The sequence below is a fragment of the Malus sylvestris genome, chromosome 10 (genome assembly GCF_916048215.2).
Source record: "Malus sylvestris chromosome 10, drMalSylv7.2, whole genome shotgun sequence".
In the NCBI taxonomy this organism is placed as follows: domain Eukaryota; kingdom Viridiplantae; phylum Streptophyta; class Magnoliopsida; order Rosales; family Rosaceae; genus Malus; species Malus sylvestris.
Window position 1 is genome coordinate 10,365,072 of NC_062269.1, and position 68,768 is coordinate 10,433,839.

The window sequence follows — 68,768 nt, forward strand, 5'->3', positions numbered from 1 at the left end:
ATGAAAAGGGCTTGAAAACTTTGAGTTTTAATAATAAGGACAAAATAAAGAGTAAAGTGAATAGTACCATGATTGACTTTTTAGTGTAAAAATGTGGTTTTTCGTTAAAGTGAACAGTACCGGGTGCTTTTCGTTAAAGTTCCCAATAAAATTCCCCTATGTTATCCCGTTAAAAGTTCAATAGAGGATAGTAGTATTCCTCTCATTTTTCCCTATGGTTGGGGTGGTCACACAGTTGTCTAACGGACTTCTGCCACTTTTCTTTATAGATCCACAACCTTCTCCGTCAACTTTTGGTTATAATTATTATAAATTTAAAATGGTGGTTATAATTCTACATGGAGTTCAAATTTTGGTTATTTTTCCAAATTTTCCGTCAAAGATGAAGAATGTGATGATCCGTCCCTAATTTTCCTATGTAATTTCTCCCTGAGTATGTGTATTGACGGTTATGCCCTTATTGGCAAGTAACGTGGATGTATTCTTATCGCTTTCATTTTATTTCTCGCTATCGCATTTAAATTGTACACGTTGTTACGAGTGTACGTAAATTTTATCAGTGTGAAAACATTGTTCCGGATAGATTTTCGATACTCTTTTCTGTACAAAATCCAAAACCTTATCCCTAACTTTTCCTTAGCCCATCCCGTGCACCCTCCTCCATTATTTCATACACTCACCAATCCCATCCACTCCCTCTTTGCAGCAACCAATCAGAAAAAGCAAAAGAAAATTATTCTCTCTCCTCCTTCTCTCTCTTTCTCTCGTATGCTCTCTCTCTGCAAAACCCTCAAACGAGCTTCAAAGCTCACAGATCGAACCCAAAAACCACACCATTGTACTTCTCTTACCTTCTCAATCACATCCATGTTCTTGAAACCTGGTTTAGACGAGTTTTGACTCGTTAACTCAAAAGGTCCGAACTCGGGCACACTGAGTTCGACGTGTTTTCGAGCAAGTTAGGAAGTTTTGAAGCTTGGGGAAGCTTCTACGCAACTCCTTGAGGCTCCTACAACAATTTGGGAGAAGTTTGGAAGTGAAACGATCGAGTTTCGAAGAGTTCACCTTTGGCTGTAACTTTCAAGGCTTTTTCCGGCGACCTCCATCCACTTTTTGAACTCCAAACAGGTATAACGCGATTCTACTCTTCACGAGCTTCAAATCCATATAAAGTACGTCAAAAATGGTTGAGAAATGAATGAGAATAATGAGTTTGAAAATTTTCCAGAAAACCGACAAAAAATCGAGTTATAGACGGCAGCGGACGACGGGGATGGCGAGGACAACCGGAGAAGGAGATGGAATAGTCCGTCAGAGTTGACAGAATATTCCTAACAGCGTCAGGTAACGCCGTTAAATTCTGTTAGCCTTTAACGGAATATTTCGTGGAATATTCTTGACGGCGTCAGGCCCACTGACAGCACTGGCCTGCGTGTAGGGACGCGTCTGGCAGTGCCATTGCTGACGCGTGGGGGCTCGTGAGCCATCCAAAATTTATTCTAAAAATCTGGGGATGTTCGTGACATCGAGTAGGTCACGATAGTATATTTAAACCCTAGGTTTGAGCAAACTATGGGGGGTTTTATTTAGGTTTCTGTATATGTGCTTTAATTAATTCTATTTTAGTTATTTCACATATAGGGGAAACGTATCCCGAGGACGTTCGAGGCCAAGCTAGACTCGGGGGTTACAACCCAGCGACGTACTTATGAGTGGGCAGTTTGTTTTTATACCTATACATATTATAGTTTCCATGAATGCGTATTTATTTCATTTTACGCTTATATTGCCTAGTATCATTATTGTGATATGAATTGTGATAAATGCTGCTATATGGTTGGGATATTACTGTCATGACATTCATATATATTTGTACATGCTCATCTTGCTGCACTAGTGTTAGTACTCACCCCAGGGCCAGGGCCAATCTTTCACGTGTATGTTCACATCGCACCGTTCGCTCTCCTTGGATTCAAGTTAGGTGCCAATCCTATCAGGTAGATTGCATTAGGCAATCCGACTTGTATGTGATGTGCTTCTGCATCAATCTTCACATGATCATAGTACAGTCTTCACATGATCATAGTACTAGAGCATATTGATTACATCCAATCCTGTTCGTGTCAGAAATTATCTATTCGAACTCGTGTGTCAGCTTAGATGGATGAGCATTTAGCTATACTTGATTATCACATGATTATATTGTTGTGGCATTTGATACATCATGACTTGGCATATTTCTGGTTATATTACTATTATAATATATGTTGATTTATCGTTTACATACTTGCGTAGTATGCTTAAGGAAACTATACTTGTTTTACAGCGAGAGGTTAGTATATTCAAAAATAAAGGATTTCCTATAAGCATTGTTTTGCTGACCCACTCAACTTTGTTTTTCACCCCTCCAGGACCTAGATAGCTGTACTCTTTGTGGCACTTGAGGAATCTCGGCAGTTTTGACATTCTCTTCTGTTTAGACGTACGAACTTATCACGGTTATGTAATAAGTGTACTTAGTTACTTTGATTACTCTTCTGTAGTCTCACTGTCTATTACACTCTGAATAAATTTAGTGGGTTCTTCCCACGATTGCGCACTCTTTCACTATTTAGTATACCTATTTCTAAGTAGCTTTAATTTTTTCACTTTTTGCATCACTTACCCTTATGGTTGCTCACCTCACGGTGATGGCTAGCATGCTTCGACCTTTCCAAGTCGGGGTGTGTCAAAGAATCTGACAACTCTCTAGTCTGGTAGTATTATTAGGCCATCTCCAACCGAATAGTCCAAAGGGTCAGAAGGCCGAAAATAGCCCAAAAACCATCTCTAACTGAGGGCTAGGCCAGAAGGTTGTGGAATCTGAGAATGCCCCACGACATTGGAAAGGGCTAGCCAGAAAAAATGGAAATCCTGTTGATTCTAATCGACAGGAATGCTTTGAATTATTTTTTTAACTGTTTTATTAATTTTTTTATTTACAATTTTTTTCCTACAACTTCTATTTTTCATATATTTTTTTTTAAATTCTATTTTGTTCCTATAACTTTTATTTTACAAAAGACTACAAAAATCTTTATTCACGAGAGAACCGCCCATAATTACAAAAAACTACAAAAATCTTTATTAATCTAAACTACATATTAATGAAACCCTTTTGTCAACCAAAAGATGATGAAAAGATATTTTTGTCTTCTATCACAAAAAAAAAGTTAAGGACAATAACGCAATTAAACAAAATAAATTTTTTCTTTTTTTGTTTATGCTTCACCTACAAATGATTTTATCATTTCTAATTTGAAAAATTAAAAAATGAAAAACAAATCTCTCTCCCTTTCTCCTCACTCTCACGTTCTCTCTCACCCTATTCCTCTCTCCTTCAATTTTAAAAACAAAAGTAAAAAATTTCACACTTTGCGTGTGGGCATATACTAGTCACAATAATAAACTCTTTTTTATAACGACCCATATTAAAATAAAAGTTAGATCATAAAAGTAAACATGACAGAGGCAATTGAAGACGTCCAAAGCAAACTAGTTCAAGTGTGTCGTCGGCTCCCAAGAGGACTCTTAACCAAGCTGGGAATGCCTTCCAAAAGAGAAAGGGAGAGAGAACAGAAGAAGATTAGAATTATAGTTTTCTGGACTCTTAAAACAGAAGATGAATCCTCGAGAGAAAAGGAGAAAAACCAGAGAACCAGGGCCCAAGGCAATCACATACCTTGCACCACCCTTAGAAACTTATTACTGATATATGCTTGAAGATGATAAGTATTTCATGTTGAAACTGATTACACTGGTTGGACATTTACTTTTATGTTGGTTCATGATAAATATTTCATGCCCCGTTTGATAAGTATTTCATTTTAGTTTTGCTTTTCATTTTTCTTCAAAGACACAGGGAATGTATATGGAGGAAAGAGGAACCAAGTGGGGTGGATAAAGGGTGGAGGAAGGAAGAAATGAAGGAGAAAGTAAGCTGAAACAAAAGAGTTCAAATTAATGTAAAACTGAGATGTGCATTCCTTCGTCTAAAGATGATAAGCTTCTAAATAACAGAAACCTATCGGGTTTTGGCATAACATCGCTTTTCTTATTCGAACCAACCTGGGGAAAGGTTTGAACCTAAAATGATCGAAAAACATGCTTACAAGGATATGAAACCGTCTTCAACTACGCTGTCGATGGTGCAGTCCCACCATTTGCATAGACAGGGTGAAGCATGTGACCTTCCTTGGGCACGATATGCACCCACTTGCGTCCGCTGAGCTTGTGGTGTTCAAACTTAACAGAGCCTTCTTTCAGAGCAAAAAGGGTGTGATCCTTCCCTAAACCAACATAATTTCCAGGATGAAAACGGGTGCCTCTTTGGCGAACAATGATGTTTCCAGGTATCACTCTCTGCAACATAAACAGAATAACAACGTTACAGTGATTCCAACGGAAGAATTAGACAAGCTATAACGAACTGTCCATTATGTTTTTTTATACACAACAGACTCTCACCTCTCCGCCAAATTTCTTCACTCCAAGAAATTTGGGATTTGAATCTCGACCATTTTTGGTGGATCCAGCAGATTTTTTAGTAGCCCAGCGCCGAAAGGTCAAACTCAATCCTTCCGCTGTGACATCTATAATTAGCACATCAAGCAAAACATCAGAACTTCGAAGCAGAAACACAACATAATCATGCTACATTCTAGCACAACTCAGTCAGTGATATTGAACTCGTACCGGAAGCACTGCTGTATACGGGAGTATTCGTAACAATGTTCTTAAGACCCAACCTACTGCATATTGATGTTGCAAAATTCATCGTCTTTTTTTTCCGGAAAGATGGGTAAAACCCTGAAAGAAAATCACCACAGAATACTCGAGCTGTGAAACCAAATCATTTCAGTTCACCAACATCAATGAGAACCCTCACCTTATATCTATTTATACATAAGTTGCATATCGAAGTGTAATTTTTCCAAAATTGGGTTTGCATACGCTCAAAAAATAACAAAACAACAACAAAGCCTTATCCCACTAAGTGGGGTCGGCTATATGAATCGTAGAACGTCATTGCGCTAGGTTTTGTGTCATTTCTTCTACGAAAAGGCTTCAGATCACCTTAAATTCCAACAAAAATTGGGGAATTATTTCAAGAGTGAAATTGAAACTTCCACAACAGAAACCCAGTTACAAACAGTCAAGAAATGGAGATTCAGATAATCTAATTACCACATAAGCACCAGTCAGCGATCATGGAGCAATACCCAGAAACCAAAACATATTAAAATTGAAAAATATCAGAAGAAGGTTAAGGCTTTATTATTTATTAATATTATTGAGTGAGAAGCCAAACCTGAATTTTCTGGAGTGTGGAGCTAAAGCTTCCACTGGGTGAGCTTGAGATGCCACGAACGATGCGTAAGGGGAGACTGAAGAAGAAATGGTTTAGGGTTGGGTTAGTTGGGTAATGGGCTAACGGGCACGTCTGTATGTGGTCAATCTAGGGCCGGTTACCGAACCGAAAACCATGTCCCGATTCTCAATCCGAAGTTTTCGGGAATCCCAATTTCAAGACCGATCCCAAACCAAATTTTCGGGAATCCCAAAATAGTTTTGGGCTTTTGGGCTAATCTCAAAATGAGAGTACATGTCAGAAGGTTTCCCATTAGGCCTAATCTCAAAATGTCGCTCAAACAAGAACTTCATATAAAAGCAACAGAAATATATCAATTTGAACATCAGAATGATTAAACTCTGAGATGGAAGTACTAAAAAATCAGCATTAACTGAAGCATGCAAGTACACAATGGCTAGTAAAAACCATAGTTCACAGTTCACACAAACAAAGACTCCAACTTTGGACCTGAACGAGAGTTTGAAATGCTTCAAAGTGAAGAAAACAGATTTTCTTATTATATGTTCCACTTGAACTGGGATTCAATTGTGTCCATTAACCGCAACCACCAGCCGGCCCCTGCCACCCTCTTTTTTCTTCTTTAACCACCTCATATGATATGCATTAACAACCAGCATTCTCGGGCAATCATAGTTTCTTTGGAACTGATAAAATCAAGTACCCACCTTTCGTTTCATGACGCAGTAAACAAAAAACCGGACTGCTAAAGAATTTATGAACCTCACTCACATTTCCCCTAATTTCCAGTACTACAAATGAACAACTTATTAAGTTACCATCACAAAACAAAACTACACAGACCAGATTAATCACCAAAATTTCTAATTCCAATCCGATCAATCAAACTAAGCAAAAATGTCGAAATCACAAACAAGCACTCAATTTCCCAAAATAAAACCACATTTCTGAGCTAAATTCCAAATTTCATGGCCAATCTCAATCCCAAAACACAAATAACCATTTTCAATTTCATTTCTTTCAAAACGAGAAAAAAACTAAATAAATCAATTACCAAAACCAGCAATAAAAACGTTGGTGAAAAGAACACGCTCAGAGGGTAGAAACACTAAAATTTCTAATACTATCGTTCAGCCATTACATATCTTCTACCTCCATATCAGTTCCAAGTGCTAAATTTCACAAACTCTAATCTAGATTTCACAAACCCTAAATTAATTCCAAAATTTACCTAATTTGGGGGAGAATCGGTGCACAGTGCACTGGAATCTGGATGAAGAATTCGAGAGAGATCAGAGAGGTGAGCAGCGCCGGTGGCCGTGGCTCTGCCTCTGTGCCGTGAAGGAAGGCTCCTCCACAGTGAGGGTCTGAGGGATGAGAAGTCGAGAGAGAGATCAGAGAGGTGAGACACTTGTGTGATGTGGGTGTGGCCGGATTTTCCGGTGAGGTTGTCTGAGGCGAGGTCGAGGATGGTGGTGAGGTTGTCTGAGGTGAGGTCGTCGAGTCGAGAAGTGACGGAGAGAGAGTGACTGAGTTGAGTTCTCTGAGGATTTGAACTTTGATTTGTATTCAACGGTTGAGATTAAATCTCAATTAAATCGGACGGTTGTTACAATTCCAAATATATATTTAAAATTAAATAATTTTTTTTATTCCGATTTGATTCGGGATCCGAACGAATGAAAGTGTGAGACCAATTTCCATACCAAAATTTCGAAATCAGTTCGATATTGGGTACCGAAATTTTTGGGATTTTTGGTTTGGAATTTTTTGGGTTCGGGATCGGGATTTTATTGGAATTTTCGGTTTTTTTTTTTCCACCCTTAGGTCAATCCATTTAATTAAAAACACTTTTTGCTTCTTTTTTTTTAATAATATTTGGCTTTTTGTTCGAAGACATGGCATTATTTGCCACTTAGTACTACGGTTTGGTGATATTTTTTTTTTTTACTTGGAAGTGAGAGATCTTAGGTTCGAATCTCGTGGATGACGAATTTAATACCAAATTAGGTTGCTCATTGTGTGGCTTAGCCGAACTCTTCCTCCCCTTAGTGTAAAAATATGATGTATTCAAAAACAAACATAACATCATTTTACATATAAACTTTATAATTTGAACATTTTATTTTCTTTATTACTATTTAAAATTTTGTATGTAATTTGGAGACTATTCAGTCATTTAGATGAATTAATATTGTGAATATCACTTATTACATAAATCGTTGATTTGTTGACATAAATAGATGGCAAAACAGTCTCATAATTAAATGAATTCACTAAATTTTCATCTATCGATCCCTACATCAGCTAAAATTTCTTCAGCAAACTGAAATGAAAAAAACTTTCTACTGGGCAAGAAAAATATATTGCATTTTATTAACAATTACATCCCACACAACTCACAAGAATGTTTGTTAAGAGGAGATATTGAGTTTGAAGGATTGTTTGTTGTGTTGTTGAATAGAAAAATGGTCACTTCTTTCCTATTTCATCTTACCTACAATATCAACTCTTCTTTTTCTTAACTCAATTGATAAGAAAACATCCAAATTATTTGTCAACATTATGACATAGCCTTTTTTTCTCCCAAAAGGAAAGACGGTGGTGTTGCAAAACATTTCAGGTTTTTTCGAGTTTTGTTCTTTTGGTCATCAGATAGTAAAAAATGAATGAAATTACTCACTTTGAAATTTAATATCACAAGTTGAGATTAAAGCATTCAAAACATATCTATATGCTCCATCCACTCATGATATCAAATTCAAAGTGGATGATCATGAATCCTTGATTACCAAGTGATCAAACGAATAACACATTTTTTTTTTTTGTCGATCAAAAGAACAAGACCATACAAATTAGAAAGCACATTCTTACACTATACTATCAGCCGATCAGCAATACAACAAAAGTTATCAATAGTAACTAACGTTAGTTGTACAGAATGAGGCGGATAGGTTTAAACTTATAGCAATAGTCGTCCCAAAATCCATTTGGACTTGTGAGATATCGGGTGAAGGTGAAGTAAGATTGGCATAGATGGGGTGGAACTTGGTGCCCCTCTGCCGAACTATGATGTTTCCAGGAGTCTCTCTGCAGCATAAACAGAACAGCCACCAAGTGATTTCAAGGGCAAGAATTCAACGACCAATATGAATCACCACTTTAACTTTTGGGCTTAATAAAAATTGACAATACTTGCCTCATTCTCGGAAAGGAGGAAAGTCATCATTCCCACTAACGTGGCACCGTCGATCCCACCGTAGAATAAGCATCTCTTTATCAGCGTCATCGATTCCTCTTTACTTATAAATGAGAGGTCTTAGAATCTAAAAATCATATTATTGCTAACCAATTGTGAGGCTTTAGCCCTCTCCCTCACCCCCTTAGTGTAGACAATATTGTTGGAAGTTATTCCTTCCTTTCAAGTACGCTGGAAGTTCTTTTAACAAACAATAGGATAATTTAGATTAAATTCATCTAAACTATGAAAATGGGGTTTGCACACTTGACCTCTGGTGCATGGATCAATGCTATTAACCAACTGAACTATAAAAGCCACTTATAAGTACTTTGGAAGTTCATTTTGTCTCAAACTCTTCAAGTCCATCTGCTTCTCCATAGTTTAGATTAGCAAGACATAACCTCGTTATTTAAAAATTTCTATGATTATAATGTGCTTTTGATTTGTTTCCTTTGTGTTTGATACTTTTAATGGTAGGAATGTGGTTTGTTGTTTAAGTTGAGGAACGAGGATAGTCCATTTTGTCCATTCAGGACTATGTCGTATTGTTCTTACCATTTCATTATTTAGGAATTCGAACTTGAAATCTCTTCCAACATCATTTGATTCCATAAAATCCATAGATAACGATTTTCTTATATCGTTCTCTGATTTTACCTATAAAATGACAACTAGGCATCCTCACAACAGCTAGCACTTTTCCTTTTGGTCGAACGCAAATGTTTTCAAGCCAAGTCCTGTCAAGCTTTCACACAAAAGTAGGGGCAAACCAATAAATTTCCAGTATCTTTGTATTTCGAATGAGCAAACTGCAGTACAACAAAATTCTTGCAACAGCTACAGAAAATGCTTATAATCCAAGGCGACAGATCGAGTTCTTCTTGATGAGACCAAGATCCACCTACAAAATAAGAGAACCGGGTGAAACCCAATTCAGATGAACGAAAAACTACAGAACAAATTGAAGAGCAAGACGTAAAGTGTTACCTTGTGTCCGAAAAGATCCCTGATGTTATCAATCCCATAGAGAATCATGGTCGGTCTGGCACAAATTAAAATCCACAAAAGAAAAAAAATCAATTCAGTGTAGAGTTAAGAGTGCTCTTCAGCAAACGAAAACAGTATCGACAAAGAATTTGTTCTTACCTTTCGAGGGAGAGGCCCCATGCAATAACACGAACATCTTCTGGGAGTCCCATAGGAAGCAGCATTTCAGGTCTAAACATGCCTGAATTTCCAATCTCTACCCATTTCCCCAGGCCTTCATGATAACTATTTGAGCAAAAAGGAAATTGTTTATCAGCTTTCAACTACAAACATGAAACAGCGTTTTCACCTTAACGAGAATAAACTCGCACCTGAAAATCTCCATGCTAGGCTCAGTATATGGGTTATAAGCCGGCTTGAAACGCAGTTTCGACATGCCTAAGAGTATAAGAATAGAAAGAAACAAGTTCCCATTATAGTAATAGTAATACCCAATCTCCAAAATAGCAATCACAAAAACCAAGACAGCAGCAAACTGCCAGCCAATATCTTACCCAGACGTGAGAAGAATTCTTTGAGTACTCCTAACAAGTCACCAAGAGCAAGCCCTCGATCACATACCAAACCTAAAACCAGAAGTAGAAATTCAGAGACGCAATTGATTAACACAAACCAACTTAACCTAGTTTCAATTACATCGATAGCCCAACACCACCAGTGCACGATGGATTTACAAAACTCCAAGTTATACTGAATGTTACTCCTTTCACTCTCATAGGTAGGGTGTTAAAGAACATCTGCTAGCCTCAATATAATAAATAAACTGAATGCTACCTTCTATCTGGTGGAACTCTGCAAGATGTGTTCGATCTACTGCTTCATTTCTGAATACACGATCTATAGAGTAGTACTTTTTGGGCACAAATGGTTTCTGTGAACAATGCAAAAGAAGGAAAAACAATTACAACTCTGGGCTGCTTGTGTGTGATTGTGTCAGCTTATGCAGGCACATGCAAAACGGAAAAACTAAAGGTGAAGCCTACATTAAAGACCTACAACTCCATAGGTAGACAGAAAATACGCCAAATAATTACTTAACAAATAGTTAGAAACACCTATTGGGGAAAAACTGAAGAAAATTCTTCAAAAACTTTTCAGAGCTGTATGTATGCTAATTAGACCTTGACTATGACAAAATTTCAATTTTTAAATGTGTATTAATATGAGTACATACTAGTTAGCAAGCAAAATGTGATATTAATTGAAGCTGAATTACATTAAAAGAATCATGGTGCAAGAAAAATACCAAGACCAAAAAGGCATTGTAAGCAAATTAAACTTCACACCAACTCAGCATAAATTGAATACAAAGGTTACAGGTTGTGCCATTAAAAAGGAAAGGCGGAAGAAGGGGGAAATAAAGGGAATAAGAAGTTTCAAAGATTAGAATTTGAAGCTAACATAAAACAGAAATAATGAGTTGTCGATTGAAAGACACGAAGAGCATGTAGACAGTTAATTAAAAAAACGAACGCACCTGAGCTAGTGCGTACAGCATCCTGGAGGAAACAGCGGTTGTGTGAGTTCGCAGAAGATTTTTGTCTGCTTCCTCTCTTTTCCAATCATATCCATATCTGCCAAAAAGAGAGAACAGAAACATGTAGTTATATCAAATATTGTGGGAACATTAAAGGAAGTTAAAATGTCATACCCTCGGGATTGATAACCACCAGACTCATGAATCTGCTTCACCCGCTCAACGTAATCTTCGGGCAGTTGCTTGGTGGTTGAAGGAACTAAAAGCGAAAAAGCCAGCAAATTATCAGTTGGAAGAAAGATACACAAGCATTCAGGATAAAGCAAAAACGTCAAAGAGACCTTGTAGGAAAAATGTATCATGCGAATCACGAGCAGGGTGTTGCTGTGGCTGGAAAAGCGCATCAAAGTTCCAGAAGCTGCAAGTAAAGCAGAAACAAGCATTTTTCAGTATTTTACCATTAGTCATCATAAATAATGAGCTGTAAAACACTGAAATCCCACAGAAACAGTACAAATGGGAGAATTTCAAAAAGAAACTCTTCCAATAAGAGAGAGAGAGAGAGAGAGAGAGAGTTAGAGTTTTCACGTTAAAGTTATCACTCAAAGTGCTTTCCATATAGTCAAAAACATTCACTCACGTTAAAGTTATCACTCAAAGTGCTTTCCATATAGTCAAAAACATTCACTCAAATATCTACTTTATGGGAGGTTTTCGAAACCAATAGTTCAAGATAACCTGGAAATATCACTAAAATTTATTGTCACTCCAGCCAGATAATATAAATACCAATTATTAATAATCCAATTATTAACATCCACATCATTTGGTTTACAAAATTTGGTTTAGAAATTTGGTCTCCCTAGCATTACCCTTTAGCAATATGGTTACTTGTGATCGACTAGACTGGGCTAGAAGTAGTGGCCCTATCATAACCTACAATTGACATTGGAATCATTAAAAGTAAGACAAGTTGGTAAAAATAAGAAGAGAGGCTACCTGCTCTCAACATAATTGTTTGTAGGCATCTCCTCAAACCTGCAGTAAGTACGAAACCCCATACATAAAGATAGACTTGTACATAGAGACATGTACATGTATATGTATATGTGAGAGAACACATTATCAGCAAATATTAGACAAGAAACAGGTCTTACCCCATCTGCCTGAAAATACCCTTCAACTGATGTCGTACCTGAAAGTTGCGAAATTCACTTAGCAATTCTAACAGCTATTTTATACAAAACTGCTTCAAACTAAAAGTTGTAAAAGTTCTACGTATACTGTAGCACATAATGACATTTTGTAACCTAATCTTCCTCTTAGAAAGATATTTCTATGGTGTATGGCACCAAGCTCAAATTGAGCACCTGCAGACTTTGGCAGTATCATTTGAAAGTCTCCTAAAACAAAAAAAAAATAGCATATCCACTTGCATCACTGATACTACTAATATACCAGCTTGCAGTAAACTACTGTAAGATGTTATTGTCTTTACTAGTGTTTCTCTTTAGAGGATACAAATCTAGAAAAATGGTTGCTAATGTTATCTGCTCTAAACTACCAAGTCAAAGAATGTGCTTTTATCTCAAAACTTCTACCAAGTCAAAGGATGTGTTTTTATCTCAAAATTTCTGTTTTCACATTTTTTTAGAACCTCGTAACCCAAGAAATTAGCTTCTGAGGATAACACATTATACCAGTTTTATATTACTCAAAAAAGCCACTTCTATTAAAAAAATATGGTGGAAATATGTCCTTGCCTTGAGCAGTGGATGAAGATGACCACTTTCAATAGGCAGACCTTTAGCGCTGAAGTTATACTCTTTGAACTCTAGTTCCTTCCAATCACCCCTAATTACAGAAATAATCATTTAAATCTATCAGCAAAATAAACTGCATATAACAGCATTCATTGATGAGTGCATCACATAATCCAAAAAGAAATAAAAAACATAAAGGAAAGCTTATTCATGTATAGTCAGTATAATATCCAGGGCCATATAAAAAGGGGAGTGTACAACAGTTAATAAATGCTAATTGAAATAGCAATGGTATTAAATTATTAATTAAAACATGCACTGGATTTGAAGGCTCTGGATTGAGAGAGAGAGAGAGAGAGAGCGAGAGAGAGAGAGAGAGAGAGAGAGAGAGAGAGAAGGATCTTAGAAGAAGGCGCCAGAATTGAAAATCTTCGGGAAAGAATTCAGTTTTGTCTGCTCTGGGTATCTGTTTCCTCAGAGTTTAGAGAAATTTCGCTGTCCTTATTTTCGCTAGATTGGAAAACAGTTATTTTGTAGTTTGCCTTGTTTCTTAATCAGCTCTATGGAGCTGATTGTTTTTTTTCTGAGCTGTTATGTTTTGTTTGCTCGGTTTGGTCTTCTTGACCAAACTCTTTGCATCTTGTCTTAGTTTTGAACATAATTGTCTCCTCCTCAAAATAAAGTAAACTAAAATAAATAAATAAATAAAATGCACTATATAGCAAATACAAAAGATTGCTCATTCAGCTAAAGCAATATGACTGAAATGCTGAGCAACCAAAGGCCCACAATCATAATATAATTAACAATAAAAGCCAGAAATTTAATCTGACCAGAGAAAAAACAGTCACTAGAAATAGTTCTCATAAGTTTGCTAGTTATGAACTGACAAATCAAACTTGTGATTAAGAAAAGGGATATTATGTGGGACATTCTACCGAGCGCATGTAACTTGTAAAACTATTTACACATAATGCTCCTTTGCAAGTAATACTATTGATATATGAACATGATCTAAATTCCATCGGCCAACACATTAGTTTTTTTTTTTTTCACATGATAGCCTATAGAAGGGCATGCCATTATGTCTCAGAAGGGAAAGGTAGAGCATAGCACTAGTTTTTAAACTATTAACCTCAAATACTCCAAAGCCCCACGTATACAAAAACATAACATGTAGATACATTTCAGATACCATTGAAAAAACAAAATTCTAGTTTGAATATGCCTGGGATACAAGAGGACATGCCCCTTTATTTGACAAGGATACTTCTGAGATATGTTTCTAATTTGGTGATTCCAAGTTAACCATGCTTCACAGAACTTTAGCACTATTGTTGCCAGAAATTCTGCCGATCAAGATCTATATTCATGGCTATTTGCAAGCACATATGTACCTTTGAAGATTCTCTCGAGTCAAATCTGTAGCTACTTTCTTTCTCTTTGGAGCATAATTGGAGCCCTTTTTAACTGAGTAGCCCTTCCACGTTCTATAGCGCAAGAGAACATTTTTTTAGAAGATAGCGCAAGAGAACATAAAAATGATAACAATGAAAAAACTTATCTTCTTCAGTCAAAGAAATTTTATTGATACCCCTCGGCCTCAAAAGAGAACAAGGGAACTATAAAAGTAAAGGGTAGAAAAAATATATGATGCTTACTGTGGAACAATAAGCTTTCTTGCTTTGAGAGCTTTAATTTCATCTTGGTTGATGGCCTGTAATCGCATATAACGAAAAGAAAATTCAAATGAGTTGCCAGTGAAAACATTAAACAAGAAAAGATACGATGTACCTAAGGATAGGAAGTGTGCATCAGATAAGCGGGAATAAGGTATTGAAAAATAAAAATAAAATCCATCTCATTTTATTTCATGCATGATAATGTATATACACAGTACGCCCAGCTCATTTAAAGTACGAACAGGTCCCACAGCCACTTGAATATTTCACAAGACAGTGGTTTTCTAGTATGCTAAACCTGTTGCCCCCACCTCCTCATGTTTTGGTCAGGCCCCAGCACAACATAAAAGGTGAATATAGACACCCAAACCTATGTACAGGTCACTAAAGCCTGAAGCTGAACATATAACCCTAAACATTCTACATCTGTGCATGTGTGTATCTAGTTAGCAAGCAATGTCAGATTATTGGTGTTGAAAAAAAATTATCCACCTGCCCATCTTGTATCTGTAGAAGCAAACTTTTTACTTCGTCCTCCACATGTTGGATCTGCAGGACGCACAAGAAGATAATTATGATGAGTATGTATTTAAGTAACAGGCATCATGCACACATAACTGAGGCAAAACATGGCTATAGTAGCATCAGACATTTGGACGCCATTTGCGCATCCCAATACAGCCAGAATCATTAAAAAGAAAGGGACAAAGACACACACAATAGGATGAAGCTTATGAAAATGTATAAACAATGCATACACAAAGATAAAAGGTGCAAAATGAATGTTTAAAACACCAATGAACTGATTAATTAAACAGACAATAAAATCAGTGTCCATTTGACAAAAAAAAAATTTGAATAGACTCAAACATTCAGAAGCGATAAATAATGAGTAATGAAGGGAAGAACTAAAACACATTAAAAAAGTAATAAACTCTACAAAAAAATAAAAATAAAAATAAAAGATTTTGGTGTATCTGAGATTTTTTTTTTCTTTTCTTTTCATAATAACAAGTTCTTTGTCTGGATCTAGGGTGGTCAATGGATACCCATTTGGTTAAATGGAGGTCCATTTTAAGTGTAGATATGTGTTAACTGTGGTGGTGAGTGGTGATGTTTGTGCTTGTGAAGGTGATATATGGAGCACCCATTGATCATCCCCATCTGGATCCCATGGGCCAACATGAAGGACTTCTGATTCAAGAGACTTCTGATCCTTGCTTAAATAAACGATAGACCAGGATTTGTAACTAGTTTTACAAGATAATTATGTGGTCAATGTGAAATTTTTAATATGAAATCACTTAAAAACCTGCCCTGCATCAAACTTAAAATCAAATAACCACAAGTTTCAGGCTCACAAACGAGGAGGAATTTAAAATGTATGCACAACTACAAACAAGAAATGTACAAGAGAGAAAATTGTAACACAATAACAGTATCCTTGGCTTCATCAACTGTGACGCCAAAGTAAATCAACAGAAGAGCCTACTTATTTCGAATAGAACATTGTACTGGATGTACTGAATTAGATTCAATTCCAGGAAGCTCATAGCCTCTACGTAAAATATAAAGTTGCAAACAGACATTATTATTATGCGTAGTGATCTCGTTAACAAGGTGTTACCTTTCGGGTTACTAGTTGCTTGCCCATTTCCACCCATTTTCTCTTTGCAGCCTGAGCGCTACCTATTTTGAAAACTGATGGGTCCAGCTTTTTCTGAATAAAACATCAGTTTCAACTATCAATGCGACGGGAAATCATACAACAAGTATCCATCACAAACAAACTATTGAATAAAACAAATGGATAATACATCACATCAGAATTTCCAAATAAAGGCGAGATCAATAAGAATCACCTGCAACTCTTCTTTGGGGATACCCTCAGGTGGTATGGCCAGGAACAGCTGCACTTCCGGTGACCCGGTAACAGTGTATGCATTTCCTTCGTCAGTAAGCATCCACATCTCTCTTTTGATGTCCTGCAGATTAACAAAAAGTATTCAACAGTAAAACAGCAGGAATTCGTGGTTATATTTCGAGTAAAAATGAAGGAATTTAACCCAAAATTCAGAACAAACAACCAAGAAGGAAATTCCTTACCCTAATGAGATTTGGTAATTTTTAGATATAATTATGTGCACTGAAGCAACTATTTACTTGACAGTTTTGGGCAAAAAATATATTCAAGGTAGAAGTAAATGGTAACAATATGCAGTCTACTGAATGGCAGATAATGAGAAAGAAAGGAAAAAAAGGGGCAAAATTGAGAGAACCTGTGCAACAACGTATCTGAAACCATGGAGGCTCTTGATAACGTTGACAACCTCGTTGTGATCGAGTCCACGTTCACTTGCAAACTGACCGGAATCTGATATTTCATCCTTTGACTCCAGGTATCCTAAAATTGCCTCCTCCGCCATCGCGCGCTCTCTCTCTCTCTCTCTCTCTCTCTCTCGAAAAGAAGAAGAGGATGGCTGAGTTTACTGGCTTCACAGTCCACGGGTAGGAGGAGAGGACTGAAGGCAAGAAAGTGAGTGGGCCGTGGGCTTGATGTCCCGACTCCGTGTCTCTTTTGTGTCTTTTTTTTTATTTTTTGGCATGTGTGCTTTAACTTAAACTTCAATTTTAACATCGTTAGCTTAATTTAAAATTAAATAATAAAAAATATGAAAATGAAAGGAGAACATTATTAAGGGAAATTGTTATACCTCTTCCTCCAACACGATCATTGGATTCTTCTTTGGATTGGGGGAAAGTTTTTTTTGGCCATGGTTGCCGCCTTCTCCAAAGTAACGGTTGCTAGGTCGACATCAAGAGGGGCAATGGCAGGCTCCAGAGTTGCAAATTCCTCAACTACTAGGGCAACAACCTATTTAACTTTAACAGCGGCTTGCGTGGTGGGTCAAACCATGGTCGCCTAGCCCATGGTTGGGGTCAAGGGGTCTTGCGGTATCGTTGTCGAGACCTGGATAACATGAGAAGGGATAGGGATACTAGGAGTGGTCGCTCCTGTGGTCTGACTTGAAATAACATGAATTTCCCGTTCTCCCTTCTTTTCCTTTTTCTTTATACGTTTTTTGGGCTGGGCAATGTTACCAGTTGTCTCGAACTTTGGGCGAGGCCGTTTGCTCAGTGCGATCGGCGTAGCAAGGGCCACTACTGAAGTTGGAGTGGTTGTCTTTCCAGCTAAGGGAGCCACGAGTTGTAGCCTTCTTTGGATGAGGTGCAAGTTTATTTTTGGCTGCGACCATCGCAACCACATCAACCCGTTTTATTGCATAACCACCTGGAAAAGCTAAGCTTGAGTCAGAATGAAGTTTGAATAGACGAACAGAGAAATAAAAGATATATATTTTAAGTTGTTTCTTTGGATTTTAAAGCAAGAGTCTTCTTTGGTCAATCGCCAAAAAGCTTCTTCAAAGTTTCCTCGAACGAAGAAATCCTTGATGTAAGCATCCCACCAATCGGCGAAGGTGCTGGTACAATAGGTTTTTGGAGTATTCGGTCGAAGGCGGAATTTAGTACATCGCTCTTAGAATTTCTACTCGGCTTTCTTGCATTCCCTCTCCGAGGAGCCGGAGAGGCGTTCTCGGCTTAAGAGTGAGCGAGAGGTGATGAGTGGCACAGGACAACCCTGAAGGAAGCCCAATTGACGAGCCACGAAGTTGGGATGGTAAACTTCTCAACTAGCAGGAAGCCCAATTGACGAGCCACGAAGTTGGGATGGTAAACTTCTCAACTAGCTCGTCGAACATCGCAACCAAAAGGAAAGTCGCGAGCTAAGGTAAACGACCCCTATGACTGTTAAAGGTCGGTTTCCTCTGTTTCTTCCCATGTAGATGTGGGGAGTTTGATGGAAGAAAGATATTTCTGGCGGCGGCATATCAAAAATTCGTCGTCTGATAGATCTTCAAGGCCAAAAAAATACTTGATGATGTCTTCGGCTAAGTGAGTAGGAATGAAGCGCAAGGCCAGTTGAAGACCCATCACTTTAGAAGAGTTGAAGCTTGGGAATTCTGAACTTAGTGTTGAAAATTCGACCTACAGCTAGAGTTGGAAGACCTAAAGTGGGTCGTTCTGGTATGGATCGTTCTAGTACGGATCGATCTTCCCAACAAAGGCCTCAGCTAAGCACCGGTTGAGGTTAGCGAGGATGGCCGAGCTGAGGACCAAGACATGACTGCTGGCCAGAGCTTCGGCCACTAGCATATTTTAGCTAAGTATTTGTTTTACTTAGTACAAAAGATGAATTTATTGTACCAGTAAAACAATAAGGTCTCGTGCTCTTCTTTTTTGAGATATTCATTCTCAGAACCAGCAAAATGGTTGATTAAGGTGTTGTGGTTGAAGAAATTTTTGTGCAGTTTATGCACATCTTCTTTTGACGGCTCTTGAACCTTCTTTGTTAAAACCTCGACGGCACAATTGTTGAAGCCTACTTTCAGATCCAGATCAAACTAATACCGAGAAGGATTGGTACCAATTGGGAGACTGGAGGGAGAAGTGCTGAGTATGGGTGTGATGTCCAACATGGTTGGACCAATAAGGCTGAGAGGAAGAACGATAGTATTGGTGGCCGAACACCAGAAGCTCAGGGCGGCTATCAGAAGCTCTAGGTCCATGTTGATTTCAAAGGTCAAGAGTTTGATATCATCAAAGATGTTGAGAGTCTTCCACTCATCACCAAAGTATGGCTCCATTAGGGTGACCCAAGCAGCCCAGGTCACGAGGGTCGAGGCCCAGGCTCCTTGAGGTTTTGTCAATTCCCACTTCGTCCAATCATACCATTGGAATAAGGGTTTTAGGCAGTGGGTAAGGGTTTTAGGCAGTGGGCTTTCAACATCTCGGTGATGATTTCTGGGACGTTGTCCTTAAAGAGTGGTCCCAAAATCTGGTGAGTGGCACTTAAGTCACTTTCAAATCGGAGGGTTTTGATAGCATTTCGATCAATGAAGTCTTGTTATTGATGAAGGTTTGAAGGTTTTTATTTTTATTTTTTTTTCTAGGTTTCAAAGTTTGGGTTCTTTTTCTGGGTTGAGAGAAAAATGGCAAGAATTATTGATAGTTAAAAGTGTGAAAGTTCAAATGAATCTGGGCAGAGTATTTATAGGCAATTAGGGGAGAAAATCAACGGTTTAGGTTTAAGAGATAAAGGGTAAATCCGGCCGGAGAATTTTGTAATTATAATGAATCTTGGAAATCCAGGTGAAGAGGCTGAAAAGCACGTGAATTGAGGTTACACGATTGTGTGTAACGACGAAGTTTATGATGAATAGACGTTTCGGTGTTTGCACGCCTCAAACGAGGGTGTATGCATGATTGAAGATGGACAGTCGTGATGAGGAGCTGCCACGTGTCAATAAAACTGATAGATGTGAGAGGTTGTGCTTAATAAATGTGTCTGGGTGGTTGGAGTATTCGAGGCTTGCAATGTTCTCTAGTTTTTCTAGAAGGAATATGTTAAGGGTTTATTCTTTGGCAATGAATCACTTCTTCAAGGTCGAGGCTCGGCCAGGAATTGTAGGCTGAAGACTTCAGAAGCGAGGGGCAATGTTTAGGCCCAAAATAATATTTTGGGCCGAGCTTAGAGTTGTTCTCGGCCCAGTAACATTCATCTAGATTCTTGTTATGGGTTGTCCAGTCAAGGTCGACTGAATCTTGTTGCTAGGAGGATGGGTTTAGATTAGGGTGAGGTAGTCGAACCTTAGTGCAAAAAAGAGTCTTAAAGCTAAATATGCTTAGATTTAGGGGATGAATCTGGTTCGTTAAGGAGCTTGGTTCAAAGTCCTATAGGGGTTAGGATTGGCCAAAACCTAATTAGATTGGGTAGGAGTTCTAATCCGAGTACATTTTCTAGTTTGGCCATGAGAGGGCTTTGCTGTTATAAATAAGGAAGGGAGTGCAGCATTTAAGGCCCTTTCAAATCAACACATAAATTGCCATGCGTAAAGCTTCTCAACAACCTTGAGATTTTTTCCTCTTCCCTTTTCTTCTCGCCAACACATCTTTAGTTTAGATAGACAACATTGTGAAGGCAACCTGCAACATCTTTATTTTAGATAAACAACACTAGAGCCGTAGAATCAGCCGGTCGATGATCACCTTCAATTTGGATAAACAACACTACTTCGAGATCGACTGGTTATTTATCCAAGTCTCAGTCAACAAGGATTTCCGAGTCTTTGTTGGTAGAGGCCATCTCATTAGTCTTCTCGGCGAAGTGAGGTGTTACCAGGTTACTAAGCTCGACACATTGAAAGCCGAGTTTTATTTTATGATTGGATATTCACAAGTACATTTTAGAGTTCGGCACTCCGACACATTTACCATCAAAACATTTATCTCTTTTGAATATTTGTGTCCGTATACATTGGTACTAGTTCGGCATACTTATAATCTCACGAATATAATTACTGAGACCGAACCCGGCGCCGACAATTTGTGAACTTCGAAGAAATTAGTAGCCTTGTCTTCAGGCTCTAGAACTTAAAGGCCGAGACGTGTTCCTTCATCAGCCGCAATCCAAGATCAAGAAGTCAGCAGCGCGCCCAACACCACATCAACATATTTTACTCCCTAGTCGAACTCGGCCGAGGAGTTGGCACACCCCACACACAATCGAATGACGTAGTTAGCTTATTAATTACTTGGCATGCGCGCCACGTAGGCTTGGTAGTAATTAGGATCAACAACTGTGCTTTAAGAATAATCAGATATATAATAAAGCAATTAAACGGTTAATAAACTGTATTTTTTAAAATGTTGCAGAGTATGAAAAGTTGTGTAATGGTAAATTTTTAATGTAAGTAAAATAACTGTATCTAATGGTAAAAATGAACATAGTAAAAGGGAACTTGCGACTACAATGGTGGTAGTGGCAGGGGCAATGGTGGGAGTATGGTGGTGGTGGTGTCATTGGCGATGGATGTGGCAACACTAGTGGTGGTGATGTAGGTGACTGTGTAAGGCTGGTGGTTGCAGTTGTAGGTGGCAGTGATGTTGACTGCGACGATGGCAGTGGGGGTGACAATGGTGATGATACAATTGTGGGTTATGGTGGTGGTGGCAATAATGGGGTCTAGTGGTTGCGATGCAAAAGTAACAATATTGGTAGAAACAACGGTTGTGGTTATGGTGGCAGTGGTGACAATTATAGCGACGGTGGCAGTAACGATGGTGGTTGCAATGGTGATGTTGGAGATTGTTGTTTGGTTGTGGTTGTGATGCCAATGGTGACAATTGTGGCAGCGGAAACGGAGACAACGATGGTGGTGGTTATAACAGTGTTGATGTAAGGTTTGTGTTTGAGTTTGTGGTTGTAGTGGTAGGTAGAAGCGGTTACTTTGTTTCTAGGATAAAATGTGTGTAGAAGGACAAATAACGTTATTCTTTTTAAAACTAATAAAGGTATTACCACTATTTTAAAAATCCCCGCCTAGTGTTAGTTACCGCCCCGATTAATGCCTAGACATTTGAAAATTAAAAAAAGGCGCCTAGACCTGCTGAGGCGCCCGCCTAGCATGCCCAAACCAGCCTCAGTTGCAACTCACTTAGACAAAATAGAAAACTTTTATTTTGCATTTTATTTTTTTTCAATAAATTGTAAGAGACTTGTTGAATACTTAAATGAACACACATTATACACTTGTTCCCCATGTTTTCATTATGTTCCAATACTTCATAATGTATATGTCATTCTATTTTATAGTTTATGATAAAATTATATATATTTTAAGTATAGACACACACTTATTTACACGAAATATAATACATTTATTTAAATCCACCTAGTCTGCCTAGTCCGTCTATGTGCTAGGCTCTAGTCTCCCGCCCGACTAGCGCCTAACGTCTTTTAGAACCAGGAATTGAAAATATTCAATTTTTTTTTTAACAAACAATATTATCTACACTAAGAGGGAGAGGTGGAGGAGCAGGCTAAACTTCACAATGAGTTAACAATAATGTGTGTTATGGTGAACAACAACAAAAAAAAACTCAAAAGGCAGCCCATAACCTAAATACAAGCCCAACAACAGATAAGAAAATACAATAGAACGACCCAAAAGTGACCAGCTGAAGAACAAAAAATACCAAAACTGGAATGGAAACCAGCAGCCACCAGAGGCGCCTCCATCGCAAGGCCACCATCACCAAAAGAATGAACTAATGAAACAACTAGATCAATGGAAAATGGGGGGTGAGCGAGCCACCTATGCAGTGAGCGCTCCTATAATCCTACCAAATAATGCTGAAAGCACTTGAACAACCGCCTAACACTCGAGGAGAAGCACACAAGCCGAGTAGCAGGCCAGTGATTGAGGACGTGCAACGGAAAGGAGCAACGGAGCAATAAAGGGTCATGAAAGTCCAGATTTGAGACATGCTCAGGGGAATTGAGACAAAGTTCAAAGAACGAAGCTCAAGGAAAGCCAAAACAAAGGCCAAAAGAGAGAACAGTGCAGAGGACGGATGGGTGAAGGATGGGGAAGAGGAAAGATGCAGAGGGCGAAAAAGAAAAGGGAAGAGGGAGGATGACTAGAAGAAAATGGGAGTTAGGTTGCCGCCGACCCCAAACCGGAGCAAGGAGAGATGGCTAGGGAGGCCTTCGACCCCAAACCGAAGCAAGGAGAGGTGGCAAGGGAGGCCTTCAAATCTGGTTTCTGATTTCAGAGAAGGAAGCTAGAGAGAGAACCTGAAAAACAGACAAACCAACACCAAGGCTTTTCCTCGTAAGCATCTGAGAATGCTTTTAACCCTTCAAAGACGGTATCCAAAGACAGGCCCTTTATTATTACTATCAAACAACGCGTGAATAGCTTGTTATCTCAAAAACCCCACTTCTCCCGTCACTTGAGTTAAGATCCGGGCTTGTGGTTTCTAAGTTGTTGGGCACGCAGAATGCAATAGATTCTAAATGCTATCGATTCACAAACAAATTCAATCCCGAATATTTATCAGTGTCCTTAATAAAATAATTAGTGATTCATTTGAAGGAGCAAGAGAGACAGCAGCATAATGAAAATGCTTCTCTGATGTCGACAACATTTTGTTTCTCAAAAGAATTAGCGTTCGAGCATGCTGAATGTGTTTAAATATCTTAAAGAAAAAACTACATCGCATTTGGAATCATTACCATCACGAAACAAACAATAAACTCTTTAAGATCCATTGACGGATCTTATTATTTTTCCCCATACTCAAAAAGTAAAGAAAAATAGAGTATGGTAACTAGGAAATAAACCATGGGTGCAAAATCAGCGGTAAAGACTTTCGGATCTGAGGTTCTCAGCAATCTCGGTCTCCCAACGGTCTCCATTCTCCAGCAGCTTTTCCTTGTCGTAAAGAAGCTCCTGCAACAAAGGCAGAAAGAAATGCTTGGATCAGTTGTTGCCCAAAGTGACAAAAATAGAAATGAAAACATAGGATTAGTTGCAATGAGTCAATAGAAAGGATGCTCCTTAACCTCATGAGTCTCTGTTGAGAATTCGAAGTTTGGCCCTTCGACAATGGCATCAACAGGACATGCCTCTTGACAGAATCCACAGTAGATGCACTTTGTCATATCAATGTCGTACCTGAAAGACTAGATAAATGTGAGGAGAAGATTGAGACGGAAAGGAACGGGGAGGGAAGGGGAAAAAAGGAGAATGATTCTTCACCTAGTTGTCCTACGGCTACCATCTTCTCGTTCCTCAGCCTCAATTGTAATTGCTTGTGCAGGACAGATCTGACAAAAAACAACTGCTTTGTAAGTTAAAATGAATATTCAGCTGCTCAAACATTATAACATAGGACATGAACGTTGCCTGTTAACGATTTGCACAGTGAAATGATTCTTCAAATTCTACATGAGATTGAATCATATCCGAAGCAGAAAGTGCAGAAAGCACACAATGTATAGAGATACAAGTATGAAAACATAATGATTTGATATCTTACATGCACACATAAAAAGTATATACTAATATGAAAAGCAAGTAGGGCATAAATGAGGCACAGCTGCCAAACAAAGCAACAGACTCAATATAGTTTTCCGAATGTGGCCAGTAGGCAGAATTGTCTGGCCTCTAAGCTAAGCAGCTCATGGAATAAATATCCACAAAAATAAACACCAACACAGAAACATGTACACTGATGCCAGATATACAAACAAACAAAAAAATCATGAATTTTCTAAACAGTTTTAGCAGGCAAGAGTTTTCATTGTCAAATCCTAAATTTATAAGTTGTCTTAAATTCATATGCGAAAACCTAGAATACCAAAAGAAAGGTTTCAACTCTTACAGCTTCACAAAGCTTGCAAGCAATGCAACGCTCTTCTCCCGTAGGATATCGCCTTAGGGCATGTTCACCACGAAAACGAGGGCTCAAAGGGCCCTTCTCAAAAGGATAATTGATCTGCAAAAATAAAAGATAGATGTCATAATTCACCAGGAAAAAAAATGAAAAACAAACTTGGCAATGTGTGTTCAATGATACTTACAGTAACTTTTTTCTCAAAAAAGTACTTGAGCGTAAGCATCAGACCTCGAACCATTTCAGTGAGGAATAATGTGTTTATGCTTCGATCAAAAACTGCAGTAATTAGCAAAATGAGGCTATTATTTCAGACAGCGGAAAAATAATGTAACACCAGATTAAGAACAAACATAATGGTATTTTCCTCTTGAGAGGACGGTAGATTACCAGAACTCCAATCCTTGGAGATCTCCTTTGCAAGTTGCTCTCTTTCCTCATCCTCTGAAATTGGCATAATAAATAAGTACAAATTCTAAAAAATAACATCACAACTTGACAAATCACCTAATACAGCATGATATTGAACACCACATGAACCACAGAATATGAACCTTTTATAGTGGAGAAGTGTTGTGAAGTGGATTGCAGTCCATAGTAGGAAGAACCCTGCAATGCTTGCCCTGGTACAGCCTAAACACAAACCAAACAATGGACCGGATAAATCTTGTATCATCCAATAGCTAAAAAAGAATATGATACAGGTATATATAAACCCAAGGGTTCTAATAAAGCTCTCGCAAGAATTATGCTGAAATGAAATTTAATAGAAGAAAAAGGGAAAAAACTTAGTTTAGACTTAATAGATTTCATTTGGAAGTTGAGAAACAGAATATAGATGAAATAATTGAAGGAGCGAACCTAAGATAAGAAACTGTGTCGAAGTGTATGCTAAACAATTGACACATCAAAGATGCTGATGGTGACAAAGTATGATACTTAGTTCATTTATTGGAAGGAGCAGAAATCTAATTCTTTTTTTCTTGTGAAAAGGATATGAGTATGTTAAAGAAACTAAAAAGAGAAACAAGGAGGGTGGTCACGAAGACCAACATTGCCCAACAAAACACAGCAAACAGAAAACCACCACCAACTCAAACAAAACTAGGAGATATAACTAGTATTTTTAATCAAATATAATTGATTTGCAGAACTGATGCTCAGGAATTTGTGTGTAGTTCCAATACCAAAGAACTCCGAAAAAACCATCGGTGGGTTTGATTTGAAGAACTGATGCTGAGGAATGAGGTTATTCTAAGTTTTGTAGATATCCAAAACCCATAAAATGGAAGTTTTGTTAACCCAAGGAAGAGCTGGGTTTTCTAAAACCATTCTCTGCTTTTGACATTCAAAAAATCAAAATGATTACCTTAAGTATTTGCTTCTGAACAGAAAAAGTCAATCTGTGTCCTAATCACCTTCATTCCCAACATTTCCAAATACTTCTGACGCCCATCTCATGGAATAAATTCCTAAAACCCCATTCCGAGAAGCTAACATACTCTAAATCTCAATAACGCATAATTCCCCTATCTCCTTTCATTTGCCCCACAATCCCCCTAATTCTCAGAGCAAATGACATTGCAAGGCATACTCAATTCTTTCATTTTTTATGCCTTCCATTACCCGTAATTATACACCTCCATGTGAAAAAAATAAGGTCAATAACACCACTTTAAATCATCTTTCCCGTATGAAAAAATGAGGTTAACAACACCAATCTAAAGCTCACAACACATAGCATTCAGAAAGCAATAATTGTTCCAAAACTACATCAATTCTCAACGAAATTCGCTTCCAACCCTCCTTATAACTATTCGGTGTTAAAACTTAGCTATTTAGAGTTCAAACTTTACAACTATCAATACAATAAAAAAAAAAGATTTTACAATCGATATAATTTAAGAACAAAACCAGCTCAGTTTTGCTCAAACAAATCGATTAACGGTACAATGCTCCTGATCCAAGAAATTTGGAAGGAGTAAAATAGTTGAGAAATTTAACTTCGATATATGCCCAAAAAGGAACATCAAGATTGGATTTCTCTTGGCTAATTTTCTCGGAAACCAAACGGAGGATAAGAAAAGGGGAGTTAGGGCAGACGATAAACTCACGAGCTGTCTGGCGCGGAGAGCCTGGAGAGATTTCCGAGCTAGGATCGCAGCCATTGCCGGTGACGGCTGAGTCGATGGGTCTTCTTCGACGCGACTCGGGTTCGATTTGGGGACGTTGGGAATGAGCAGGCCAGTGCCGATCAGATGGAAATGGGAATTTGATGTCCGGGTTCGACCCGACCACTCAAGTAGTCCAATGAGGCGAGGGCCGAGAATAACTTGACCCGGCCCATCCGGCCAAATTTGGCCCAATTCCGAAATTAGATGAAAGGCCCAAATCAAGAAAATGGTGCCTTCAGAAACGAGTAGGGTTGAAGCTGTCGGCTGCCTCTCTGCTTCCTCGACCTGCGGATTCGTTCAAACCCCATATCCTGCGAACAAGAAATGGCTTCCTTCTGCAGATCAGCTCTAATGGCGGGCTCAAGGTCCATAGCTCGCTCAAGAGCCCTCACCCAAACCTCCCTTAACTCCTTAAACCCGGCAGCCATGGCGTCCCCGTTTGCTTCCGCCACCAGAACAATTCCTTGTGCTACAAGGTACAGTCTTCTCAAATCCCTCCCACTCATTCCAATTTTCACAATTACTATGGCTTCTGAAACCCAGTTTTAACAAATATCTGTTATTGTTATTGTGTTTAGATTCGTTTCGGTATTGGGATGCATGGAGTCAATGATGCCGCTTCACAGCGCCATTGCTTCTGCTCGGCTTACATCCAACATTGCCGTCGATTCCACCTGCTGGAGCTCCCTTTCTCTTGGTAACCCACTTACCCAATCTTTCTATTTTTCACTGAATTTTTTCTTGTTGAATTGTTTTGTTAGTTGCACGTATAGCAATATCGGTAATGAGGTATAGGGAGTGTTTTCTACTTGTTTATTGTGTGAAATAAATTGGGATTTGTTGGCTTTTTTGAATGGTTGAGTAGACAAAATGAAGAGCTAAATCTCAACAAAGTTGTCCCTTTTCTCCATTATCCGTCTTTTCTGTCATTCATTTCGAGAATCAAAACTCGGATCGGTGTCAAATTTGGATAATAATTTTAAGTTTCTAGTGGACAAATGTGATTAATTCATTCTGGTCACTAACAAGCAGCTCTTAAGCCAGTCGTTTCTTCTCTAGTGGCGCACTGATTACCGCTTCTATATGCTTTGGGTGCCTATTTCTGACTCATTTTTTCTACATCGTGGTATAGGTCTTGCATCACCGTTGTGACAAGGCCCACTGGCTTGTAAAAGAGGTAATCGGTGCATAGGGTTTCCCTTCCGAGTCATGTCTTGACATTTTGGACACCGTATTGCGTAGCTTATGCCAGCTCAGTTAGTTCAGCTATTTAGTTGCTGCTGTTAAACTTCTGTTAGATTGTTCAGCGGTACCTTTGAGAATCGATCTTATTCTGCTCTTTTGTTTTCAAAATAAGTAATGCATGGAATTGCAGTTTCTTATTGTGGTATAAATGATCCACATGGATGCATTGATTTTTTTTTTTTTTTTTTGGCAACTAAATATTTTTTTCATGGGTGCTTATTGTGTGTATTTTGTAATGTGAATGTGAAACAACTAGATTACTGTTTAAGGCTTGAGTTATTTGATAATTGATATTTTGAGTAATTTAATACACTACATATGGTTGTCAAAAAGAAAATAATACATAAATAAATATGTAAGGCTGGTTGTAAGTCGATAGGGATGGAGAAATTTAAGCCTATTTTAGGTGACAGCGTTGTTTGTGTTCATTCTATTGCTTATTACCAATATCCACTTACCTTTGGCTTGCATATTGGTTCCTCCATCCTTTGTTCTTTTCCTTTTCCCACTGCTTTCTGGCAATTGCATAGTGTAAGACCCTAGACGTTCCTGAAAAATAGTTTCACTGTCTTGAATGTTTACATGTTAGTGTGCACATTGATATTTACTCCAATACCTTTCTAACGTAGACAGCCAAGGACATTTTCTGTGTTTTTTGTTCAATCATACAGCTTGTGTTAGCAAGTGATTTCGGGTAGTTTGAATGACGCTAAACTTGGGATTTGCCTATCCTTCAATTTAGGACTTGGGGATAGTTAAAATCAGGAGTTTACAAACAAATAGCTCTTCATGGGTTTCAAAGTGACCAATGACTAATAGAGAGAATTGAGATAGTCCCTTAGGGATCACCCTGATGTTTAGGAAATCGGTTTTCTTCGAGGTGGTTCTAAGTTCTAGCCACATTAGTGGCTCTTGTACTCTCTGATTGTTGCCAGTTATTTATAAGTACAAAATGTCCCCACCGATGATGGTTGGACAAGAATATCTTATTGTACTGTCTGTTTAGAATGATGCAAATTGCTTAATTACCTTATTCTTTCTGCTATTACTGCATAGTATGATCACCTGTGAAGTTTATGTTCAAATACTCTGCAATAAAACCAAATGACTGGGTTAAAGCACCTCCACACAAACTACTCAAACTTACTTCAATTGTGTGATCTTTCACCTGTGCTTATTTGGTAAATAGCAATAGCATGATTTCTGTTAAATGAGTTCAAGCTTGGCTAATTATAAATTATTCTTGGATAGGGCTTCTCGACCGAAGCTGAGTGTGACCCAAATTTAACCAGGCAACCTCATCCCGGTTCTTTCAAGTTGTACTGCACTGCTCTCCTCCAATGGCATATAAGTTTCTATTTGATAAACGATATCAGTGACCAATTTTGTTTTTGCTTAAACTGTGGTATACACTGATTGTGATGGCGTACTATGTAATGCTTGGCCTGAAGAATCAATGGACTATCAACTAGAACAATAGGAATGATACATGTGATGCATGAGCTTATTAATTATTTGGGTTGAGGGCCTTCTATTTGGTCAGTGGAAGTGTGACGGCAGAGTTGTTTTCATTATGCGCCGTTAAGGCGGAAAGAGTGGCCTTCGAGCATATATATTAGGGTAAATTACATAAAATTACCTTAACTACTAGGTCATTAACAGTTTTATACCTCGTCTTTAAAAAATTTCAATGTCATACCTTATCTTCGAATTTGTTGCAATGTCATATCTTCCGTTAGTTGTTTGTCAATTTCTCTGTTAAATGCGGCTTGAGGTGGGGCCTACTTTCTATTAAAAAATAAATAAAATAATAATTTACCATTAAAAAAAAAAAAACCCAAATCCTGTCTTCCCTAAACCCATCGCGCACCCATCCTCCACCTTCTCCTCCGCACCCATCCTCCACCTCCTCCTTCGTCCCCTCCCTCAACCCTTTTCCCTCTGTCGATCTGCACCCAGAGGCGCGAAACGGTGATGTCGACCCGGACGCAGACTAGGAATCGGAATGCAGTCCGCGTCCGAATTACAGCGCCGGGGCATGGAGCTTCGGAACTACCACCGCTGTCTTGAGGAGTTCGAGTTCGTGATGAAGTCTGAGTCTAGAAATCGACCGCGGACGCGACATTGCTGATGCAGCTAGGGTGCGACGCGTCCGAGTGCAGATCGATGGAAGGAAGGGGGTAGTTAGAGAAGGAGGTGGAGGATGAGTGCGCGGTGGGTTTGGGGAAGACGGGAGGATGGGTGCAGGGAAGGGGGGGTCAGGGAAGACGAGATCTGGGTTTTATTTTTTTAATTTTTAATGGTAAATTATTATTTTAATAATAATTTTATTAATTTTTTAATAGAAAATGGACCCTGCCTTAAGCCATGTCAACCTTTAACAGAGGAATTGACAGACAACTGAAGAAATGTATGACATTGCAACAAATTCGAAGATAAGGTATGACATTGAAACTTTTTAAAGACAAGACATGAAACTGTTAATAACCCAATAATTGAGGTAGTTTTATGTAAATTACCCTATATATTAGATCACCACATCTATTGCTCATAGAGAAAATGTGTTGATATCATTAGTGGTAACAAAACGTAGTGACATGTTATTTATAAACCCATTTTTTACAATATTGGTGATCTTCCTTTATCGTTCTGCACATAATTTATGTTTCTCAATTAAGTGATCAAGTGCACAGCATAAAATGCGAGCATTCAATCCGCTTCAATCGATCACAAAATAAGAACGAGAAAAGGGAGCCTCGTTCTCCTGGTAAAAAATATATGGTTACTTACGGTTGTATTTGATATCAAGGATTATGACTAAAACATTAAAGAGATTTATTTATTTGTCACCCTTGATATCAAATCAAAAAGTAAATGATTGAATATTATGATCATCGTGTCACCTAGAGATTTTTCTCTTTTGGGAGAAAAAAGACTGAAAGATATGAGCGCTCACGTGGCAAAGCAACATGTCATGGGAGGCTGGACACGAGAAATATGGTTGGAGGAGCCCACAGGTAAAGGCCGACTTATCATGAAATCCTAATCCATGGTGATGGGTATGGCCGGAAAAAAATCCCAAAAATCCCAAACCGAATCGAAAAATTTCCGAAACCAAACCGAAAAAATCCTAAACCGAAATTCCCGAAAATTTCGGTATCCAATACCGAACCAATCCCGAAATTTCGGTACGGGAATCGGTCTCAAGTTTTTGGGATTTCGGTATTCCCAAACCGAACCGAAAAAAAAAATATATATATATATATATATTATTTAATTTCTAAATATATAGGAGCACATCTTTAAGGGGAACATCATCTACCTACAATAGTGAAAATTGAAATACTGAAGGAACATTGGAAATTGATGATGGACCGTATACAGGAAGGAGCCCTAAGATAGATAGTGGAACATATGCAGAATTTTTAAATCACAGAAGATTGATAGATGGATACATAGATGCAGAATAAACACGGGAGATTGATAGATGGATACATGGATAGATTATAAGTTACAATTTGCTTGAGAAAACTTTACATCTATCTATAATATTTATATTATATATGTACAGAAGTTTACTCAAGCATATATTAACGTTTTAGACGTAATTTTGGGGACTGACATGATTATAGATAATTGCACTAGTTTACTCGAGCACATATTAACGTTTCAGATTGGCAGATTGCTTTTGAATAGGCAGAAACAAATAGGCAGAGACTAATTGGGCCTTGCCATTTGATTGGTAGATTTGTGTGCACAGATTAGTAGAAACAAATTGGCAGATTGAATCTGCCTATATGTCAATTTTTCAATATAAAAGGTTGAATTTTAGCCCAAAAGCATAATATGTCAAATTTTAGTCCAAAAGCCCAAAACCATTTCGGAATTCCCGATTTGTCCCGAAATCCCGAAACTATTTCGGGATTCCCGAAAATTTGGTTTGGGATCGGTTTTGAAATTGGAATTCCCTAAAATTTTGGTTTGGAAATCGGGACAAGGGTTTCGGTATGGGATCCCATACCGAACAACCCCTAGTGATGGGTGGGTTTGTAATTTCAATTTGACAAGATAGATGTACACTTAGCAAGTGGGCAATTTTTGACCATTGATTAGTTTCGGCCGAATGTTTGAAAACAAAGGTTTGATCACTACATCCACAAACCTTAGTGCATAAATTCACTCTATGTACTTCGGAAAATGTTCTTCAGTCGGTTTATAAGTTTGACAAGAAAACATTTCCTGCGATTGAAAATGTAACTATTGTAGCTTTTGCAAGAAATGAGTGTGCAAATGCCTAAAAATGCTATATTTCATTGTGAGATAGCCAGAACTCGATAGTTCATTCGTATGGTTAAAATTGCATTTGTATTAAAGAAATGTATTGTGTAACACCACTCTCATGGAGGAGAGCTACTTGTATTGGTAAGTCATATTTCTATTAGAGAAGAGCTACTTGTATTGGTGCAATAATGTAGTATGCCTAGCAACTTCGTTTATTTCGTTTATTAGACATCGAATATGAATATATAAGGCGGGATAATTGTTTAGTGCGCTTTTATACTAAACAAACGCCGATTTAATTGAATGGATTGAAGCCACTTAAAGCTTGCAGAAAAAGATGTAGAAATCCAAGTAGCCTATGGTTGTATTTTTTTCATCATTGGATATTAGAAGATCCTCCAACAGATTCACAAATAAAAAATTAGCTCTGGACGTCCCCCCTTCATTACGTTAGCACTTGTGAACCAGAGTGCATGCTTTCTCTCTCCCTCTTTTCTTCCAGGATAAGATTTCATCATCTGAGGAAATATTAAATACATACCGACCCCACTTCTGATAAACAAACACTGATCTTCTCAATCCCAAATCCCCAATTTACAAAACCAAAACTAAAATTAAGAGAAACCCATTGTTCTTTCTCAAATTTGACAACTTGGGTTGGTCTTAATTTCTGTTCAGCATTTTTTTTTTTGAAGTAGAAAGAAGGGAATAAATCTTCCACTTGTAGCAAGCTTTTAGCTTTATTTCTCTGCCGCTACTGCTTGTAAGTTTCAACGTTCAATCCTTTGGCTTTGTCTGCATCTCTTTGTATGAATCTCGTTTTGATTTCGATGTGATTTTTGACTAAACCTGAAACCCAAAGAATTTCTCAATTTTCTTCAATATTTTAAGACTTCTGGTTTTTTTTCCAATTTTTTTGCCCATCTTATCCTTTCTGTTTTATCCTTTTGTTTTTGCTTTGGTTTGTTTTCTTCTTCCTGCTCCTCTTGCTCTGTGATCAATAGCTTTTTGTTCCTCAGTTGAGTTCTTGCAGAAAAACTTGCTTATAGATTGGTTCTGTGCTTCTGTTACTATAAAAAAATCAGTCTCTTTGTTTTGATGATTTCTTGCAGAAAAAATAGCTTTTATGGTGAGTTTTTGCGGAACAAAAACTTTTTTTTTTTCTGCTTCCTCTATATCCTTCTGGCAACCTCATCCCGGTTCGTTCAAGTTGTACTGTACTGCTCTCCTCCAATGGCATATAAGTTTCTATTTGATAAACGATATCGGTGACCAATTTTGTTTTTGCTTAAACTGTGGTATACACTGATTGTGATGGCGTACTATGTAATGCTTGAAGAATCAATGGACTATCAACTAGAACAATAGGAATGATACACGTGATGCATGAGCTTATTAATTATTTGGGTTGAGGGCCTTCTATTTGGTCATTGGAAGTGTGACGGTAGAGTTGTTTTCATTATGCGCCGTTAAGGTGGAAAGAGTGGCCTTCGAGCATATTAAGGAAACTAATGAAAATGACTTGAAAATTTTAAGTTTTAATAATAAGGATAAAATAAAGGGTAAAGTGAATAGTATCATGATTGACTTTTTAGTGAAAAAATGTGGTTTTTCGTTAAAGTGAACAGTACCGGGTGCTTTTCGTTAAAGTTCCCTATATATTAGGGTAGATTATATAAAACTACCTTAATTATTGGGTCATTAACAGTTTCATACCTCGTTTTAAAAAGTTTCAATGTCATATCTCATCTTCAAATTTGTTGCAATGTCATACCTTCTGTCAGTTGTCTGTCAATTCCTCTGTTAAATGCTGACGTGGCTTGAGATGGGGCCCACGTTTTATTAAAAAATTAATAAAATAATAATTTACCATTAAAAATTTAAAAAAAAAAAAAAAAAAAAACCTAGATCCCGTCTTCCCCAAACCCATCATGCACCCATCCTCCACCTCCTCCTCCATCCCCTCCCTCAACCCCCCTTCCCTCTGTCAATCTGCACTCGGAGGCGCGAAACGGCGACGTCGACCTGAACGCAAATTAGGAATCGGACCGCAGTCCGAGTTCGAATTACAGCATCGAGGCGTGGAGCTTCGGAACTACCACCACGATCTTGAGGAGTTCGAGTCCGTGACGAAGTCCGAGTCTGGAAATCGACGGCGAACGCGACGCTGCTGATGTAGCTGGGGTGCGACGTGTCCAAGTGCAGATCGATGGAAGGAAGGGGGTAGTCAGAGAAGGAGGTGGAGGATGGGTGCACGGTGGGTTTGGGGAAGACGGGAGGATGGGTGCAGGGAAGGGGGGTCGGGGAAGACGGGATCAGGGTTTTAAAAAAAAAATGGTAAATTATTATTTTAATAATAATTTTATTAATTTTTTAATAGAAAGTGGGTCCCGCCTCAAGCCATGTCAGCCTTTAACAGAGGAATTGACAGACAACTGGCGAAATGTATGACATTGCAACAAATTCGAAGATAAGGTACTGTTAATAACCCAATAATTAAGGTAGTTTTATGTAATTTACCTTATATATTAGATCATTGCATCTATTGCTTATAGAGAAAATATGTTGATATCATTGGTGGTAACAAAACGTAGTGGCATGTTATTTATAGACCCATTTTTTACAATATTGGTGATCTTCCTTTATCGTTCTGCACATAATTTATGTTTCTCAATTAAGTGATCAAGTGCACAGCATATAATGCGAGCATTCAATCCGCTTCAATCGAGCACAAAATAAGAACGAGAAAAGGGAGCCTCGTTCTCCTGGTAAAAAATTTATGCTTACTTACTGTTGTATTTGATATCAAGGATTGTGACTAGTTAAAGAGATTTATTTATTCGTCACTCTAGATATCAAATCAAAAAGTAAATGATTGAATATTATGATCATCGTGTCACCTAGAGATTTTTCTCTTTTGGGAGAAAAAAGACTGAAAGATATGAGCGCTCACGTGGCAAAGCAACATGTCATGGGAGGCTGGCCACAAGAAATATGGTTAGAGGAGCCCACAGGTAAAGGTGACTTATCACGAAATCCTAATCCACGGTGATGGGTGGGTTTGTAATTTCAATTTGACAAGATAGATGTACAATTAGCAAGTGGGCAATTTTTGACCATTGGTTAGATTCGGCCGAATGTTTGAAAACAAAGGTTTGATCACTACATCCACAAACCTTAATGCATAAACTCACTTTATGTACTTAGGAAAATGTTCTTCGTCGGTTTATAAGTTTGACAAGTAAACATTTCCTGCAATTGAAAATGTACCTATTGTAGCTTTTGCGCAAGAAATGAGTGTGCAAATGCTTAAAAATGCTATATTTTATTGTGAGATAGCCAGAACTCGATAGTTCATTCGTACGGTTAAACTTGCATTTGTATCAAAGAAATGTATTGTGTAACACCACTCTCATGGAGGAGAGCTAATTGTATTGGTGAGTCATATTTCTATTAGAGAAGAGCTACTTGTATTGGTGCAATAATGTAGCATGCCTAGCAGCCTCGTTTATTTCGTTTATTAGACATCGAATATGAATATATAAGGTGAGATAATTATTTAGTGCGTTTTTGTACCAAACAATCGCCGATTTAATTGAATGGATTGAAGCCACTTAAAGCTTGCAAGAAAAAGATGTGGAAATCCAAGTAGCCTATGGTTGTTTTTTTTCATCATTTGGATATTAGAAGATCCTCCAACAGATTCACAAATAAAAAATTAGCCCTGGACGTCCCTTTCATTACGTTAGCACTTGTGAACCAGAGTGCTTGCTTTCTCTCTCCCTCTTTTCTTCCAGGATAAGATCTCATCATCTGAGGAAATATTAAATACATACCGACCCCACTTCTGATAAACAAACACTGGTCTTATCAATCCCAAATCCCCAATTTACAAAACCAAAACTAAAATTAAGAGAAACCCATTGTTCTTTCTCAAATTTCACAACTTGGGTTGGTCTTAATTTCTGTTCAGCATTTTTTTTTTTTGAAGTAGAAAGAAGGGAATAAATCTTCCACTTGTAGCAAGCTTTTAGCTTTATTTCTCTGCTGCTACTGCGTGTAAGTTTCAACGTTCAATCCTTTGGCTTTGTCTGCATCTCTTTGTATGAATCTCGTTTTGATTTCGATGTGATTTTTGACTAAACCTGAAACCCAAAGAATTTCTCAATTTTCTCCAATGTTTTAAGACTTCTGGTTTTTTTTGCAATTTTTTTTGCCCATCTTATCCTTTCTGTTTTATCCTTTTGTTTTTGCTTTGGTTTGTTTTCTTCTTCCTGCTCCTCTCGCTCTGTGATCAATAGCTTTTTGTTCCTCAGTTGAGTTCTTGCAGAAAAACTTGCTTATAGGTTGGTTCTGTGCTTCTGTTACTATAAAAAAATCAGTCTCCTTGTTTTGATGATTTCTTGCAGAAAAAATAGCTTTTATGGTGACTTTTTGCGGAACAAGAACTTTTTTTCTTTCTGCTTCCTCTATATCCTTCTGGAAAATGGTTTTATTCTTGGGAGTTGGGTTCTTCTATGTCACTGGTTTTGCTCTTTTCTTCTCTCACAAACAGAAACTTTTTTCGTTTCGAGTAAATTTCTCTTTTCACTGGTCAGTCGGGTTTCTGTTGTTTCCATGTTGCATATATTGCTTTACTTTGATTTCGTTATAACTTTTCTCGGCCTTTTCGCTAATTTGATTTTGTTGATATAGATGCAGGTTCTTTATGCTCAGAGGGTTTACATCTACATGGGCTATCTTCATTCATCTGCTCAACTGAGGCAGTGAGGTGGAAGGAGGATTTGGTCGTGGAAAATTGAAACGTTGAGAATCATGGGAAATTTGTATGAGGCATCAAATGGCCACATGGTTGTGAGACAATCCAAGGTCTCACTGCCCTGGCTTGATGTAAGAGTCTTTTATGTCAGAATTAGCAAATGTGAGATTGATGATTCCGCTCCGGAGTTCCTCACAGTAAATCACATTCCATTGGATCCTGATACCCTTCTTGAAGTCAATGGTGTTAGAACTAGCATCTATTCAGATGGGGCGACAACCCTTCTTAGAAGGGATAGGTTAGATAAGAAGTCCGAAGAAGCCACATTTGTGAGCACTGACAGCATAAGGATGACTGGAAGTGTGAAGTTTGAGGTTTTGGACAAAGACGTTGTGGTCTTATCTGGCGTTCTAGAACTGTGTAATAGTAATGGTTTCGTTGCGGAAACAGATCATCATGGTCAGAGATGGAGCATGAGTTGTGAATCAGATATAGTTGCAAGCACTGGCTTCTTTAAAGGAAGGCAATTTATGGGGCCAGAGTCTGCTTCGCCTTCGATTGAGGTATACATTGCCGGGTCCTTCTCGGGCACTCCAATAATTTTAACGAAGACTTTACAGCTCGGTCTTTGCAAGAGGCATGTGAGGAAAGGGTTGCTGGATTCCATACCGGAGTATGAGGCAACTGAAGACCCGAAAAACAATCCTCATAGGTTCGCTTTTCAGGTACCTACTTTCGACTCTGTGTTTTTCATGCTTTATGTATTTCATGTTTGAGTTTGAGTTGCCTTGCTACCCACGGCCATGTCTGATGCCAATGCCACTCTGCTTATTGCTCGGTGATCCAGCGATTCACCTGTGAAACTTTCTTATTGCATAAGCACCGAAAAAGTACGTAAATTGTTGCGTGTTAGATCCACTGGCTAGATAATGAATTGTTGTAGCGGCACAGGCTCATGTTGTGAAGCTAAAGGTCAACAGAACAAAACTCATTTTATCATCGTATATGTTCTCGAGTTGTTTATGTTAGAGATATATGATATTCCTGTGCTTTTTGCTGATCAATCAAGAATCTATCAAAAGGAACGGCTACTATGTTAGGTGATAAGACAATGCAAATCTAGTACCTCAAAGTACACTGAAATTCTCTCTTGTTTACTTGTCTGCGAGGTCATATTGCGTATCATGCATACCGGCAGGACTGAATTCATTGGTTCTTTTTGAAACCCTTCTGTGCAGCACGGTGGTTTGTTTCTACTAAAAGAAAATCATTCCGTCTCTGTTAAACATCTTTGTAACATGCTCTCGTTTTAAGGCCTCCTTTGGTGTCTAGGATTCGACCGGAATGGATTACCAACCAGATTTAGCGTATGTTAAAACTCAGAAATGGATTCCAACTTAGAAATGTTGTCTGCGTTGAAGGTAGAAGATGGATTAGTCATACATGGAATAGAATGCATCCATTAACATTCAACATACATTGAATGTGCGATTTATCCATTCCAATTCAATCCAATCGTTGGCACGAAACGAGCCCTGAGGGTTTTTGACGACGGTCTAGTTCAGTCTGAATCTTTTCTTACTGTTGTTAACGAGATAGTAGCATTTTATAGAACCTTTCTTCTCTTCAATTACTAGGTACTCTGGTTATTTAGTTTTAGCTGTCAATCTGGTTAGTTACTCATTTCAACTTTTCTTGATTTGAGCATTTCGTTTTGTTTGAACTTGGCAGGAGTCGGAGTACTCGGACTACAAACCGGACAACGGAGAAAACCACTTCTACTCCGGGACCTATTTAGAAGGTGAAGACGGTGAGCTTTCATGGTTCAATGCCGGTGTGAGAGTGGGTGTCGGGATCGGCATGAGCATCTGCGTTGGAGTAGGGCTAGGAGTCGGGTTGCTCGTACGAACCTACCAAGGCACCACCCGCAACTTTAGACGCCGGCTACTGTAATTCTACTGCAATATTTCATTTCCCCTGGTTGTTTTTTTAGCCTCACACTGTTCAACTCCCTAACAATCCCATGTCAGTGGTTTTCTTGACATATCCCAATACCCTTCTAAAAGTAATGAAGAAGCACGATATTGTTACAAGCCGTCCAGCCTTTCCGGGCTTTATCTCGCGTGCATATTTCCGGCACGCGAATACACATCAGAATGTAGTAGGTTCATAACAACCAGATTCGGCTCAAAGTTAGCGAACTAACGAGTGCAACACGAAATCTCATTCACATTATTTGTACCAAAGTGATAATCAGCCTAACAGATGAGAAATTTTCCTACGAGATCAGATATTTTGTCAGGATCCAGTTATCCATCCACTCCAGCTCTGATCACCGTTAATCTATCAAAAGCAAGTTATATATACCTGGTGCAAGTTTTGGCTCTCCACGACAAGCTAATATGCACAAGTGATTCTTACAAAAGATTCTGAGCTTGCGGGTGAAGCGACTTTGCCAAGCGATTTTAACAAAGATTCTCACGTTGAGGGGAATGAGTCGCACGGCGGAACCAGGTGTTGAACGCAGTGACCAGGTGAGGACAGTCCACGTTCCGGGTAGAGAAGCTGAGGCACTGCTGCAGCAACTCCTGTGAATCGGACATGGGCAGTGTCGAGATTATTCTGAGGAATGTCTCTTCCAGATCCAAGTACAGTGGTTTGTTACTAGATGTCAGAGGGGAAGCATTGGTATCTTTACAAACAATCAGAACTGGAAGCCAATCTTTGACAAGCTTCTTCCGAACCTGAAAAAAAACATTATAAACAATCAGCCTTAGGTTAGGACCATTAGGTTGATCTGTCTGGGCCACGGGTTTTGAAACAGAAAAGGGAAAATAAAAACTTTTGTAATCCCCTGGACACCAAAGAAACAAGAACGAGAGTAAGATCGGTTACATTGTGTTGTTAACCAAGCAGCATTATCCACGTGTTCGGATGTTAAAAAGTTGGAAACACCTTACTGTAAAGCATTTGGGAAAAAAAACAAAAATCAAAGGAAAACATAACTGCTGCTCCATTTGGAGATAATCACCCACGAACGAAAACAGAACAGCATAGTTCTTGCCCATACACACTTAGTAAGAAGCAACTTACAATGTATTTTACGCTAGAAGAGAAGCGAATAAATATGAGAGAAAGCAAATGAGTGTTTTATTCAATTTTGTTTTTAGGCCGGATAGGAACTAGGACATAATGGAGAGAAAGCTTTCAAGACTTCAACCACGGGCATCTTCAAAAAATTTAAAATCGAACAACACATAAATCTCATTTATAAGACAAAAATGACCTAAAATTAAGGATTTAAGACTAATCTAATTTCTCCATTCCTCTCTACATTTGACCATACAAACGAAAAAGAAAACATTTCAAGTATCCCTCCACACCCTTCTTCTTCCTTTCTATTTCCCTAAATCCAAACATACTAAAACGTAACCCTTTGAAGACTATAGTGTCTGCTGGTTCTGTCAATGCCATAAGATTCACAGTTCAGGAGTTCAGCAGAAATATAAACAGCCCATTAAGATTTCACTCAATAATCCCACTTTCGAAATGTTTGAAGAAACCCAACATCAAATTGTATTAGCTCCCACATGCCGTGAAAACATAATTTGAAAACTACCGTTCTGCTCCCTTTCCGTCCTCAAACTCTAACGTTGTTCAACTTACCATTAATTTGAAAACTACCGCAAGAACATAAACAGAAAAGTTCCTATGTTGAACAGGTCCCATCAAAATTGTGGCTTCCACTAGTCCAATCGTGCAATGCACCATATGAACATATCAATGGCCAAATGTACAACTAACAGAACGACCTCTGTATTCCAACAAAGAACTTCAATTACATGATATTCAGCTACTCTAGCAAGAAAGATGACATGGGAATAATACCTGAGCAGCAACCAAAATGGTTCCAGAGGCGACGGCATTGGCAAGCCTTGAAGTGCAGCGAAGCAAGACGCTAGGTAGCCCCGGCACAATATTCCTCCACGCATCGTCCTGAAAAGCCCTCTGCAAATCGGCAGTGAAAGCAGGCTGCTCGCTCCACTCCTTGACTGCCGAGTCAGCGACTCGGAGCTCGATCATCCTCTCCACGAGCCACACCAGGTGCTTCCCATGGGTCAATGCCGTGTGGAGGTTGAGCCTCTGGATGGCCTCGGTCTCGTCATGGTCGCCACGGACTCCGGGACTCATGTACTCCTCCATGGACTCCTTGACGACCTTGAAGGTGGTCTGAAACGCCCGATCCAGAACCCGCTCGACCAGGTCTCTAGACCCGAAATCCCGGAGCAGCTTCGCGACGAAGGCCTTGACGTACGCCATGTTCTGGTTGTGGGTCACGGCGAGGATGAGACCGTACAGCATCTCCTCGCTCGAATCGGGGCATCCAGAAATCCTAGCGATGAGGTCTTTGGATTCGTCTTCGCTCAGATGAGGGATTAGAGCGAGCACTCGAGCTTCATCGTCTTGGGTCCAAGGGACGGCCTCCAGGAATCGAAGGCAGAATCGTACGCAATCATCGAAGATAAGCTCCGAAGCCACGGGGAGAAGGTCGAGCGCCGTCGACACGGTGGTTATGGCGGAGGCAAGGTCTGGGGTGTAGAGGAGTTGGAGGAGGGAAATGCGGGCCTCCATGGCGCCGGGGGTCAGTGGGACACGGAGGTTGATCTTGCGAACGGCGTCGTCTTGGGAGTCGGGGTGCTGCCATCGGTCCGACAAGAGGGCTGCGAAGTACTTGCAGCGGAAGAGGGCGTGGGCGTGGAGGTGGAGAACGACGTCGTCTTGAGGCTGGGTGGTGGCGGGGGATAGAGACAATGACGTCGCGGAGGGGTCTAAAGGCGAGGGGTCGACGAAGAGGCGGAGAATGACGTCGGCGGAGGAAGGGTCGTCGAAGGAGTAGGGGTTGGTGGGGTCGGGTTTCAGAGTCGGGCTCGGGATTGGGTCGGGATGGGTGGGTCTTCTGGCAACGGAGCCGATGATGACGGCGGCGCAAGGGCGGCTGGAACTGCTGCCGGCGGCTGAGCTGGCGGGCTGTACGGCGCGATGCCGCTTTTTGGAGCCGGTACCTGTGACCATACTGGGATTTGGGTGATCCGAGAATCGGGAGCTTTTTGGGGCGAAGGAAAAAAAAAAAAAGAGGTGTATTCTTTGACGGATTTTAATTTTTAAACGAATCTAGGTGTTTAATCGGAATTTTAAATTCTTTGAAATTTAATCTTTATCCGATAAAGATTTTAAGATAGTTTAAAATCTTTAGAAATTTAGGTGCATTAATTAAAATTTTAAAGAAATTTATAATATTTCAGATGTATTCAATTAGAATTTGAATTTAAAGAATTTAAAAAAGTTAAGGAATTTGAGAGAATTTGAGATATTTTATAGTGTATTTTAAACATCTACAAATCTCACATCTTCCCATAAGATTTAGTGGGAATTGAATCAAATTTTTATATGAAATCTCTACAAATTAGTTAAATTCCATAAAAGCTCATCAATTTATAAATCCACTAAAATTTCTCAAATTCCTAATTGAATACATCATTCGAATGATTAGTGGGAATAGGATTCTTTCTTCTTTTTTTTTCCTCTCCTTCCCTTCCCTCCTATTTAAACGGTCACGGTTAAGCCACGTCAACATCTTATATTAATTTTTTTATTACAAAAGAAAGATAAAATAAAAAAAATGTGAGAGAAGATGATGAAAGGAAATAGAAAGATTAAGAGAGAGAATCTTAATCTAGATCAGTGTGGGATTTTCAATACTCTATGTACTGCAGGAGGACACGTGGACTACCCATGTGTGAAATTTATTTTTTTAATCAGGATTTTTATTTAAAGTATTTGAATTGACTATCAGTAAATTCGGAAAAAGAAATTTAAAGTTGTTTTAAGGAATTTTAAAATGATAGAGATTGAAATGATATAATTTTATTTTTTTTAAATTTTAAAATTTTTTGTTTGGTTAATCTATAAAAACAAAGCAATTGAATACGAAATTTGTTATTTTTAAACTCTTAATCATAAAATTTGGAAAATAATACCTATTTACATAGAATTTAAACTTGGAATTGGAGATTCCATATTCCAAGGGTTTTTTTTTTTACATAGAAATTCTAAATTTCTATGTTTATAAATAAATCCAAACAATGGAATTCGTGTATGTCAATTTATAAATTTTGACTTTTATCCAAAATTCAAGTTTATTTCTCTCATCCAAATATAATGTCATTTTGATCATTAAGTTTGAAAATCGATGAATTTGTTTCATGACTTGCAGCGAAACATTAATGTGGTTCTGTTTTAGAATTTTTATCGATAACTTTGTTAATGTGTTAATATGACACACATACAAAACTCACAAATTCAATAATAGGTATGTCATTTAATTTTCCATCTAAAATGTAGTTATTTTTGTTCATGTCACATTTACCATTAATTTGCAATGCATGTTCTTGTTGTTGTTGTGCTGTCCCACCAGGGACGGTTCTAAGTTTTCAAATTCGGACAAGGATTGTCTGCCCTCCCATTTTTCGTGCTCTTCTGTTTTGTGTGGTCACGGCTAAGCCACGTCATTTTATATTTTTTTTTTATAAAGATAATAAGACAAAAATGAATAGTAATATAAAATGATGACGTGACTTAACCATGACCACACAAACAGGAGGACACGGGAAGTGGGAGGATAGACAATCCTTGTCCAATAGGATTAAGATTAGTAGTGGGAATATAATAGCATTGAAAAGTTGCCTGTAATGCTCCCACAAAATTGCTGAATTTAGGCTGTCTAATTGCAAAATGTCAAAAATATTTAGTAGAATATCTAACCGCACTTGAACAGTTTAAATTATATAGATGATGCTAGAGAGATTATTTACTTAAACATATTTTGTAAACCACACGATGATGGTGACTATTGTTACATTAATCATCATCCGCCGCGTGAAGGATGGATCTGCACTTGATCAATTCCCGGACAGCTTAAGCGTTTTCGAGTAAAGATTGGCTAACATTGTCTAGTACTGTTGCCACTGGCCAGCCCCCTCATGGGTACCCTTCTTCCTTGCTTGCAACGCAATAACGTTCTACTAGAGTTTGTCTGCTCCCTTGTTCCTTTGTGGACACTGATCCGTCGGTAGGTAAATAATGCAACAAACAATGACATGAACGGCAAGTCATGGTACCAATAATTATGCATGGAACCAACAGAGGCACTGCCTTGCAATGTTGGTGACCGCAGATAGCAGCAGGGAGCAACAATATTTGGGTTGTCTTTCAGAGTACTTCTGAATGCACAGGGATGCTAAATGGAGAGACTCGGAATCCCTGAAGTCCGTCCCAAAAGCTACTATACTCAAACTACATTTATTAAAAGGTTCTCGGATTTCATCTGAAACTGATAAGGAAATGAAGATTCTTAACGGACCTTACATATTAAAATACCATAAAAGGTCGTACCCAGTGCACAAGGCTCCCGCTTTACGCAGGGTCTGGGAGAGGTGAATGTCGGCTAGCCTTACCCCTATTTATGGAGAGGCTGCTACATATTAAAATACCATATAAGTACATATTTACAAGCTCATCTATAAGTATGGTGCTGAACATATCAACAGAATCTATCAGACCAGGAAAGAGAAATTAGAAATTTATATACGCACACATTCAATGCTTGTAAGTTCTTTTCTGTATATACTAATGGAGGATCATTGTGCGCATGGCGCCTCAGGAACTGCTATTTATCGACCAAAAAATTTATCATCTCCACCTCAATCTTTGTTACTACCCCCGGCATACTTGGATGTATATTGAACATTACTGGATGCAGCTGCACGGGAAAGGGAAAGGATTTTTATCGAGCTGATCGAGTTTCCTGCAAACATAAACAGAAAACTGAGGAAGCGGAAATTGCAGAAAAACATAAATTGAAGGGATGATGGTGCTTCCGTGGTCTTAATGTTGAACAAATAACAATCTGGCAAGAAACTTGTTGAAAATAGGATACGAGTTATCTGCAGTGCATCTACAAAGTACTGAACACAAGGACTTACTGAACGAAAAGGGAAGTCATCTGCCTCAAGCATATGAACAATTTGCCCCATTTTCGGTCGCTTATGGACATCTAGATCTATACATCGGAGACAAACCAGCAATACTCGCTTCATAGCTCTTGGAGGGGGCTGAACTGCAATCAGAGGATCAAGAACATCCTCTCCACGGCGACTTTGGATCATTCCTTTAAACCAATCAACCAGGTTCATCTGATATACAGCAACTGTAAACAGTTACGATACTGATGCAATGCTTCTATAGGAAGAACCGAAGAAGAGGAGAAATTAGTTTTACCTCTCCTGCTGGTTTGGAATAGTCAATTGGGTTTCTTCCTGTAATTATCTCCATTAGTAGAACTCCGAAACTATATACATCACTCCCCTCGTTAAGCATACCTGTGCTTGCATATTCTGGAGCTACATATCTACAGAAAATTATAGCAAAGAATCACTATAACACAGCCTTGATAATGCATCATGGTAGTTATCATTAGGATTTGAGAATTAACTAACCCGAATGTCCCCATAACGCGTGTAGTCACATAGCTTGCCTCCGATCCTAAGAGCTTGGCCAGACCAAAATCTGATACTTTTGCGTTCCACTTTCTATCCAGAAGAATGTTACTGGATTTTATATCACGGTGCACCACCTTGGGTTCTAACCCTTCATGCAAATAGGCCAGCCTGTCAGAGAAACAAGAATCATAAGGATGAAAAGTATTCTCGTAGCGATATAAAGGAAATCACGAGAGTGACAAACACAGCACAATCTTTTACACGTTTTCGTTGTACGACTACTAGATTAATTAACCTTCATGTTAGATTCACTTTCTTTTATTTAAAAAGAAAGGAAGAACAAGTGAAACGAACAAGGAGAAACAAAACTATCTCACCCTTTTGCTGTCCCGATGGCGATTTTCATACGAATATCCCAGGTCAGAGGGCTGACAGGCCCAACATCGCCGTGCAACCATTGCTCCAAGTTGCCGTTGTCAATGTACTCGTACACAAGCATCCTGCAGATCAATAAAAGTCCCAATGGGCATGTTAGAGGAGAAAAGAGGTTCATCGATCTCAGTTCACCTAAAGGATAAGATAATGGAGTTTTACCTTTGAGCACCTTCTGCACAATAACCAATTAGACCCACCAAGTTCTTATGCTTTACTTTCCCAATGGCTTCGACTTCCACCTTAAACTCGTTCTCTGCCTGACCCCTATGCATCATATGACAAGCAGCGATGAGTTTCGAGTTGACAAAAATATAATACCAATACGGAATTCAAATCAGCAGACGAGGAAAAGTCACTCTATATATAATTTTACAGGCAACTGTTTTTCCTCTTGCTCCTATTAGCTTTCTTCGGTATATGCATTAACATCAGCATATGTTTTTTCTAAGCAATATTCTAACCTACTTCTAACTTACGAGGAGAGAAATTCGAATTCGAATGCAAAAGTGCAGACACTACCTAAGCAAATTGCTCTAACCCACATATATAACACTAGGGATTTGGATCCTCTCCGGATCCTCATTGTGAGGATCTTAGAGATCAAGTTATCGCAGCCTGTTCACTACAAATTCTATGGTCATAAATTATTATGTCATGTAGATAAGATTAAAAATTCAAATGATTCGTGACCGCATAATATGTGGTGAATGACTACAATGACTTGATCCTAGGATCCTCACAACGAGGATTCATAAGGATCCAAATCCAAAAACCAGGATATGACGATGACAAAGTAATGTTTGGTCAATCAAAAGTGAAAACAAATTTCGTGTAAAGATCAGACAAAGCAATGAGACATTGGAAGTCTAGAAAGCAAAAAGGTAACAGGTCATAATTTGTATTGGAATATAACTAATAAAAAAAAAAAAAGGAAGAATAAAATTGAGAAAAGCACAAAGGGAGTCTCTTTTACTTTTTTTTTTATCAAAAGATAAGCATGTCATTCAAACTCTGGTCTACAAACTGTGATTATTAATATTATTTTACAAGTTCAAAAAGTATATTATATAAATTACATGCAAAACAACGTCTATATTTTTGATGTGACATACTACATAGAGAATAATTAAAAAATAAAATATTATATACACCCAGAACTCACACATAAAAAGAAAAAGAAAAGCAAAATAACGGAGTTGTTTCCGTTTCTCCTTTTTTAACAAATTTAGTTTATGACAAATAAAAAGACAACAAATTTAGTTAATAAAATATTATTGTAACAATATTTCAAGTCAATCATACATTCTTTTACAAAAATATGAAATAGATATTAGTGTACGATTAGCTTGAAATACCACCATAAGAGCATCTCCAAGGAAATATCAAAATGTCCAAATCAGCAATACTGATAAAAAATGACAACAACAATGTTTTCCAAGCGAGAAGCCAAATTTGATGTGGCATGACATGAAATGACATATCTCTCATCTTGCTGCCAAATTTGACAGCAACTTCAAATTTATTTTACTTAATTATTTTATTTAAGTTTTGTTAGTTCAAAGTACTGCCTTTTTGTTTCTTTCCATTACCAATGCAATGTTTAAATATATTTATACCATTTATTTCATTTTCTTTCATTATCAATGCAAAGAAAATAAATATGAATTTTTAGTTTATATTTAAAATTTGACATATCGAGTAGAAAGCAAAATTTAAAAGTTGTTAAAGTACCACATAAGCTGTCAAATTTAAATTTTATATTTAAAATTTGACATCTTCAAAAGAAATGTTCTAATAACTTCCCGTTGTGACTTTATCTCCATCAGCACGAAACTTACATATAACAATGTACGCACGTACTGTTGTGCAACTGACATAAATAAACACATCTTTGGACGTAAGTTTTAAGCCACAAGGACCACCACCGCTTCTTAATGCCGCTTGAGCTTAGAGATTTTAAATTAAATATATTTGAAAAAACAAATATACCATAAAAATAATTATTAACTGTTGACCGCGAAAAACATGAATATGAATTCTCTTGTGAGGATCCTGAGATCCTCAAATCGAGTTACTGTTCATATATAATTTTAAATAAACATATTTAAAATGATTTATAACCACACGATGCACGATTTGAGAATCCTCAGAATTTTCACAAAGAATCCTCATTCAAAAAACATTATTGAGTACAGAGCTTAAAAGGCGCTTGGATTGGATCTAAATCCTAATCATAAAAATAACAAGACACTCATTTTCCTTAACTAATCCCCTATTTATTTAATTGTTTGCACAGAAAATAATTTCATGAAATAAAAAAAATGGAAATAATAGTTTTTACACTAAGTAATAAAATTCACGTACTTGTTGTTCAGAAGGTTCTTGACGGCCACGACAGAGCCGTCCTGCAGCTCGCCGCTGTAGACGATGCCGTATCCTCCTTCTCCAATCACGTTCTGTGGAGAAAACCCGCGTGTCGCGATCTCCAGCTCCTTCAAGCTGTACCACCGGCCCCACCCGATGTTATGCGGGCCCGACCCGTCACTTTCCAACCCGCTCCGGTTCCCTTTCCCTCTTTCGATGTCAACAATCTCCGTCACCTCCAGCGGAGCTTCCTTCAACTTTTCATTTCCCATTTTTCTCTCGCCATTGTCGGCGGCGCGTGGACTCGGTTCCTTGATCTCGGCGATCTCCTTGGAGACTAGGGGGATTGAGCCGGAGCTGTGCTTCACGCGCATCTTGCGTTTTCGGGAGACTCGAGTTATGCGGAGGCAGAGGAAGATGAGAAGGGCGGCTGCGAGGAGGCAGAGGACGAGGATGGCGATAACAGCGTAGAGTTTGAGGTTGAATAATGGGGTTTTGGCGGTGATCTTGTGGGAGAGGGAGTTGTTTGAGGCTTCGGTTGTCTCTCCGAGAACTGCCATTGTTACCGGCAAGCGAGGTTGATGGAAAATTCGAGGTGTGAATTTTCTCCAGAGAGAGAGGTGGTGGGAGTGTTTGTTGGGCTTGATGGGAAATATCTTGAAGTTAAAGTTCAGTCAGCAATATAGACGTTGGAGGATTTTGCATCGAGAGAGAGACAGAGAGAGAGGGGAGAGAGAGGGGTTTCAACGGAAACAAAAGCGAAAAAAGCAAAAGTTGAAGGGAAGGAAAGAAAGTAAAAGATTATAGAAAAAAAATGGATAAAAAAAGAGAAAGAGGAAGAAGGAGTAGTTAGATTTTGGGTTTGGTATGTGAGGTTACTACAGAACTGCCACTGCAGTTGTAGGGAACAGCCAGCCAAATCGCAATGACTTTAGGCCGGTTTGGTAAGTCTTATAACGAGATTGTTATGATAATGTGATTCAACTTTGTATTTAGCGAGTATCGAATTTAAAATTTCTCATTTACTAATGAAAATGAATATCACTAGACCGTAATATTAAATGACAAAGTAGATTAGTTTTAAAAATTAAACTAAATTTAGCAATATAAAAATAATGAAGTGTTTTATACGAAATCCAACTAAAGACACAAACTAAACAATTTTAGCCCTAGTAAATTGTTGATCCCCAAAAACGAAACATTCATAGTCCACTCCTAATTCTCTAATTATTTTATCAAAAATATTGTTCTTACCTTCTATTCGCACTATCTCTCTAATAGATCTCTAATAGAGATGAGATCCATATGTGTTGGTGCACCCGACCTTTATTATAGAGATAATACAAATATATGGTAAATATAACATTACCCTTTTTTTTTTTGGATAGTTATTGATATGTTCAACAATGACATTAGACGCTATTTAAATACCATATCGACCATTCTTTCTTCAATAAAATTAGACATCCTATCATCTGCAGGTTGGTCAAGTGGATAGTGAAAAAGGTTTGGAATTCCGATCAAAGTTCAAGCTCTCATGGATGCATCTCTTGCAGCTCCAGCTCTGCTTTAGGATACCATTTAACTCGAAAGTCAAAAGTACGATGCCACTTTTATGTGGTACTAAAACAACACGAGAAGAAGAATTAGTTTGCCATTAATATCTTATAGGATATCTCTTTCGTTAAAATAATAATAATAATAATAATATCTAGACGTCGTATCCATGGAAAACTATATATGCAGCTGTGCATGTGTGCATGTGTGATATGTGCATTATATATGTACTCAAGATTGACTCAAAAAAATGTGGGGCAAACTAACCTTGAGCTCAAAGGCCAGGTCAATTGCTTACTAATAATGAAATGTTTAGATTTCAATATTTTAATTTGGAAGTTAAATCAGGATTAAGCTTTACAGATCTAGCTTGAACTGATTTCGAAATGCCTTATCACAAATGTTTAGTAGTTATAAACTTTTCGAACCAATCTTAGGCTCTGTTTGTTAGCTTTAAGTAGTTTTTGCTTGAAAGCTTGACTGTCATTTGATGGGTCTGAGTTTGAATCAAATTTGCAGATAAGAGTTGGACTAGTGAATTATGGTAATGTGTAATAAACTTTATAGGTTCACTATTGTTCATCACCAATATTGTCGATATTGTTCAAATTTAATCACCTATTATTAGATGTTGGGTTTTAACCACTTATCACAAAAGACTTCGGTGATATTATTAGTTGTATATTATTTTGTCAGAACATCGATATGAGATCTTATTCTCCAACACGTCCCTCACGAATGGCCCCACATGGGGTCACAAGGAACCAATTCCCACAACGAGAACTAGTCACATCATTATATTAAAGCTAACACAACTTTTCGACAGCCCAATCATCATGTTAAAGTTTCAAAGAGACAGACCATGGTTCACTACTAATAGTATTGATATTGTTCCCACTTAATCACCTGTGCAATCAATAGATGTAAGATTTTTATGCCAAATGCCTCGATAAAAGTGGAAAGAATAGGCTACTATGATACCATGATAAAATTTCTAGGTTCAGCATGGTCCACCATTAATATTACCGATATTGTCCTAACTTAACTATCTATTACTAGGTGACGGTTTTATCATTAAAGGCTTGAGTGATATTAGGGGTGTAACCTCCATATATTAGTTATATATTATTTTGTCATATGAGCATTGTGAAATCATATTCTCCAACAATGTGTCCACCTGCTTACACTCAATTTTGAATCTCTCTCCTTTTCTCTAATTAATTTTAAACCCTAATTATATACCCTTATGATATATAACATAAACAAAAATATGGCCAATGATCACTTGTAAACTTTCACATCCACAATTACTTAGAAATCATAAAGATATTTATATAACGATGGATGCACATGGTATTCTGCACATTGCACATTTGGGTAGGTCTGTTTTGCACGTTGCAAGACACACAAGATCAACTACTTGGATTCTTTTTGTGGGATATGTTCATCAAGGTTTTCATATATTTTTAGGCATTACATTTATATTAAAAGAAAGAAATAAATAAATAAGAAATATATTATTTGAGGGAGGGTAACATCTCTTTGTCATTTCTCTACTTGGAAACCAAATATGCCAAAGTTTCAACCACCATCTATTATACAGGTCACGACCAATGAACCCTATTTCGTGTAATCGGTGGGTTGAGGTCGAACGTGGCTGTCTAATATAACTCACCACCTAAATAAATAAATAAATAAATATATATATATATATGGCAAAGAGTAAAATCTTTAAAATCTTTAAGTTGAGAAGAAAAAAGAGCACTAGCTAGTTGGAGCTTTTAGGATTATATCATAGTTTGAAGAATATTAATTTGTCTTAAGCCATTAAAGTCCCATATTTTATAGTCGAATTATTGTTTTCTTCTTTGGCTAAAATCTTAAGGAATCTATTTGATCATTCTCCCAACAACATAAAAATGTCAAATGGATGATATTATTAAAATCAACGCTTAGCTTTTAGTCTAATAGTAATTTTCTTCTGAGTATTCGAAATGGTTTTAGGTTTGATGAATTTTTTCAATATAGGATGAGTATTGCGGGATGCAAGTGTTGGCCAATCAGTACTTGTACTTGTTTGGAAATACTTTTAAAATAACTAAAAACGCTTTTAGAATACCAAAAGTGTTTCTGACCATATTCGACAGAAAAAGTTAGAAGTGTTTTTTAGTTACACACTCAAATGCTTAAAGGAGCACTTTCTGTTTGAAAATAAGATCTCACAATCGTCATATGACAAAATAATATATCATTAATCTATGAGAGTTTTTACATATAATTTCACTGAGCGTTTTTGTGGAAAAAACTCAATACCTAATAAGTTATGACAATATTGATGATGTTGGTGGTGGATCATGTTTATCACTTTCATTTTTAGCAAAAAGTTCAGTCTGCTTCTAATAGAAGCACTTTTACTGAAATGCGTTCAAGTAGAAGTTTTTTTTTATTTATTTTTTTAATTTTTAAATTTTATAAAACAGTTCCAAACGAACCTTATTGAACAACCCAACGCTCACATCCCGCTACTGTCGTGCAAATATTCAGTCTGCATACTAGAAGAACTCAGTGAGTAAGGGCCATTGAGGGCAGAATAGGATCTAAAGTTTCAATTACCAATTTAATCAACATTTATAAGTCTTTGAAAATGGGAAAAGTGCGAGGGCTTGTTGTAAATATTGTGGGAAATAGAGGTGATTTTAGGTCGGGGGTTTGAGTTTTCTGCCGAGAAGGAGCGTGGGTAGGGCCTTATTATAACTTATAAGCATTCAATATGTCATTTGATAATTTCGTGAGTTGGAACAACTGAGATGTGAATGTGCTGGAAAAGTACTTCCTTTTAAAGGAGATCACGAGGGAGGTGCTTATAATTGGTCGCGTGCTCATTCATAACGATGCTGCAATCTTTAGTACAACTTAAGAGCAACTCCATCCATGGAGCCTTTTCCCCTGGCAATCCACTATTGAATCCACCATTTTGAACAGTAACTGCCTTTAATGAATAGTAACTGTCATTAATGAACAGTAATTGCCATTTGCATCTCCACCCTTGGAGCCCTCCCCCTGGCAATAGGCAATAAAATATTAGTTTTTTTTGTTTGTTTAAATAATACAAAATAAAATTATTTGTAATTTCGGATAAGATTTTTTAAATCGTTCTCGTTGCGCCACATATCATTTTATAAAAAAAACAATTATTTAGCGATGGATTTCGAAAGTAGTTGAGAAAATATAAAATTGTGGTGTAGGGTAGATGGAGAAGAAGTGGTATTTATAGAAAAGTAAAAACAAATTTTTACAAATTTTTTTCAGATTTTTTACAATTTTTTTTTTAATTTTTATTCAAATAATTAATCTCTGCCGTTGGATTTAAAAATTTTGAATTCCAACACTCCAGATTGTGCCACGTGTCACAACGGTAACTTTTCTTAATTTTAAAACTAGTTTTTTTTTAAATTTATAAAGCAGATTAATATCAACCGTTGATCTCAGATCGAACGGTTGATATAAAATCAGTTTTTTTTTTTTTTTTTACCGTTGTAAATCGGACGGTTCTTATTAAAGAACCGTTGGGATCTAACGGACCGTGGGAAGCCACGTGGCTTCCCAAAGGTAACTGGCGTGCGGGCCATCCCCCTGAAATCATGTCGGGCGACGCGCCCCCACTCGCGAGTGAGGGGCACGCGCCTGACACAAAAAAAATAAAAATAAAAGGCCGAACCCAGCCCTTGCGTCAGCCTGACGTCATAAGGCTTGGGGGCCAGGCCTGTCAATTTTCCATGGGCCTCCCACTCGGGCTCCCACCCTCACTCGGGCCCTTCCCCGCTGGAGCTGCTCCCACCGGCCCTCAGGCCCTTTCTCCTCCCCTGTCGCCCGAGCAACCAGCAACGCTGGCGTTGCTCTAAGTACTTTGTGACAAAGGGAATAGGAAGATGTACTGAAAAGTGCAAATATGTAACAACATGTTTGGTATCGTATTAAAAAATATTTATAATTTTTCAAAACATTTCTTAATAATATTTTTTAAGATCAATTTTCTTTAAGATCTAAAAATATGTTTGGTATGAGATTCAAAATTGTTTTTAAATTTAAAAAAAAAAACAAAAACAAAAAACCTAGAACAACTCTCGTCAATTCAAGAATTACTACTAAATTCAATTTGACACGCAAAGAAATCCAAAGAGAAAGTCGAAGGAGAGAGAGATGAGAGAGAATGAGTAGAGAGAACAACAATAGAGAGAGATGAGAGATTTTGAGGGGGGAATGAGAGAAAAAGAAAGGATAGAGACATATAGCTAGCAAAAAAAGACTGGGAGTGAGAGGAGAGAAGAGAGAAAGTAATGAGTTTGGAGTTTAAAAACTCTAAAAACTCATTTTTTGTGTTTTCTAAAAGTAGGCTAATTTTTATTTTAGTTTTGAGTTTAGTCTTTTAAAACAGTCACACTAAAAAAGTATTCAAAGTGTAAACTTAAAAAGTGTTTTTGAGTCTATAAAATTAGATTAAAATATAATACCAAACAAGCCCTTAGTGATTAAGATCAAGGGTTTGAATTTCATTGATGGCTCGATTGATCATAAGGTCATTGTCAAAAGCCAAACCTGTTGATGGCCTTTAATCGAGCGATCAATGAAACCTATTTTGTTCCTGGCGCTCAGGGCTATTCAGATCGAACGGCTTCATGTGTATGTCAGTTGTTAAGCGTGTGTTAACCAAAACCATCTCAGGGTGGTCATAACGGTGAATGTAATATGATGAGTGGTCAGGATATGAAAAATTCCACACCTAAAGTTGCGTAACATATGAAAATATATGTAATAGAACACAGAAGTTTCACAATTATAGGCTAGTTTTGGCCCCTTGACCCCAATTATATCATGTCATGATGGTGCGACATGAATCATGATACAAAAAACAAATAAAATCCCTTATCAATTAATTCATTGTCGCACTCAAATTATATAAAGGATAATACTTGAGTACTCACTAATGAGTAATTACCTTTTAAATTTGTTCAAGGATAAATTAACACATGTTTTATTGTTTTAAAAAATAAAAAACATATTATTAATTTTTCTTCGGCTTTAAAAACAAGGAATATGTGACATTTCTTTGTTGGGGCAATCAGAAAGTGAGTACATAGAATACTCACTAATGACTTCCTAATTATTTTCCTTATTTAAAAGAATAATGTTAGGAAGACCAAAATTTTAAATCAAGTGATGTGTCGTCAATAGAAAATAAGCACGTTAATCAACACTGAAGTAATAATCCAATCATCAACATCCATATCATTTGGTCTTCCTAGTATTACTCTATATAAAATGATGTAAATCCGTTTTAATAAAGGGTAATGTTAGAGAGACAAAATTTGTAGATAAAATTTACAAACTAAATAATGTGTCACCAATAGGAATGAGCATATTTATCAATGTTTAAGTAATAAATTAATTATTAACTTTCATATTATTTAATTTTTAAAATTTTATCTACATATTTTGTTTACTTAACATTACCTTTAATAAATGACATTACATCCGCTTTATTTAGAAGGGATAGGACACTATTTAATTTTATATCAATCCTAGGTTTAATTTGTTTTAAAACAGCCTCATCATTTTCCTCTTTTTTTTAATTTCAACCAATAAATCGACTTAGAAGAGTTTCGACACACGACCAATTAGAGCAGAAAGCTAAGAGGATGGGCATCTTTGTGTCTAAATTTCATAATTTTCTACTATATGAGCTTTCTTTACACTACTATATAAATTGATAGGTTTACAATTTTTTTTCTAATATTTACTCTGATATTAGCTCTGAATTGTACATTTGGTAGTAGATAAATGTTACGTCATTATGTAGGTTAACAAACCAAATGCCACATTGGTGAACTGGTCATGATAGGTTCGTTTTCGTACCTATGTTTATTGCTTTTTAGACTTAATTCTTGCGTCGTACCCTATGTTTTCCTTTACTGTTCATTAGTTTTGTTCAAATTTATGTTTTCAGCAAAAATTAAAGCTAAAGGAGTATTTTTGGGATTGGAAGACATTTTCCACCCTACAAGCAGACGTTGTAGTTGTAGAATTTTTTTTTTCTTTTCTAAATTAAGTTCATAGAACGACATACATACATACACATTTAACAATTAAATAACAGAAGCATGCTTGTATATACTAAAAAATAAAACTTAACCCATGAAATTCAAAGTATAGTAGTTGTGAACCAAAAATCAACCTAAATCAAAGAGAAAAAGTTCGGATTTCTTTATATCTTTGTAGATACTCTTGCATAGACAAGGGTTAATCACCCAAAGTGAGGGCTTTTCATTCCTCTTTTTGAGTTGAACTTCATAGCCTTCATCTTCATCAGTATGGCTCTTTAGATTCTTGGATTTGGATGCTTGAATGAATTCTCCAAAGCCACCAAAATAGGAGGCCTCTACATCTCGACTCTAGGGCCGGCCTCCAAGAGTGAATGAGAGATATTTTCTCTCTTCTGCCTCTTGAAAACTCTAATAAAGGGTGGAGCTATAATGCGCCTCCTTATATAGGGCTTTCCACTTAAGTGAAATCCCTCTCCCTTTTCTCTTATGGCCGACTATGTGTTAGGTTGCCAAGTGGCATCATCTAGTTTGTCCAAATGTACGACCAAGATGGTTAGTTAGCTGATAAGGCTGTTATGTTTGTTAGAATTGTTGTGAAGTATTTCGGTTAGTCTGTTAAGTGGGTTAGTGAGCAAAGTACTAGCTAGTATATAGGGAAATTTCTAGAAGAGGAAGTTGTTGTGTAATTGTTTGTTGTAAGAAATACCAATCAGTTTGTATACAATATATGAAGATGTGGAGCTTGGGTTTAACATTGGTATTAGCCAGCGTTTGATCCACTCAATCCTTCATCGTTATATGACGCACCAAGCTACGAGGAAAGCCACGGAATCCTGTGTTTCTAATCTTGAAACCATGATTGCCAATCTCGAAACGGAGCTCAAAACCAGTCAAGATCTGATAATACAACAACTGCTAATCTATAGTAGCCAAAGGCAGTGGGGGATCGTGTGGAGAATCTTTTGAAACAACGTCGTCGAATCCCAATCTTCTAGATGGGATGAACCCTAATCACAATTTCAATAGCCAGGATTTGGGTCCAACTGCTAGTGGACCACCATTCTTGAAGATGGATTTTCCTATATTTGTGGACAGAGATGACCCATTGGGATGGGTGTTTAAGGTTGAACACTACTTTGACTTCTTCAGCATTGAAGACTCAAAGAAGGTGAAGTTGGCACCATTTCACATGGAAGGATAAGCTTTACAATGGTTCCAATGGGGGAAGTGCCTCACTCAATATCTTTCATGGAGGAAATTCACTAAGATTTTTTGCCAAGAATTTGGACTTCAGAATTTGAAGATTGTGCTAAAAATCTGATGAAATTAAGGTAGACTGGGTCTCTCAAAGATTATATCATGGAGTTTTGAAGATTATCCAATTGAACTACAGATATAAGTCATGCCCTTCTTAAATCTTGCTTCATTGGTGGGTTGAGAGCAGAATTGCACCATGCTGTGAAGTTGCTTAAACCAAGAGATGTTCTTGAAGCTTCTTCCTTTGCCCAGCAAGTTGATGCTAAGCTATCGGATCTGAAGGTGAAATCTTTACATAAAGCTTCTTCTTTTCAACTTACCTTTCGATCACTTGCCTTGCAAAATGTCATTAATTCAATAGTCCTTGAAAACCGTCCTAAAAGCCCTTCTGTGAGGAGATTAACCCCTGAAGAAATTGATCACTGTAAAAAAAATGGTCTGTGTTTTCACTTCAAAGAGAAATATGTTAGGGGTCATACTTGTGAAAAGAAACAGCTGCTCCTGATTAATGTTCAAGATTTTGAGAATTTGGGGAACGGGGAGGAGGAAGTCAATGAAATTGTAGAGCTTGAGATCACTACATGTGCCTTGTTTGGCACTCTTGCACCTCCTACCATTAATACAATAAGGGTTAAAGGGTTCATTAAAAATTGCCCAGTTACAATTCTCATTGACTCAGGCAGTTCTCACAACTTCATTAATCTGAGTTTGGTTAAGAAAGTGAAGTACACATTGGATACTGGACATATATTCAATGTTAAGATTGCTGATGGTTGAAGAGTGGCTACAAAATGAACCTTAAGTCAAGTTTTTGTCAAAATTCAAGAATTCATCTACATCACTAATTTGTATGCAATACCATTAAGAGGATGTGATATGGTACTGGGAGTGCAGTGGTTAAGAATTCTTGGCCTAATTTTGTGGGATTTTGACAAAATGTATATGAAGTTTTCCAAAGGCTCTCAAACATTTTGCATTACTAGTCATAGTTCTTCTTTGCACCAGATTGAGGTATCACTGCCCTACAAATGGATAAGCTTTTGCAGCAAGAAACTACTATTGGAGCCTTTCTCTGCCACATAGATGCATCCCCTATGGATCAATCTTTAGTCAAGCAATTGCCCCAGAATTTTTCTGTCACACAGCAGCAGGAATTACAATAATTACTTGAGGAATATGAGGTATTGTTCCTTGCTCCAAATTCCTTACCACCATTAGTTAGGGGCAGCAAACCTCCTAATTGTACACCATATAGATATGGACCAGTGCAAAAGATAGAAATAGAGAAGTGTGTTAATGAATTGTTGCAATTTGGTTTTATCAGAGTGAGTAACAGCCCTTATTCATCTTCTATTATTTTAGTAAGGAAGAAATAAGGTACTTGGAGGATGTGTATGGACTATAGGGGTCTCAACTTGATCATTGTTAAAGACAAATTTCCAATTCCACTTATTGATGAATTGTTAGATGAATTGTATGAAGTTTAATACTTTTCAAAGTTGGATCTAAAAGCTAGCTATCACCAGATAAAAATGCATCCAGATGATATAGAAAAGACTACACATATGACTCATGATGGACATTATGAATTCTTGGTTATGCCATTCGGATTGACAAATGCACCTGCAACATTTCAATGTTTGATGAATGAGATATTCATGCCATATTTAAGGAAGTTTATATTGGTCTTATTTGATGATATTTTAGTCTACAATGCTTCTTGGGAGCCTCATTTGCAAAATCTGAGAACAATTTTTGATACATTACAAAGTCACTCTTTGTTTGTCAAGATATCCAAGTGTGCTTTTAGACAAGAGAAGGTGGAGTACTTAGGTCACAATGTGTCCAAAGAAGGGGTAGCTGATGACCCTTCCAAATTAAACTATTGCAAAATGGCATTTTTCTAATTCTATCAAAGCCTTGAGAGGGTTCCTTGGATTGACTGGATATTACAGAAAGTTCATACCTCATTTTGGAAGAGTTGTTGGTCCCTTAACTACATTAAAGCTTTGTGTCCAAATTAGACTGAAGAAGCTACAACAGCTTTCAATACTCTCAAAATTGTTATGCTATCACCACATGTTCTTGCTTTACCTGATTTCAACAAGCCATTTGTATCGAAACTGATGCTTCTGGGTTTGGAATTAGAGTAGTTCTGCAACAAGAAGGTAGACCTATAGCTTTCACAAGTAAAGCTTTGTGTCCAAGGAATCAATACTTATGAAAGGGAATTATTGGCCATTGTTCATGCAATTACCAAATGGCAATCATATTTGGTTGAAAACCATTTCATTATTCAAACTAGTCACCATAGTTTGAAGTATTTCCTTAAAATGAGAGCAAATGCACCATTTTAGAAAAAAATGAGTGTCCAAGCTTATGGGATTCGATTATGAGATTCATTATAAGCAAGGTAGTGATAATCTAGCAGCTGATGCATTGTCAAGGAATCAAGTGGTCACTGAATTATCTACACTGAATTTATTAGACCATGTGGAATGTCTAGTAATTTCATACCCTTATTCTTAGTGGATGGATGAACTCAGGAAGCATGTTAAAAAGGATCCTTGGATATTGGACAAAATCCAGCAGGTTTTGACTAATTATGCAGATGAAGATCTAGTGGGAAATCTCAGATATTAAATCAATAATGGTTTTTTGAAGTTCAAGTGCAGAATTGTTCTTAGACCCCAAAGCTCTTGGAGAACAAAAATTTTCGAGGAAAATCACTCTAGTCCTATTACAGGTCATGAAGGGTTCCTTAAAACATATAGAGGATCTCTATATCTTTTTATTGGGAAGGCATGAAAAAGCACATTAAAGACATGGTTGCTAGCTGTCCCATATGTCAACAACATAGGTATGAAACTTTATCACCTTTATGGTTACTCCAACCACTCCCTATTCCTACTAAGGTTTGGGCTGACATCTCTATGGATTTCATTGTTAGTTTGCCTCATTGCAAAGGAAAATTTGTAATTTGGGTGGTGGTTGATCGATTATCTAAGTATGCTTATTTTTTAGCAGTTATTCATCCTTATTTAGCCTCTATGATTGCTCAAATATTTGTGGATCACATCTTCAAGTTGCATGGGATGCCTAACTCCATCTTTAGTGACAGAGATCCAACCTTCATGAGCAAATTTTGGAAGGAGTTTTTCACTTTCCATGGTTCTAAATTGTGTTTCAGTTATAGGTATCATCCCCAAACAAATGGGCAAACTGAGGTTGTCAATAGATGTCTTGAAACATATTTAAGGTGTTTTTGCAGTTTATAACCAAGGAAATGGGCTATGTGGTTATCTTGGGCTGAATGAAGTTACAACATAGGGTATCACACTGCTACAAAGATGACACCTTATGAAATTGTGTATGAGCAGTCACCTCCACTTGTTTCTGTTTCTTTTTATGACAGTGGTACTACTAATGTTGCAGCAGTGGATCAAACATTGCAAGAAAGGAATCGAATATTGGCAGTTTAAAGTCTAATCTGGAGGCTGCTCGAAATCGGATGAAGGTTTAAAGTGACAAAAAAAGAACTGAAAGGGTGTTCGAGGTTGGTGATTGGGTATACTATGTTAAGTTATATAGGGATGTTGAAGCTTTGAACCCCGAGTGTTTCATTGCTAGGAATGTAAGAAGATTATGATCGAGTTGTCTAAATCACCTCTTTATTGAATTCCTGCCAAATAGTCTTCGTTACATAGGATGCCGAACAATTGAAGCTTAACACTTGTACAATGTGAGTTTACTTGTAATAGTACTTCAAGTGATCAACGTTCTAAGCTTGTAGGAGCCATCAGAGCTTCTAAGCTTGTAGGAGCCAGGGAGACTAATACCAACAACTTCAAACTGTTTATCCTAGTTTGGACTAAGTGTTTTTTCACTCGGGACTCTGTCGCAGAGTAATCTTTTCTTCAATACCCAGTACCCCACTTTGAAAGAACGAGGTTTGACCCTTGAGTCATAGTAGTTGGAGATGCGCTGCTTGTAGGCGACATTCCTCAAGTGAGCTTGGTTTCTGTGTTCCTCGATTATATCTAAGTTGAGGGTACGTTGTTTGTCATTTTCACTTTGCACGTAATTCTGAACTCGGAACGTTGCTTGCTCAAGCTTAACTGGGACAACTGCCTCTGTACCAAAGGCAAGTGAGAATGGGGTTTCTCCTGTTGATGTCCGATACGAAGTGCGGTATGACCAAAGAACTTGGGGTACAAATTCTGGCCAACAACCTTTAGCCTTGTCCAAACTGGTTTTCAAAGTTCACTTGATTATTTTGTTGATGGCTTCAACTTGTCCATTAGATTAGGGATGAGCTGGGGAGGCAAAACATAAGTTGATGTTGAACTTAGAGCAGAACATCCTTAACTTATTGTTGTTGAACTGTCGCCCATTGTCAGTGATTATCGCATTGGGAATGCCGAATCTGCAAATGATGTTCTTCTATATGAAGTCTTCTATTTTTGCCTCAGTAATGGTTGCCAAGGGTTCTACTTCGGCCCATTTGGTGAAATAGTCAACTGCAACGATTGCATAGTGAATCTTGCCCTTTCCTGCAGGCATTGGGCCGATCAAATCAAGTCCCCATCGGGCCAAGGGCCAAGGGCTGATCATAGGAGTGAGCGGCTTGGAAGGGGAGTGAGGAATAGTTACGTAGCGTTGACACTTATCACATGAGCGGGATCTTTTGATGGCATCTTGGTAGAGTGTTGGCCAGTAATATCCTTGGCGAAAAGCCTTGTGTGCTAGGGATCGAGATCCAGCATGATCTCCGCAGACTCCTTCATGTATTTCCCGAATTACAGTTTCCACCTCTGCGGGCGTAAGGCATCTTAGGTATGGTAGGTTAAAACCTCACTTGTAGAGTTGGTCATTAATGATCAAGTAACGGGTATCCTTGTATTGAATCTGCTTAGCTTCGCCTTTGTCATTTGGAAGGGTGTCATGAGCAAAGAATCTATAAATCGGGGTAATCCAACTATCTCTTTGTTGTAAATTGCACACTTCCGCAATCATGGTGCTTGGTGCTGCCAACAATTCGACCTGAATTTTTCTCCCAGTCTTGTCTTCCACCGCTGAGGCGAGGCGAGCCAAAGCATCTGCATGACTATTTGTCGCTCGAGGAATTTGGGTGATCTGGTAGTGGAAGTGCTTGAGCAATAATTGTGTTTGTGCCAGATATGCTGCCATGAAGCTATCCTTAGCGTCAAAGTTGTTGGTGACCTGGTTAACCACCAATTGGGAGTCACTGAAGATATCAATTCGTTTAACCCCAAGGTGTTTGGCCAAATGTAAGCCTGTTAGGAGGGCTTCATATTCGACCTCATTGTTCGACGCCTTGAATTTGAAACCACTTATTTAGGCGTAGAAACAATGTCAACATAATATGTGAAGTCGGCGATGAAGTCTGCCATTGCTTGGCCCTTCTCAGCTGGCTTTGGTTGGTAGGAGATGCCAAACTCACCAAATGCTATCGCCTATTTGATCATTCGCCCGCAAATGTCAGGACTTTGGAGTATCTGTCGAAAATGATGATTGGTAAACACGATGATGAAGTATGCTTGGAAGTAAGGGCGAAGTTTTCGAGCAGACATGACCAATGCTAGAGCCAATTTCTCAATGTTGGAGTATCGTGTCTCCGCATCTTGTAAGGCCTTGCTAGCGTAGTAGACATGTCTTTCGACATTACCATCATTTCGAATGAGAATGGAACTTACTACTGAAGCCGATACCGACAGATAGATAATGAGAGTGTCACCAACCTCAGGTTTGGAGAGCAAATGGGCTTTACTCATGTAGTCTTTGAGGTTCTTGAATGCCTCAGCACATTCATCAGTCCATGTAATGTACTTCTTACTTCCCTTAAGTGCTTTGAAGAAAGGAGCACATCTGTCTGTGGCCTTAGAGATGAACCTAGTTAAGGCTGCCATCTTGCCAGTAAGGTTCTGGATGTCTTTTAAAGTTACCGGTTCCTTCATGTCGAGGATTGCTTTGATTTTCTCGAGATTAGCCTCAATGCCTCGTTGGCTTATCATGAAGCTTAAGAATTTGCCAGAGCCTATGCCGAAGGCACATTTGTTGGGGTTCAACCTCATTCGATACCTCTTAAGAATGGTGAAACTTTCAGATAGGTTGGTGATGTGTTGGTCAACATGTTTACTCTTGACTAGCATATCATCAACGTAAACTTCTATGCTCTTCCCAATCTGTTCGGTGAACATTGAATTGACCAGTCTCTGATAAGTCGCTCCTGCATTCTTTAGGCCGAAAGGCATGACTTTATAGCAATATAGTTCCCTGTCAGTAGTGAAGGCTGTGTGTTCTTGGTCCGGAGGGTTCATGAGGATTTGGTTGTATCCTGAGTAAGCATCCATGAAGCTCAGGAGTTCACACCCTGTTGTAAAGTCTATAAGTCTGTCTATGAGAGGAAGAGGAAAGCTATCCTTCAAGCATTCTTTGTTTAGGTCGGTGTAATCGACACACATTATCCACAAGACCTTTTGGAGCATGAGATTTTCCTTGGTCGGATTCTTCTTAACAAGGACAACATTTGCTACCCACGTTGGATAATTGACTTCGCGGACGAAGCCTATGCCTTTGAGTTTTTCAACTTCTGCCTTCATTCCTCGTACCGTTCAGCGTCATAAGATCTTCGCTTTTGTCTCACTGGCTTGGTCTTGGGGTCAATACTTAAGCGATGACAGATTATATCGGGAGAGATGTCTGGCATGTCCTCATATGACCAGGCGAAGACCTCAGTGTTCTCTTGCAAAAAATAGATCAATGCCAACCGAATAGATGGTGACAAAGTGGTACCAATCTTCACCATGTGATCTGGATAATCTTTTGAGATAGAGACCTTCTCCAACTCTTCAGCGAGTTGTGCTTGCTGGGTGAAAAAGTCATCTCGAGGATCGTCGGGTTGACCGTTGCCACCGTGAAGATCCAAGTTGGCTTCGTCTGGGCTGGTCTTTATGACTTGGTCATGTATAGAAAGGGTTTCCTTGGGCACATGCAGACGCTGTTGCTTGACCGAAGTGTTGTAACATGATCGTGCACTAAGTTGATCTCCTTTGATGTAACCATTGCCATAGGGGGTTGGAAATTTCATCAACAACATATGTGTGGATACCATGGCCTTGAGATCATTAATGCATGTGCGTCCGAATATGACATTGTATGTCGTTAGACAATCAACCACCAGGAAGTTAGTGGTAATGGTAGCTGTGTAAGGGCCTGTACCAATGGTGAAAGGTAAGTGTATGCTCCCCAAAGGTTGCACGATATCACCGGAGAAGCTTATCAGAGGGGAAATCGAGCAGTCGAGCAAGTGTTCAGCTACATTAAGTGCATAGAAAGCTTCAGTAAACATGATATTGATCGAAGCCCCCGTGTCTACCAGGATTCGTCGTACTTCAAAGTTAGCTATGTGAGCTTCCATGATCAGTGGGTCGTTGTGAGGGTAGATGATACCTCTTTCTTCCTCAGGGTAGAAACATATTGGATCCCAGTTAGGCTTTTGATACTTACCTCCCCTGATGTCTTCCATGTGAAACAGTTGGTGGCCAGACCTTAAAGCTCGTTCACTATTTTTCATGGCCCTGTTGGAAGATTTAGATATGGGTGTGCCACCACTTATGGAATATATCACATTTACCTGGCGTTGGTTACGGTTATCCCTTGGAGGGTGAATGAGGAATTGATCAATTTTTCCTTCATGTGCCAAAGCTTCAATACGATCACGAAGAGTGATACACTTCTCGCCGTCATGGCCGTTATGCTCTTGGTAGCAACAAAACGTGCTCATGTTCTTCGTGGGCTTGTAATCCGGGTGCCTTGGCTTTGGCTTCGGTATCAAGTGTGCTATGCTGGGGTAAATGGCCACGCATGTGGCGTTCAAAGGTGTGTATGCCTCATACCTCGGGGTAGGGGATGTCCTGACACGTGCTTGACCCACTGTGTTGGATGCCTGGGGTCGTGGATTATCATGGCTTACTTTGTTAGTGTTAAGTTATGTTCTTGATGGTCCCCGGGCAATGAATATAGTTGCGATTTGGCTGCTTCTTTCGGTTTGTATGTTAATTGGTGATAAATTTCAATTTGCTTGAGGTATTTGGACAGTGTATGTTGGTGGTTTAGCTTTATTTATTATTTAGGGCAATTGAAGGGCTTTGTATGGCATGACGTCGTGATGAACAAGTGTTACTTTATGGTGCAGAATTGGTGGTGTGTTTTGCCGGCCACTTTTGGTTTCTAGGTAGCTGAGGTGGGTCATCTAACACCTAGGCTTCTAGGCTTTTCTTACTTGCCACCTTTGGCCTTAGGTCGAGGACTAATCTTCTTGGTCTAAAACATAGTTGTATTCTTTCATTTATGTACTATTTTGTCATGTTTTGTTTGCATAAGTGGGGTCTTCTTTCTATATGTCGGTTCCTTCTAAGGTTATGTACGATGTAATTCGTCTGTCTGGACTTCGTTTTAATGATTATTACCTACCTTGACCCCAAAAAAAAAAACTTGTACTGATATCAAAAGTAGAAGAAAGAAAACCTTCTCTTTCCTAAAAACTTTTTCCAATTTTGTTTTCTAGTCGAAGCATTGTCATTTGAACAAAAACTAGTGAATTGTTGAAAGAAAATTTAGAGAGTGAAAGTAGGAGAGGGACGGCAAGAGATAGAAAAAAGAGAGAGCTTAGCGAATCTATTCACTCATGCTCCTTGTTAGCCTTATGTTTTTGTTTATACTAGTCAGGTGGGCTTTACTTGTCTCACAAGTAATACAAGTCATAGAGGGATTAGATATCCCTTATTCCTATTGGAATCTATTTTTATATTTACATAATCACATTCTTAAACAATATTAATTACAACACGCCCCCTTGAGTGTGTAAAGCTTAAAAAGTAGTCGCATCAGGTATTCTCGGATGATTGTTGACGAATCTAGATTAAGATTGCATTAAGGAAACATAAACTCATAAACTATTGATAAAGGTTAAACCTAAAGTAGGACAAAACCCAAAGTCTCAGATAAAAAGCTGAGAAGGGCAAAGTCTAAGTTTGAGGAAATCAAACGACGCTCAACATTACCAACCTAGGTTAGGTGCCCAGCTAAATATTGTCAGGTTAGCAAAATCCAGTAAGACAAATGCTCCTCAACTAAGGGAAATAAAGTATATTAAGCTTAACTTGGTATCTACCAGACAAATAAATCAAACGAGTTAGGCATTCTAATTCCTTGAGCAAGTATCTGAAAATTGGATCTCTGTAATGACTAGATGAAGAGATCGACGAGATTGTCTTGAGAATAAAATTTTCTTGACAAAAAGTCTATGGAGAATCCTTATTTAAATTTTCCATTGAAATTGATGACGGGATGAGATTGTCGAGTGCCTACCGAGTCTTTTGCTAAAACTTGCTTTGCAATCGAATTCTCTCCCTAACGAATAACAATGTTAACTACAACACAAAGTAATTACAGGTGATCCACAACAACGCACGAACAAACGGCCATGATTCGCTCCACTTCCGCCAGGTGTCCCCACGTCTCGCTTAAACTTGAAGGCTTGAAGCCCCAAAGAAACCGGGAAGGCTCGGATTAACACCCGCCAAATCAAAATTCCCTCTTCACCTTTCAGCGTCAGAAAATAAGAAAAACCCCCAAAAATTCCAAAAATTCCAAAAATAAAGAAAAAAGCACCAAACAATCGCATCTAATCTCACCGTAGAGAGAGAAAGACCGAGAGTGTGCAAGAGAGAGTGCGGTTGAGGTTTGTGGCTATGGAGGAGAAGCTGATACAGAGGCTGGAATCGGCTGTGTCGCGCTTAGAGGCGCTGTCGCTGTCCGGTGGTGGAGGGTCGGCGACAGCCAGGGGTTTCCAGGATGCGCCGCTGGATCCGTCGATTGTGGCTTATGAGGATCTGATTGGGCAGTACCTGGGTAGGGTTTCGGCCGCAGCTGAGAAGATTGGGGGGCAGGTGCTGGACATCACCAAGGTTCTCCAGCAAGCTTTTTCTACTCAGAAGGACCTGCTTATCCAGGTTAAGCAAACTCAGGTCAGTCTCGCTTGTGATGCCTTTGTGTTTTTGGGATTTTCTTTTTCGTTTTTTATTGTTTGGTTTCATTGGGTGTTGAAAATTTCGGATTTATAAATGTAAAATGAGATGACGTTTTAGCTTTTAGATTGCGGAATTGAGGTTAAGAAACAGTGTATTTCATGCTAGATGTTAATCGGGTCGTAAATGTGATCGATTGTGTAAAGGACATTGAATGAGATGTGCTGTCTTGTTGGGTTTGGATCCGATGTTTATGTACTTTTTTCAATATCAAATAAGAATAATTAAAAGTTACAAGCTTTTGAAAGATGGAATCAACATTTGGTTGCCTTACCATAGCAAATTAACAATGAAATGTTAGCAGAAAATCAGGAAAAGATAAACCGGTAAAGGAATCTCTAAGGGTATACTGCACTCGTGCTTTCCTTTTCTCTTTCTCAAAATACTTTTGCACAATGAAATTTTCTGTTCAGAATTTAGTGTTGCTATGTTTTGGGGGTAATTTGAAGGATTGATGATGCTATTCTGTAGATATTTTTAGTGTTGATAGTAGCAGGAGTGAGAGAGGTTACTTAGTTTAACTGCACTATATCTTGTAAGTTGGCTGGTGAAATGAAATAATTATGTTAATTGGATTGTTCCGTGTTGTGCAGAAACCTGACAATGCAGGGTTAGCTGAGTTTCTGAAACCACTGAATGAGGCCATCACAAAGGCAAATTCTTTGACAGAAGGGAGGCGGTCTGATTTTTTTAATCACTCGAAGACTGCTGCTGACAGTCTCTCAGCTTTGGCATGGACTGCATATACAGGGAAGGAATGTGGTAAGGAAAATCAATCGGTGTTATATTGCATTACAGACAGATGAAAATTCATTTATGTTTCAAATGCCTTATTGTGCTTTGTCTCTTTCAAGGTATGAGCATGCCTATTGCACATGTCGAAGAAAGTTGGCAGATGGCTGAATTCTACTGCAACAAGGTACTATGCACGTCTGTAAGAATCTGGTAATTTATATAAAGGGAACTGCATGTCCTGGAATCACATGTTCTAATTGCACACAGGTCCTTTTTCTTGCAGCACTTATCAATTATCACCAATCAT

The 68,768-nt window shown here is 38.2% G+C and overlaps 8 protein-coding genes and 1 long non-coding RNA gene across 17 annotated transcripts in view; 4 read left to right on the forward strand and 5 right to left on the reverse strand.

The window, feature by feature from the left end:
* Positions 1-3,975: 3,975 nt before the first annotated feature.
* Positions 3,976-6,890, reverse strand: LOC126587792 (uncharacterized). Of its 2 annotated transcripts, XM_050252864.1 has the most exons (5): positions 6,603-6,890; positions 5,351-5,426; positions 4,735-4,848; positions 4,507-4,631; positions 3,976-4,401 (listed from the first exon to the last, which is right to left on the reverse strand). In XM_050252864.1, exons 3-5 carry the CDS (start codon positions 4,814-4,816, stop codon positions 4,174-4,176), a joined length of 435 nt encoding a protein of 144 aa, XP_050108821.1. In that variant the 5' UTR covers positions 4,817-4,848; positions 5,351-5,426; positions 6,603-6,890; the 3' UTR covers positions 3,976-4,173. The 2 variants fall into 2 exon arrangements, with proteins under 2 accessions (XP_050108821.1, XP_050108822.1); XM_050252865.1 differs by lacking the exon at positions 5,351-5,426.
* LOC126587793 (uncharacterized) lies at positions 6,672-7,146 on the forward strand. The gene is made up of 3 exons (XR_007611227.1): positions 6,672-6,818; positions 6,852-6,976; positions 7,058-7,146. It is a non-coding gene; the product is annotated as an uncharacterized LOC126587793 (long non-coding RNA).
* A 2,225-nt stretch (positions 7,147-9,371) lies between these two features.
* LOC126586975 (phenylalanine--tRNA ligase alpha subunit, cytoplasmic-like) lies at positions 9,372-17,117 on the reverse strand. Its single transcript, XM_050251939.1, has 18 exons — positions 16,861-17,117; positions 16,444-16,566; positions 16,209-16,301; positions 15,074-15,130; positions 14,561-14,616; positions 14,297-14,389; positions 12,906-12,990; positions 12,294-12,337; positions 12,136-12,174; positions 11,478-11,554; positions 11,311-11,395; positions 11,137-11,233; positions 10,434-10,530; positions 10,154-10,225; positions 9,971-10,037; positions 9,759-9,884; positions 9,600-9,654; positions 9,372-9,513 (listed from the first exon to the last, which is right to left on the reverse strand). The coding sequence occupies exons 1-18, from the start codon at positions 17,005-17,007 to the stop codon at positions 9,463-9,465; spliced, it is 1,464 nt and encodes a 487-aa protein (XP_050107896.1). The 5' UTR covers positions 17,008-17,117; the 3' UTR covers positions 9,372-9,462.
* Positions 17,118-23,550: 6,433 nt separating this feature from the next.
* On the reverse strand, positions 23,551-27,164 carry LOC126585585 (NADH dehydrogenase [ubiquinone] iron-sulfur protein 8, mitochondrial-like). Its single transcript, XM_050250037.1, has 8 exons — positions 26,998-27,164; positions 25,438-25,516; positions 25,274-25,327; positions 25,071-25,162; positions 24,872-24,985; positions 24,247-24,314; positions 24,051-24,162; positions 23,551-23,937 (listed from the first exon to the last, which is right to left on the reverse strand). Exons 1-8 carry the CDS (start codon positions 27,049-27,051, stop codon positions 23,842-23,844), a joined length of 669 nt encoding a protein of 222 aa, XP_050105994.1. The 5' UTR covers positions 27,052-27,164; the 3' UTR covers positions 23,551-23,841.
* Positions 27,165-27,293: 129 nt separating this feature from the next.
* Positions 27,294-34,013, forward strand: LOC126585586 (protein NONRESPONDING TO OXYLIPINS 2, mitochondrial-like). Of its 3 annotated transcripts, none has more exons than XM_050250040.1 (4): positions 27,294-27,533; positions 27,636-27,754; positions 29,554-29,599; positions 33,774-34,013. In XM_050250040.1, exons 1-3 carry the CDS (start codon positions 27,382-27,384, stop codon positions 29,571-29,573), a joined length of 291 nt encoding a protein of 96 aa, XP_050105997.1. In that variant the 5' UTR covers positions 27,294-27,381; the 3' UTR covers positions 29,574-29,599; positions 33,774-34,013. The 3 variants fall into 3 exon arrangements, with proteins under 3 accessions (XP_050105997.1, XP_050105996.1, XP_050105995.1); XM_050250039.1 differs by lacking the exon at positions 33,774-34,013 and adding an exon at positions 28,190-28,234 and having other exon boundaries at positions 27,295-27,533; positions 29,554-29,844; XM_050250038.1 differs by lacking the exon at positions 33,774-34,013 and having other exon boundaries at positions 27,296-27,533; positions 29,554-29,844.
* Positions 33,123-39,435, forward strand: LOC126585584 (uncharacterized protein At1g01500-like). 6 transcript variants are annotated; one of them, XM_050250030.1, is made up of 4 exons: positions 33,123-33,277; positions 36,575-36,642; positions 37,279-38,067; positions 39,074-39,435. In XM_050250030.1, exons 3-4 carry the CDS (start codon positions 37,399-37,401, stop codon positions 39,293-39,295), a joined length of 891 nt encoding a protein of 296 aa, XP_050105987.1. In that variant the 5' UTR covers positions 33,123-33,277; positions 36,575-36,642; positions 37,279-37,398; the 3' UTR covers positions 39,296-39,435. The 6 variants fall into 6 exon arrangements, with proteins under 6 accessions (XP_050105987.1, XP_050105990.1, XP_050105989.1 ...); XM_050250033.1 differs by having other exon boundaries at positions 37,285-38,067; XM_050250032.1 differs by lacking the exon at positions 36,575-36,642 and having other exon boundaries at positions 33,123-33,346.
* Positions 39,436-39,523: 88 nt separating this feature from the next.
* On the reverse strand, positions 39,524-42,488 carry LOC126585583 (BTB/POZ domain-containing protein At1g63850-like). Its single transcript, XM_050250029.1, has 2 exons — positions 41,231-42,488; positions 39,524-40,086 (listed from the first exon to the last, which is right to left on the reverse strand). Exons 1-2 carry the CDS (start codon positions 42,413-42,415, stop codon positions 39,808-39,810), a joined length of 1,464 nt encoding a protein of 487 aa, XP_050105986.1. The 5' UTR covers positions 42,416-42,488; the 3' UTR covers positions 39,524-39,807.
* A 2,212-nt stretch (positions 42,489-44,700) lies between these two features.
* On the reverse strand, positions 44,701-49,543 carry LOC126587815 (probable receptor-like serine/threonine-protein kinase At4g34500). The gene is made up of 7 exons (XM_050252888.1): positions 48,700-49,543; positions 46,495-46,599; positions 46,278-46,400; positions 45,898-46,068; positions 45,680-45,809; positions 45,385-45,594; positions 44,701-45,206 (listed from the first exon to the last, which is right to left on the reverse strand). Exons 1-7 carry the CDS (start codon positions 49,257-49,259, stop codon positions 45,186-45,188), a joined length of 1,320 nt encoding a protein of 439 aa, XP_050108845.1. The 5' UTR covers positions 49,260-49,543; the 3' UTR covers positions 44,701-45,185.
* A 17,563-nt stretch (positions 49,544-67,106) lies between these two features.
* The window catches only part of LOC126586386 (cyclase-associated protein 1-like), a 5,121-nt gene continuing 3,459 nt past the window's right edge, over positions 67,107-68,768 (forward strand). Inside the window, exons 1-3 of the mRNA XM_050251227.1 lie at positions 67,107-67,666; positions 68,320-68,488; positions 68,581-68,645. Of these exons, the coding sequence (XP_050107184.1) occupies positions 67,391-67,666; positions 68,320-68,488; positions 68,581-68,645 (510 nt within the window). The 5' untranslated portion in view covers positions 67,107-67,390. The remainder of the gene's footprint in view (positions 67,667-68,319; positions 68,489-68,580; positions 68,646-68,768) is intronic.

Excerpts from the sequence above, each read along its gene's own strand:
- LOC126587792 (XM_050252865.1), bottom strand. The coding sequence starts at position 4,816 with ATGAATTTTGCAACATCAATATGCAGTAGGTTGGGTCTTAAGAACATT. Across the intron at positions 4,632-4,734 it reads CGTATACAGCAGTGCTTCCG|ATGTCACAGCGGAAGGATTG; the intron begins GTACGAGTTCAA and ends TGCTAATTATAG. Across the intron at positions 4,402-4,506 it reads TGAAGAAATTTGGCGGAGAG|AGAGTGATACCTGGAAACAT; the intron begins GTGAGAGTCTGT and ends TTTATGTTGCAG.
- LOC126587815 (XM_050252888.1), bottom strand. The coding sequence starts at position 49,259 with ATGGCAGTTCTCGGAGAGACAACCGAAGCCTCAAACAACTCCCTCTCC. Across the intron at positions 46,401-46,494 it reads TGTGCAGAAGGTGCTCAAAG|GATGCTTGTGTACGAGTACA; the intron begins GTAAAACTCCAT and ends ATTGATCTGCAG. Across the intron at positions 45,595-45,679 it reads ATTCCAAACCAGCAGGAGAG|ATGAACCTGGTTGATTGGTT; the intron begins GTAAAACTAATT and ends GCTGTATATCAG.
- LOC126585585 (XM_050250037.1), bottom strand. The coding sequence starts at position 27,051 with ATGGCTGCGATCCTAGCTCGGAAATCTCTCCAGGCTCTCCGCGCCAGA. Across the intron at positions 25,163-25,273 it reads CTCCAAGGATTGGAGTTCTG|TTTTTGATCGAAGCATAAAC; the intron begins GTAATCTACCGT and ends TAATTACTGCAG. Across the intron at positions 24,163-24,246 it reads GGTAGCCGTAGGACAACTAG|GTACGACATTGATATGACAA; the intron begins GTGAAGAATCAT and ends CTAGTCTTTCAG.
- LOC126586975 (XM_050251939.1), bottom strand. The coding sequence starts at position 17,007 with ATGGCGGAGGAGGCAATTTTAGGATACCTGGAGTCAAAGGATGAAATA. Across the intron at positions 14,617-15,073 it reads TACAGATACAAGATGGGCAG|GCCATCAACCAAGATGAAAT; the intron begins GTGGATAATTTT and ends ATGCGATTACAG. Across the intron at positions 10,531-11,136 it reads TGCTGTACGCACTAGCTCAG|AAACCATTTGTGCCCAAAAA; the intron begins GTGCGTTCGTTT and ends CATTGTTCACAG.
- LOC126585586 (XM_050250040.1), top strand. The coding sequence starts at position 27,382 with ATGGCTTCCTTCTGCAGATCAGCTCTAATGGCGGGCTCAAGGTCCATA. Across the intron at positions 27,534-27,635 it reads ACAATTCCTTGTGCTACAAG|ATTCGTTTCGGTATTGGGAT; the intron begins GTACAGTCTTCT and ends TATTGTGTTTAG. Across the intron at positions 27,755-29,553 it reads CTGGAGCTCCCTTTCTCTTG|GGCTTCTCGACCGAAGCTGA; the intron begins GTAACCCACTTA and ends ATTCTTGGATAG.
- LOC126585583 (XM_050250029.1), bottom strand. The coding sequence starts at position 42,415 with ATGGTCACAGGTACCGGCTCCAAAAAGCGGCATCGCGCCGTACAGCCC. Across the intron at positions 40,087-41,230 it reads CCATTTTGGTTGCTGCTCAG|GTTCGGAAGAAGCTTGTCAA; the intron begins GTATTATTCCCA and ends GTTTTTTTTCAG.
- LOC126585584 (XM_050250032.1), top strand. The coding sequence starts at position 37,399 with ATGGGAAATTTGTATGAGGCATCAAATGGCCACATGGTTGTGAGACAA. Across the intron at positions 38,068-39,073 it reads CTCATAGGTTCGCTTTTCAG|GAGTCGGAGTACTCGGACTA; the intron begins GTACCTACTTTC and ends TGAACTTGGCAG.